Genomic DNA, 71,739 nt, shown 5'->3' with positions numbered 1-71,739 from the left:
AAGCCCACCCTTCCCTGAAAATGCCTCTGGACTGGAACTTGGCACTGTGAGTTAAGCTGCCTAAGGGAACTTGAGACAAGACAAAGGTGACACTATTGTCCCAGTAGCTCACGGCTGGGGAGAAGTAAACAAGGCTGCAGAGAAAAACCTATCCACAACAAAGCCAAACCCAGCAGCTGTCCTGAAAATCAGCTCTGTCTGCCTTCAAGGTGGGCAAGTCATATGCACAGACTCGTCTGCTGAGGCCAGGTTTGCACACAAACCTCCCATCAAAGACCTCCACAGTGCCCCCAGACCCATTCCTGAGGCCTTGCACCAGACGACTGCAGGGCACGCAAAGTAACACAACAGATCTGAAAATCCAGAAGCCAATTGATGGCAGACTCAAAGGACAGACAGATGCTAAAGATTTTCTATTATTTGAAAGTAGCAATAGACAGAGTCCACCTTGCCCCACCCCAGGGAGGCAGCTGGGAGGTCCCACCTTGCCCAAATCTGCATGAATCCATTGGAGTCTTACGTTTTGCGAGACCTCACCACAGAGAAGACCAGAAGAGGATTTTATGGTATGCCAATGGGATCCATGGAATGGTGATGTTTTTCACGGCATCTGTCACTCTCTTTCTTCCCCTTCTTCCCAACCCCCTATCACCCCCCGCCACCCCCTCGCTTCTTTTTCTTTTCCTTTCTCTCTCTCTTCCTCCTATTTACTGTTACATAAAATCCAGACTATTGATTTTGGCATATGGTCTCATTTGCCCCTCAATTCACAGGCCTCTCTCTAATAATTGTAATAACCAGATGATAACAACCCACTGAAACTTGATGAAACTTCAACAGACCTCATTCACCTTTAAGCACTTTAAGCAACCACTAGACGGGGAAAAAAAAGTATAGACCAGTACATTTAGAAAATGTTGCATTCCTTCAGTGCAAAAAAAAAAAAAAGCAGAATCAGTAGAGCATATATTGTTCATCCACTCAGCTGTGCATTGTGGTGGTGTTCACAGGGGTCTTAGGATAAGGGAAGAGATGAGGATCTGACTCTTGATTTATTATTTGATGATATATATTCTATTATAATTATACTAAAAGAATAGAAGAAAGGATTTCATCAGAAGGCTAGCTAAGAATAGAAAAAGAAAGAATGAATAACAAAAGCTTGTGTCTCAGACAGAGTCCAAGCCAGCTGACTGTGAGTGGCCATTAATTAGAAACAACTCTAGGAGACCAATCACAGTTGCACCTGTTGCATTCCACAGAAGCAGATAACCATTGTTTACATTTTGTTCCTGAGGTCTCTCAGCTTCTCAGGAGAAAAAACCCAAAGGATTTTTCATAAAACATGTCTGTGGCAGTGCAGACCACTGAACTGCTGCACCAGAAGACGGGCATTATCCCATCCTGTATTTCCCTTTGGCATTCTCTCTCAGAGTGCAGATGAGACAAAACTAAAAAGTTCAACTTGAGTCAATCTTTACCTCCAAAGGAAATTCAGGAACTTTCTGCAGAGGCCAATGCTCTGCACGCTGATGAACTCCTTGCAGAGGCCAATGCTCTGCACGGTCAGGAACTTTGCAGAGGCCAATGCTCCGCGAACAATTCCCCTGGCGAATCGCCCGGTGAAGCCGCCTGCAGGAGCCCAGGCTGCGCACAAGCAGCCAGGGCCGCGTTCTCAGGCAACTGAGGCCGCGCCGCTGTCACAGACGCTGCCGCCGCCTTCGTGGTTTCCAGGCAGCCGCGGAACCCGGCAGCCGCCGCCCTTTCCCGGATCCTGCCCCTCCCGGCCCCGCACGCCCCCCAAGATGCTGCCTGGGCTGGGGCTCGGCCTCCCCTGCGGGACAAGGTGAGGGGGGGTCCCCGGGGGTCGTGTCCCCCCGGGAGCGTGTGTGAGTCCCCCATGTCCCCCTCAAGCCGGGGTCACCCCCTTTTCTCTGCCCAGAGCTCCTGAGCCAGCTCCTGCTGCCCCCTGGGAGGGGCTTTGGGGAGCCCCCCGGGGACCCCCTTGAATGCCCATTCCTGGGCACTGGGACCCTTCGCATGTCCTTCTCCAGCTGCAGGACCCCCTGCACCCCCTTATCCTGCCCCGACACCCCCTGCACCCCCTTTCCCGGGTATCCTCCTCTCCCAGCCCCTGGATCCCCCGTTTCCATGAGCCCGGGGACCCCCGGACCCCATTCCCGGCCAGCCCGGGGCACCTCAGCCCCAGGCCTTCCTTTGCCCGGCGAGCGGTGACGTCACTGCAGACTCGGGCCGCCATTGGCAAAGAGCAGCAAGGAGCGGCGCCAATGGCGGGGCCGGAGGCGGCTCAGGGGCCGTGAAGAGCCTTGAGCTGTGAGGGGCCATGAGGGGCCATGAAGGGCCGTGAGGTGTCACTCTTGCGCCCAGAATGACACAGGAACAGGCAGGAGGCAGTATTGCAGAAAGACTAAAAGAAGGTTGAATTCAAGAGAACCGTGCGGTTTTTATAGTGTGATACGATATATTCTGTTTGATTGGCTAGTTAACAAAATCATTCTTTATACACCGTCCTTGAGAAGAAGAGAAAGATGAAGTAGAAGAACACCACCTGCAGATTGTTTATACTGAAGTTCTCACATTCTTACAACTTGCTAATAATTCTCACAAGCTGCTGTGAGAAACACTTGCTGTTTCTCTCTGTGTCCCATGGCATCCACAGTGAGGGGCTGTGAGGGGTCTTGGGCAACTGTGAGGGAGCCATGAGGGGCCTGTGAGGGACCATGGGGAACTGTGTGGTGTTATCTTTTTATACTAAAAACTACGTGTACACTATTTACAATAACTTCTCAATACTTATCACCTATGTTAGACAGTGAGTTTTTACTCTAATCTAAAAATGCCAACATCACTTAAAAGATGGAGGAAGAAGGAAGGAAGGAAGGAAGGAAGGAAGGAAGGAAGGAAGGAAGGAAGGAAGGAAGGAAGGAAGGAAGGAAGGAAGGAAGGAAGGAAGGAAGGAAGGAAGGAAGGAAGGAAGGAAGGAAGGAAGGAAGGAAGGAAGGAAGGAAGGAAGGGTGATAAATGAATTCACTGGATTCAAGGATCATACAATTATAAATTTATTATTATTATTATGCAAGCAAGAAGAAGCAAAGTTCAGCGCTGGGCGGCCGGGAGTCTCCGCTCCTCTAGGCTCGCACCGTTCCTATCCCCAAAGTCCACCTTTTATTGCCTTTTCCTCCCGGGTCCAGGGATGACGTGGTCTGTCTTTTGCGCTTGCTCGTTCAGTTGCTATGGGGTCTTTTTCTGCCTTCTGGTGGTCGTGGGATGAAGGCTCCAAGTCTTCCTCTTTTAACCGCTGAGTGAACTTTTCCTAATAAGGCATACCTATACAGTGGAATTTTCAGAACACTATACGATTCCCGCAAGCCTAAGCAATTCTTGTGAGTTTAGGGATTGTTATTACAGCTCTCCTCTGTGACCTCTAGGTGAACTTTTATTTACCATGGAATTCCCAAAGCACTATACGATTCCTGCAAGCTAAGCAACTATATGTGAACCATATGTGGCTATACATTTAAAAATCAAGCGTTTTTAGCTATTTAGTTATTGCTTTGATATTGTATAATTATTTAGCTATTGATTAAATTAATGAACAAACGTATTGCTACTTATTACAGGTGCCGTGCCTTTTTGTCCGCCTCTGGCAGAGCTGAACGCCGATCCAGCGCGTCCCTGCCGACGGAGCAGCTCCCGCGCACCGAGCCGCGAAACCGCGCACCCCGCCCGCTCCGTCGGCTGGCAGGCGGGAACAGCGGCGCAGGCGGGATTTTTAAAGTCACGGTTACCGCAGATAAGGACAATGTTCAGCTGAGTGACAGTGAAGCAAAATGGCAATCCAGGAATAAATGTTCCTGTTCACAACATCCTCCATTCCCATGGATGGTTTCTCACTGGCACACAGGAGCAAGGGAGGAACCCAAATGCATCATTGTACACAAAGTCAGACATGTTGAGGGATGAACAGATCTCCCAGGGATATGGAAACCTCCCCTGAAAAGCCAGTCCAGGGAGAGCCTGAGGTGTTTTGTGGTTGCAGGCATGAAGATGCTCAGGAGCTTCCACAGATGCTCAGGATGGTGCCTGGATCTCACTCTGGCAATGCCAGTGGCTCAGCTGAGAGCTGTGGCAATGATTTACACTGCACTGAGAGGGGCCACAGTCCTGCAAGGGTCTTTCATCAGGAGCAAACAGCAGCCTGGAGGGTGGGGAATGCTGGATCTGTACCAGGGCTCATCCTTCACCTTCATGTGGAGCTGGCCCCAAAGTTGCCATGGATCACTTTTTATTTTTCTCCTGTTGGCTATATTTTGGAGCAGCTGTTAGATGTGGCTTTTTATGGTGATCCTGTGGGAAGCAGCCATTTGCCTGCTGTGATATCCTCACAACTAATACTAACTCCTCATTGCCTTTGGTTTTATTTGGGGTTTTTTATCTGTTTGATTGGTTTGCGTGGGTTTGTTTCTTTGGGTTTTTGTCTGTTTTGGTTTGAGCTATTTGTTTGCTTTTTTATAAATGACTGGTTAGGTTGGCATAGCCAAACTCAAGAAAATGGAAACCAGGTTCAACTTTCCAGAAATTCCTTTTGCCTGGGTTTAGCTGCACCCCCAGGCTCAGGATCACCAGTAGATTTGCAGGTTTTACTCTGCATCATCAGCCTGTCCAGACTCTGCTTGGTGTTTCAGAAATGGAGAAGACAGTGAACATTGTGCCAAGCTTCCTTTCCAACAGAAAAACCTGGGTCAGCATGAAAGAAAAGAAGAAAAAAATAAAATGAAATTCACCATTTAGTAAGAACAAGTGTCCCACCACTTTTCCCTCCACTGTTATTAATTTTGTACAATTTAGAGGCAAACCTTGGTCTAAAGCTTCCATCTCTCAGTTCCTATTTGCTACCCTTCAGCCTTGACATCCCCTGATGTGACTGACTGCTGTCCAGCTGGGGCTGGGGATGCTCAGCCTGGAAAGAGGAGACGCTGGGAGGCCTCACTGTGGCTGTGCAGGACTGGAAGGGTCCCACAGGAAAGAAGGGGACAGAGTGTTCAACAGGGCCTCTGCTGACAGGACAAGGGGGATGGCTTTCAAGTGCAGGAGGCTGATTGAAGCTGGATCTAAGGGAGCTGCTGTTTTACACTGAGGGTGGTGAGGCACCGGCCCAGGCTGGGCACAGAGGCTGTGGGTGCCCCATCCTTGGGAACAGGGCTCCCCCAAGGCCTGGGGGAAGATTGCTCGGCTTGGAACAAGATGATCTTCAGGGTCCCTTCCAAGCCCAACCATCCAGGGATCCCCGCTGCCCACTTCAGTTGGCCCTGGACTCCTGGGAACTGTGATGTCACATCCCCCGTTCCAGGTGGAACTGCCAGCACCCAGCAAAGAGCACAACTCAACCACTGGCCCTTGTGTCAGCCCACGCTGCACTCTGCTCCTGTCCACCCCTGCCGCCCTTCTTGTCACCTGCTCCCTCCATCAGTCCTGAGAGCTCCCCAGTGCCTGGATTTTGTCATCCACCACTGCAGGATGCTCACGTTTGTCCTGAGGAAGGTATGGTGCCATTCCATGGAGGGGGACACCACCAACTGCCCAGGTGGGGTGCAGCTCTGTGGGATGGTGTGGGACAGGGACCCCACTCTGAGGTTTTGCCACCTCTGCAGGCTGTCACAGACAGAGAGGAAGAGATGGACGTGGATATCCAGACTTATATAAAGGAGGATGTGGAGATGGAGGAAGACACTGGAGAGGAAAAGATGGAGGTGGATATCCAGACTTATACAAAGGAGGATGTGGAGATGGAGGAAGACACTGGAGAGGAAGAGATGGAGGTGGATATAGATGTGGAAGAGGAGATGGAAGTGGAAATGGAAGAATATATTGAAGACATGGACATTGATTAAAAAGATAAGGAAGAGGCTGTGATCTTGGCATGAAGACCAATGCCAGCAGCAGGACAGGCATGTGGTCCCCACAGGCAGAGTGGGTCCCCTGCTGCCAGGCTGGAGCTGGGCTGGTCCCTGCTCAGGGACGTGGCACCCCGTTCGCTGGAGTCTGGTGCCATCCGCAGCCTGTCCTGCGCTCGCTCTGGGCCACACGGGCTCCAGCCCAGACCCAGCCAGGCTCAGCTCTGGCAGCAAAGTCCTGCTGTGCCAGCATGTGCCAGCCTGGGGGCACATGGAAGAGCCCTCTGTGCCTGACTGGAGTGACCATGGCACACTTGCTTTTCGTCCAGGACTGATGGACATTCCAGACAGGAATGCCACCCTTTTGTACATATGTTTTACAGTTTGTTCTCTTCAGGGATAGGATTTAGGACTTTTTTTTGTCTTCTGTAAATACGTTTCATATATTTTTACTAGATAGGTTCTTCTGTATATATGTTCCATGGATTGCTGTTGTTACAAATATTCTTACGTTGTAAAAGTGCTCGGTATTGTTGCTGTTCTTCCAGAAATAAACAAATTTTCTTTTTCACATCCCAGTTCTCTTTGCATTTACTTTGGGCACAGGCAGCATTTGCAAAGTTGTGGTTTCCACTTGCTCCAGGTTTCCAGGGCTGGAGGTCCCTGGAGGAGCTGGCACAGCCACCCCAGGAGTGAGGGTCCCTGTGCACAGAGGGGTCCCACTGACTGAGGTCACCCTCTGCCTGCAGTTTCTCTGGACACACTGGGGAGCTGCAGGGGCAAATCCCAGCGTGTCCTGTGCCATGGGATCCCATGTTGGAGCAGGGCTGAGCCTGCCTGCTCCTGCACAGCCTCAGCCATGGCTCTTCCCTGGGCAGCCCCAGGGCTAATGAGGGTGCACTGCAACCCCTGCTCCTGAGCACCCAGAGGGGCTGGACCAGCCTGCAGAGCCTCAGCCCTACATGGACCAAGATTGCCCTTGGAAACCCCCTCTGTCCCCAGACTCTGGTACAAGCACAATAGGAATTGATCCTCCCAGTTAAAGGTGTTAATTGGCAACAATTTGTCCCTGGGACTTTCTAGTACAGCAAATGTCAGCACTTGGAATCCCTGTTCTGCACTCCCTGGTCAGGCACCAAAACATCTGAACCTGACAGAACATCTTTAATTAGCACCAACCTGCAGAGAGCTATGGGGGAGAACCTACCCCCAAGCACCCAGAGAAACACTTGGCATTGATAGTCTGGGGCAAGAGCTGAAACTAAAGCATTCTAATGCCAAGAGAGAGGATTTTTATTGCTGAATTCATTCTCCAAGAACAGTAATGAAAGCTTTTGGTGTCCTCACCAGCCACAGATGTGTATTGCCAAGGTTTGCTTCTGGGTTATGATTGATTTTTATTAATCTGCTCAGAACTCTGATGCTGTTCCTGGCTAAGGTGTAGAGATGATATTTCAGAGCCAGAGGAGCTCAGCACAGCTTCTGCAACACACAATTTCCAGACCCAGACATTCAGGCCATGCAAACTGATACTTTTTCATCTCTGTGCAAAGATCAGCATTAGGACATCACTGACGTACCACACACTTCTCAGAGCTGTCCCTTTCATCCAGCTCTCCCCAGTCACTTCACAGACTTCACTCCAAGCAGTTTATCTCTGAGAGAGTTCAGTGGCACATGGGATTTAATCCTGGTTTTTCTTCATCTTCTCCTGAGCTGTCTCCAGACACGGTGTGTGGGCACTGTCTGACAGCAGCAGCATTAACGCGCCACCTCCCTGACACTGAGGTTCATGTCACAACTTTTCATCCAAAGCAGCAAATCAATGATTCCCACTGTGTCCCACACAGCTCCACGGGGAGTTTGTGTGGCTGCAGTTCCAGCACCAGCCCAAATGCACAGGAATTTCAGAAGATACAGAAGGAATCAGCCATTCACAGAGAAAAACATCAGTGTGCACGGCCCAGATCCCCACAACACTGCAGACTCTGGTAACCCAGAATCTGCATTTACACTTTGGTCTCTGGGCCTTACTTTTCCTCTCACTAAACTTCTCCCATTTTCCCCTCTTGCTCAGCTTCCCAAGATAATTAAAAGCAGCATTAGGAGCAGGGATAGGAAATGGGAACTGTCCCAAGGCTTGACAAAATTTCTCTTTTCAGGCCTGACAATTCCAGCCAAGGAGAGAGGAAAAGCCCGCATGAAAGAGGTGTGAAATCAAAGCAGTAATCAAATTTAGGTATAATGAGAGAAGCTGAAGAGGTTTTCAATGTTCAGAACAAGATTAGCAGCTCCAGGCACAGGAGGGATGCGACATTTTCCCTGCTGTAACAACTCTGTGATGCAAATTGCATCTCAAATCCTTCTCCCCAGCTCTGGGACCCGTTCAGCCACAAACATGGTGCTGAATTTTTTAAAGCAAAGTGGAAGCTGGTCAGAGAGGTGGTTCGCAAATCAAAACCAGAGAGGACAGCTTGGAAGCACCAGCTGGAGCAGAGAGAGGCAGAGCCTGGCCCTGAGGTGCAGCACAGCCTGAAACTCTAACCAAATAAAGAACTTGCCACTTGTTTTTTTCCCTCAGGAGCTACAGAAGGTGCTTGATGGAATCCCTGCCTCCTTCACACTGCATCAGCATGAAGAGGAGCACAAGAATGAAGATTACAGCACCTTCTGCTGCTGCTTCCATCTCCTGACTCAAATCTCACCAAAATCTGTCACTACTGGGCCTTCCCAAAGCCCCAGATTCACTCAGTCCTTGCAGAATTTCAGTTCTGAGGAGCAGGAAGGGAGATGAAGGCACTTGCAGACACCAGAGATGCAATTGCTGCCTGAGGTGCATTTCACTGCCCAGCTTAGTGCCTCTAAAACCATCAAAATCTGCCCCTTTGAGAGCACCAAGCCAACAGCAGGACATCAGGGCCTGCACATGGTTGGAAATGGCATTTTTTATTATTCCTCTCCCAGTCTCTCATTTCATGGTGCCATTGCAGGGCTTAATCCCATCATTCAGCAGCAAGTCTTGGCAATGAGCTTCAGATGGATTTTTAGTGCTGAGCAAATAAGAGGCAATTTTACTTTGTCTCCAATGAATGAAATTTCACCTAAATCGGACAAACTCTGTGTTCTGAGGCTGGCCAGGCACCAACCACTGCCAGGTCCCCAACCTGGATGTCACACTGCTCTAATATTGAAAAGTTAAATTTATTTGGCTTTGTGTACAAGATTATTCTCTCTCAAAAGAATTGGAATCCGTATCAATGCATTTCCAAGCACTAACCTCAGACCAGCCACAAAGAGCACAAGAGACAAGAAAAGAAATAGAGATTTCTAAGGAGATGGAAATTGAATGCTGAGTTTTTTCCCATGATAGAAAGTTTCATCAATTATCACCTGCCAGCTCCTTGCCTTCACTTGTGTGGCCACCACTGAATACACTCGCAGATAAGAAAATGTTTGTCCTACTGAAAACTGGCACTAGAAGCAGAAAAAGGCTCAGATATCTGGATCAAAAGACAACATAATGAAAAGAGCTGCCCTATAATAGCAAGATATGATGGACAGCAGGAATGGCTGAAGCCAGCAGAGAGAAGTCCATGAACTATTCATGCTACAAAGATTTCTGACAAAACCCCCAAGAACCCAAATGCAACATTTTGTCTGGCAGAGCTGACAGGAACCCTGTGCATTTAATTCAGTCATTGGCAGCAAATAGAGATCAGCTTGAAGCTCCTTTGGTCCACTAGTACTTACTTTGTTTCACCCAAAACATGGAATTACATCTACTTTTTAGGAAGAAATTACTGCTTTGAATGGTTCAATGCAAAGAGTTTCTTCCCATACCCACTCCTAATCAGTCACCAAGAGAAATATTTTCTAAAAAGATCTCTTCCAAATTTTGGAGTGACTTTCAACATAAATCACTTGGTTATTTTGCTCAAAATGCTAAGGGAATTGAATTGGGCTCCCTCATCTTAAAAAGAAGTGTTTCTTCCTAGCTCTTCACAAAGAGGAACAAAACACTTGGTTGCAGCAGACTGAAGGGAGGAAGAGGTTTCTTTCCCCCTGAGCTGCACAATAGGAGACAATTTTGTTGCCAAGAGGCAACAAAACCCAGCCAATTTCCAGTTCTTTTAGTGTAAGGGAAAAGTTCTGAGGATCCCAGCTGTGGGAGACACAGAGTGGCAGGAGCAGGGCATCTGCTGGGGGGTTTGGGGTGGGGGGCAGATGAAAGAAATGTTCAAGCAAAACCTGTGAGAGCTCAAGACTCCATCCCTCAGAGGAGAAACTGGATTTGACCCAAATGCCATTCAAATCCAAAAAACATTGAGGCATTTCCCCAAGCTCTGCCGGGCCATCAGGTACAACCCAAATCCCTCTGTGGGACCAGGGCAGCAGATCCCTGGCACTGGACAGGGATGCTCCCCTGGGAAGCCACCTGCATTGCCCATGGCACTCACAAGACCTGCTTCTAAAGACCCAAACATCCAAACAACTCCACATTAAAAGCCTTTAATTTGGGGTTTCACTTCTCCACCTGTCTGTTGTCACTAGGCAGCTGCTCCACTTCAACATCTTTCTGACGGGTACAAATTTTCTCCTGATTTCCAGCCTAAACAGGAAGTTATTTTCATTCATTCTTCTGCAAGCACTGGGAGCTTGTACCTGCTTTGCTCTTCCTCTCCTGGTGTGCATTTGTGCACATTAAATGCCAAAGCCAAGAGCATTTCCTTGTTTAAATCATGCCATTTGTCCTTATGATTTTCTTCCCACAGAATTGCATGGATTTGGTGCTGGCTCGACACTCAGAATGTTGACAGCACAAAGTCCAGTTCTCACACTGACTTCTCCAAGTTTTGGACCAAGCCTGCAAAGAAGGAAACACAGCAAACAAATTCCAAACAGGGGTCCTAATCAAGGTAATAAAATACCACATGCCTGTGTTTGCTGCAGGGAAGAATAGTTCTCCTTATTAAATCATTACAAACAATTAAAGCAGAAGAGGGGAGGAAGACAGAGCTTTCGGGGCAAATTTGGAGACCTCATCTATGGGTGGGTGGAGCACCTAGGATTTTCCCAATTGCTGGGAATGGTTCCCCAGGTCCTTGGTGTAAAATGTGGCTCCCCAGCAAGTGCAGATCTGCAAGACGAGAAACAATTTAGGCAATTGGTGATGCATCTTTCTAAATCGCTCTCCTTTCTCTCTTACAGTACTGATTTAGGGGCACTACCTTGCTTGTTTTTGCTTGTCACTAAAACCAAGCTCACATTTTTTATTGATTGTATCATCTTACATTGTGGTTCCTTCATATTCACAGTAAAAGAAGACCATTATTTCCAGTGATGTGTCCTTTAAATCACCTCAGTCAATTGGCAGAACACCAGGAGGCCCCTAAGGAGGCAGGGTGCTGGGAAGCCCTTAGGAATTGGGTGTCAGAGTGCACAAGCAGCCCCCAGGCAGCCGCCTTGTCCCTGGCACCCAGCTGCTCTGGCGCTTCCCCAGAGCGTCTCCCAGGCCTGCGGCAGAGCCCTCCAGGCCGGGCCTCAGCAGGAGGGTGGGGGCACCCCTGAGGTGCCCAGGCTGGGCTGGCTGGGCACAGGGAGGGCAAAGCTCCCCTGCTGGGGCATGGGGTGAGGCAGTGGGAAGCCAGAGAACCTGAGATTTTACCCCCAAATGTTCTGTCTTTGCCCTAACATTTACCTCAGGTTTTGTCACAAAATGATCTCCATGTGCCCTCTAGAAATTACTCAGACTTTTCCTCAAAAGTAATTTTTTTCCCTAGAGATCACCTTAAATTTTCCTGCTCAAATATCTACTACATGTACTCGACAGTTCACCTCTGATTTCATTATTCTCACAGTCCAGTGATTACCTCAACTGGAAAGCCCAAATGTTCATTCCGTGCCCTACAGGTGGCACCAGGTAATTCCAGCATTCCTGTGCTATGAAGTTCTCTCCCTGGAAGCAACTGCAGCTTTACCCCTGGCCAAGTGAAACACTCCCTGGTGCTGAGGCAAGCCTGGCCCATACTCCTCGGTGTGTATGAGCGCAGGGCAGCCCCAGGACAGCTCCCCCAGGGCTTCTGCAAGGCCGCCCGGCGCCCGGCCCCGCGGGGCGGCCCCAGCGGGTTCGAGTTGCCGCCCGCGGCTGAGGGGAGCGGCGGGGCGGGGCCGCCCGCGCCTGGGCGGGAAACGCTCCCTGCGGCGGGGAGCGGGCGGCGGCGGCGCAGCGGGGACCGGCCCGGCCCTGCCGTGTCCCTCAGGGCGAGCCCACGGCCCCTCAGCGGCCCTGGCGTCCCTTCAGCCAGCGGCATGTGCGCTCAGCCACACGCGGCGTGCCCGTGTCCCCCTCCCTTTCTCTCAGTGACACCGCCTCACCCTGAGGGACACGACAGACACCCGCCTCCCCTCAGGGACTCTCGCTGGCCTCAGTGGCATGCAGGGCATCTGCATCCCATTCAGAGACTGTCATGACACCTCAGCGACCCACGGGGCATCTGCCTTCCCTTCAGTGACAGAAAGGCACCTGCAACCTGCTGGGGAAGCCTCAAGTCTGCTCAGTGACCCCATGTGCCCTCAGCATTGGGACACCCACCTTTGTCTCATGACCCTCACGTCCCGTCAGCAAATCAAGAGGCACCAGCCATCCTGTGGGTGACTCAGAGCGAGTGCAGTGGGTCATGGTGGCCAGGGGCCAGCAGCAAGCAGAAAGCCAGGGCTGGGGAAAAGGCTCTGCTCTGCGTACAGCATGGGCTGAGGGCCGGGAGAGCTCCATTTCCCCCTTGAGATGTTGGAGACAGGGCCTTTCACCCTCCTTACAGGGCTGCCCCTCACTGCAGGCAGCCAAAGGAGCACGACGGTAAAAGGCCAAGGACAGCAAAGCAAAGAGCCAGCCCTGCACACAGGGAGGTGACCCAGTGCAAAGCCAGCGTGGCATCCGAAAGTGCCTGCCGCTCTCATGTGTCCCTGCCCTGGGAATGCCAGCAATGCCCTTTGTCCAGATGGCCTTTCTGTGGCCCCTCTGGGCTCAAAGCTGCTGCTCTTCTGGCTCAATGGGGCCTAAAGCCACAAAGCTCGGCCTCCCCCACAGCAACAGGAACAAGACTCGGACAGCAGACAGTGGAGCTCCATGCCTAAGGCTGAGGGGCCGGGGGCTCCAGTCTGGAGCACAGGGAGGGCACACGCCCAGCCCCACAACTCCTGGCCTCACAGCCCTGAAAGGCCGGGACCAGGGTTCCACACCTGATTCCAGGGGGTCCCTCCAACCGCCCACTGCGGAAGTGCCAGAGCAGCCGGCTGTCAGGAGCAAGGCGGCGGCTGCCAGGGGGCTGCTTGTGGCCTCTGACAGCCCATTGCTCAGGGCTTGCCAGCGCCCCAGCCCCTCAGGCCCTGCCCCAGCCCAGCCAAGCTGCCCGGCAGCAGCGCCGCAGCCCCACAGCAGCTCCAGAGCAGCCCCATCCAGAGGCACCTGGGAGCCCTCGGCAAGGCAGGCAGCAGCACACGGGCAGGAGGAGACAGATGGCGCTTCCTGCCTGGCACAGGGCTTGTGGCCATCTCCAGGCACCGCTCTGGCAGGGATCCCCGCAGCTCCGGCCCCTGCCCAGCCGCTCTGTGGGCAGCACAAAGGCTTCAGCAGAACCACCAAAGGCCAAGGGGCTTCTGGCCATTTCCCCTTGCCCACCGCATGCCTGGGCAGCAGGTTGAGCATAAGCACCCTTTTCCCCCTCTTCCCCTCTGCCCTACAGACCCTGGGCAGCAAAAAAAGTCTCCTGAGATTCTTTGCATTATAACACAGTCTATATTTACATAGGATAAAAAATAGAATGGAAGAACAGAAAAATCTTAAAGAAAACTAAAAAACCCCGCTGGCTCAGGTTGCCCCAGCAAAGAGAGCCTCCCAGATCAGCTCTCCTCAGAGCTCCAGCAGTGCAGCCAGCCGAGCCGGGACAGACGAGGCCGAGTGATCCATGCCCTGCGCAGCTGATCGTGCAGCCTCTGGAAGATGGAATATCGCCCACTGGCTGTTGCTCGGAGGACATGCAGTGTTTGAAATGCCAGCTCTGACACAGCACTGCTCATGTCCTCTGTCAGGCTTTCAAGGGCTGCAAGAGAGAGGAACAGAGCTCTGGTAAATAGGTATGATTTGTGCTGACAAAATTGAGAAAGTAATCAATATTGATGCAGTAATTAATATTTGGAAATAATAATAAAACAGTTAAAAGTTGTAATGCCAAGAAAAAAGGGAGAGGAGGGGTTCCACCGCCCCCTCCCTGCAGATGTTGAAGGACAGGAGGAAAATGCAGGAGATAACAGTTACTAAAAATTAACAGAAAGAAGGGAAAATCTGGTTGGGTCCCAGGAAAATGCCAGCTATAAGAGATTTATTGCTTTGATGCTTAAATGTTAGTTTTGGATTACATTGTACTGGCTTAGTGCGCATGTGTAACCCAAAGGTGAATTAAAGGACATTGAGGAAGAAGAGAGGCCTTCATCAAAAAATGACCCCCAAAGGCTTGTGCGACAACCAAAACAAGTGGTGGAGCATGCGCGGTAAAGGTGGTGATGAGGGCGGAGGTAGAAGTGTGATGAATCGAAAATGGGAGGAGATGACATTGACACATGGCATAAAAGGGGGGAATCTTCACTTGGAAAGCTCGTACATGAGGTGGCAAGAGTCCCGCACTCCATGACCCGCAGTTATCCTTTGCTTATGCGCTAATATTGGAACCAAATTATCCCTTATTTTAATCAAATTATATTGTCAAGATATATTTTCTAAACTATTCAATTAAAATTGCTGCTATCTCAAATATTGTTTGGTTTTTTATGATGGGATAATTGGGCAAACATAACAGAGCCAAGGTCAGATCCCAGATCTGTGGGGAGCCAAGGAGAGCCCGCTGCCAGAGCCTTCCCAGCCGGCTCTTGCCATGGAGCAGGAGCAAGGGGATCAGCCTGGAGCTGCTGGCCAAGAATGGGCCACGAGGCCCTGAAATCTCAGGGTGCTCTGCCCCCGGGAGCAGAGCCCTCCGCAGCCGGGGCAGGGCTTGCAGCTGTCCCCGGCACCCCCCGCTGTCAGCCCGCTGGCCTCACTCACCAGTGCAGATCAGCTGCAGCTCTTGCTGCTGCCCCCTCAGGTGCCGCCCGGCCATGCCTGTGAACACAGAGCCTGTCAGGGCACCAGCGGCACAGCTCCCTGCCGGCGGCGCTACCGGCGCTGTGGCCACACGGGCTGCTGGCCCGGCAGGGCTCAGCCCGGGCCCTTGCCGCACGCTGCCGCCCCAGGGCACGGCTGCCAGAGGGCGGCAGCAGCAATGCCCAGGCCGGGCGGAGCTCCACGGCGCCGGGCGGGCTGGCTCTGCCGGGGCAGCAGGCGGGGCTGGGGCCGAGCTGCGGCGGGCCGGGCCGGGGGGGGAGCCCGGGCTCGTGGCTCACCCATGAACCTGACGGCCGCCTCTCGCAGGGGCTCCTGTGGGCTCCGCAGGTAGCGCAGGGCCTGGCGCAGGTGCTCGGCCGCTCTGCTCCTGTCCTCTACCAGCTGCAGAGAGCGGCAGGAGGGAAGGGTTGGCGCGGGCTCAGCCCCTGGGCCGGGCGCTGCCTGCGCCCAGCCCCGGCCTCCCCTGGCCGCACAGGCCTGAGGCGCGGCCTGCAGCCGCTGGCCAAGGGCTCCCGAGGGCAGGGGGCAGAGGGCCGGCTGCTGCCCGGGGAGCCGCGGTGCCGGCCCGCAGCCCCGCCGGGCCGCGGCTCCATGGGCACCCGGCTCGGGCCCACGGGAGCCTGGAGAAGAGCCCCCGCGGCCTCTGGCTGCAGCAGCGGGCAGGGGCACAGCTGCCCGGCCCGCACACTGAGCGCCGCCCTCAGGGGCCTTCTCCAGGCTGAGCCTGGGGGTTCTCGGCTCCTCTTACCAGGCACTCGCCAAACCTCCATGTCTGATCCACCTGGAGCATTTCTTCGAGATTCCTCCTCTTTAGGAATCTGGCCGAAGAATGCAGTACTACACAGGAGGCCTGGAGAGCAGCAGAGGGGCACAGATGGCCCCACAGGCCAGGGCACAGGAGCATCCCAATGCCACAGCCTGAAGGAGGCTGCAGCCCGCAAGGTGCCAGGGCAGGAGGCAGCCCAGTCCCCTCCCAGGGGGACAGCAGGTGGCCACAGGTCGTCACCTTAGCAACAATCTGATTCTCATCATGGCAGTGCAAGTAGAGTGGCACCAGGCTCTGGCGCACGTGGGACTTCAGGGCCTTTCTTCCATCTTCTGTTAATAAGTCCAGCATCTCTTGAAAGACACACATGGAGTTCAGCTGCACCTGGATATCATCCTGTATGAGAGGAAGGGCAAAAGACCTCAGCATCAGCTGCTTCAGGCCCCCCAGGGCACAGGCCTGCATCTGCACAGGGCACCAAGTGTCCGGGCAGCAGCCGGTGGCCGAGGCTGTGGGCACAGAGCCTTACGTGGTCAAAGAGTGGCAGGAGCGCCTCAGCCAGCTGCAGGGCAATGGGGGTGGCTATTGGGGCACCATTATCCAGGAACAAATATCGCAGTAGAACAATGGTCATCCTGATCATGTCGCTATGATTTTCCTGCAGGAGCTCCACAAGACTTTCAGTCAGGCTCCCCATTTTTTCAGCCTGTGCGGAACACAAGTTTGTGAAAGGCAAGCCTGCTGCCGCAGGGCCCAGAGACCAAAGGCCTGTCCCAAAGCACTGGGGCAGCTGAAGTGAAGCAAGAGGCAGGAGAGCTGGGAGCAGCTGCCCCAGCGCCCCAAGCCCGGGCAAGGCCAAGCGTCTGCCTTGCCCAGCCCCACGCTGCCTGCACGGCTTCAGCCACTGCCCCCTTCTCACCATCAAGGGATTCTTGCCCAGCACTACCAGGCCTCTGAGTCCCAAGTAACGCCTGGCCCTGTGCTCACTCTGCAGGTTCTGTGCCATGATCTCCAGAACACTATCACTGCATTCCCTCAAGTCCAGGCACTCGAGGACCTGAAAGGCACCGGGCATTGACAGGGGAGCCGGCCGGCAGGAGCCCGGAACTGCACAGGGGTGGGCCCAGGCAGCAGCACAGGGCACAGGCACCATCCTGGCAGCTGTGCCTACGAGAGGGCAGAGAGCTGGGAGGCAGTGCTGGCCTTGAGGCTCACCTCCACAAGGAATGCCAGGGCAGGGAAATCCCAGGGTGGCATCTCTTGGCCAAGCAGGGCGAGCAGGTAGAATGCAATCCCGGAACAGAAGTGTACGGCTGACTGGCAAATTTCTCTAAAGAGAGGAAAAAGCAAACAAGACCCTGAGCCAGTGGGGCAAATCTCTCCCAGGAGTGACTCTCAGAGTTCTCATCTTTCCCCACCACCTTTCCAGCAAGGGGACGTGGGCCATTTGGGAGTTGGTCGCTCATGGGCACCCTCCTCTGCCAGCCTTTTCTAGTCTGCTTGGCTGTCCTTCAGTGACAAGGCCCTCTGGCCCATGATCATGGGCAGTTTGGGGGACACCTGGGCACAGAGCACAAATGTCAGAGGCAGTGGGGAGAAGGGGCTCTTACCTGGCCAGCAGAGCCACGGCAAAGTGGTGGGTGTCAAGAGAGAGCAGCGTGTCCCAGCCACACCTGCGTTCCATTGCCACCACCACATGCTCACAGCGGAGAAGGCAGAGCAGGCACTTCAGGGTGCGCACTGCAAACCTGTGTGCACAGCAAAGGCCAGGTCACACTGGCAGCACTGGCTCCTTGGCAGGCCACGTGGCAGGGACAGGAGGAGTGGGATGGAGCACCTGTTGGGGCTGGTGGCAAGGCCGTGCTCTTGCTGACATCCCTTCCAGAAGGCATCGACCTCCTCTGGCATCTCATCTGTGCTGGAGAACACTTGGAAGAGCAGATGCACAAATAGGCGGGGGAAATAGACCTTCAATATCCGTGGCAGACAGGGCACCTGGAGGATCTTCCACATCACCACGGTTGCCTGCAAAGGACAAAGCCCCCCAGGACAGCGCTCAGTGCCCAGGCGTCCGTGTGGCAGGGCCCGAGCGTGGCAGGGAGAGGCCCGGAGAGAGGCAGGGGAAGCCTCTCAGGGCCTGCTGGGCCCGAAGCTGCCCCTGGGCCAGGTTTCAGGCCAGCGCCTGAGGCAGGCAGATGCAGTGGGGGAAGGAGGATGGAGAGCTCTGGAGAGGCGGCCTTGGGGTCAGCAAAGGCCACTTGCAGAAACTCACAGCCAGGCCAAAGACACCCGTTTGGTCCCCATCGGAGGTGCACGTGCTGTACTCTGGCCAGCTCCCCAGCACATCCAGGAGAGTCAGCTGTGCCAGCTCTGCAGTCCTGGACGAGCACATGATGGTCTTCCACATGGCCATGGCAGCTCTGCAGGGTCAGAGCTCTGTCTCAGGGTGGTCTCAGACACAGCACCGGGGGGAGCTGAGCTGGCTGCCAGTTCTGCCTCTGCCCACTGGCCCTGGCCAGCAGCAGCCAGGCAGCCCAGCCCTGTGGGGACAGAGCCCTGAGGGGCAGGGAGGGAGCATGGCAGCAGGTTTAGGGGCTGACGTGCCAGGGCTGGGAAAGGCAGCAGCCAGAGGGCCCTGGAAGTCTCTGTTGCTCAGACACCTGGGACAGGCTGTACAGGGTGATGGGCTGGGGAGGCCTGAGCTCTCTGGGCAGGTGGGCCCCATACCTGTCACAGGACGGGGCCACACGCAGGAGCATCAGGACTGCGTCATCTGGCTGTGCTTCCGTGAGGTCCAGCAGGGCCTCGTCCAGCCTGGGCTCAGCACAGTCATTGGCCAGGAGCCACTGGTGGATGAACCTCACCATGGCGGGCACCTGGAGAAGGCACAGGGAGACTTGGGAAGCTGCCAGAGGGAGCAATGTTCCCAGCTTGCCCAGAGACATGATTCCCTTCCCAGCGCACTGCCATGTGGCCTCAAAGGCTCACAGCAACCAGCATGCGTGGCTTGGGAGGCCAAGCAATTCCTGGCAGGATCAAACCCTGCTCACAGGCTGCTTACTTGGTCTGGATAGTAAAAACCTTCCTCTACAAGCATACACAGGAGGGCAGCGCTGGTCTTGCTTTGGAACATGGGCGAGTGTGCTTGGAGCCCAGTGCCAATGGCGATGGTCACTTCCTCCTGCATTCTCTTTAGGAATTTGCAGATGAACTGTAGGAGAAGGGCAGGAAGCCGGAGATGTTGCATGGAGTGCTGCACACACGGTGTTGGGCTGAGCAGGGACAGCAGGCCCAGCCCCGGTGGGGGTGGCTGCAGGTACCTGGGCTGTGCTGCGGAAGCGGCCACGGCTGGATTCCTGATCTTGTGTGCACTCCAGGGCTGCATCTGGCAAAGAGCAAGCGCAGCCAGAGCTGAGGGGCTGCGGGAGAGGCCGGAGAACACAGCCCAGCCCTGCACCCCCCAGGCAGGGAGAGCCCCTGGTTGCCCCAGGGGATGGAGCACGGCCACTACAGGGTGTCTGCCTGGGCCCTCTTCCGTCCTGTCTGTGGGCATTTCCCCAGGGGATTGCATGGGATGGTATGGGATGGGATGGGATGGGATGGGATGGCATGGCATGGCATGGCATGGCATGGCATGGCATGGGACAGGATGGGATGGGATAGGATGGGATGGGATGGGGACAAGTTGGCTGCAGCCTCCAGCCCTGCAGCCCAGCTCTGCCACTCACCCTCCTGTGGTGGCTGGAATGGCACCACCTCCTCAGTCTCCTGTGCTGGGGCAGCTCCAGGGCCTTCTTCCTCCTCTTCCTCCTCCAGCCAGGCCATCTTGGGTACTCTCGGGGGTCTCTGCTCCATGTCTCTGACTGGAGCTACTTGCGGGAGAGGTGCCCTGGGAAAGCTCCGGGGCACCAAGTCCCACACTCTGCCCTTGAGGGCAGCTGCAGAATAGAAGCCTTGCAAGGCCACGGGTCACCGAGTCCTGTGCTCTGGCCTCAAGCTCAGCTGCAGGAACAAGGCTGCAGAAAAGCTCGGGCTGAGACGGGAACGAGCGTGCTGTGTGGGGGCTCCTCACGGCACCACTCTGTCCCGTTGTGCCCCGTTGCGTGCTCCCAGCTCCCGGGCAAGCTTCTATTTCCCACGTGTCACAAAGGGCCCTTGGACACCGGGTTCTGTTCCATGGCACGGTGACCGTGCTGCAGCGTGCCACCCAGGGCCCTTGCACACACTGCCGCCTGCCCTGGGGCCGCCCCCAGCCCAGCCAAAGTGGCCCAGGCTGGAAGGAATGCCTGGCCCCAGGTGTCTAAGGCAGCCCCACAGGATCTTTAGGAAGGGCTCAGAGCATCAGCAATCGCTGCCCTGCTCTGCGGGCTCAGGGCAGCAGAAGGAGCCTACAGGGCTGCCAACGCAGCCGTGCTGGGAAGGGCACGGGGCCTTCCAGGGAAGCTGGCACGGCCTCCTTGGGACATGTCCCGGCCCGTGGCCATCCTAAACCTGCGGGTGTGACACGCACAAGGAATGTGTGGGCCCGGGCACGAATGCTGCTCTGAGCCCTGGGGCCCGGGCAGTGCTGACAGCAGCAGCTGTGGCAGAGTCCCCGCCCAAGCAGAGCTGCCACCCCCCGAGCCCTGGCAGCGCTGGTGCCCGTCTCCTGCCCCAGAGACCTGTGCCCTTGGGGGGCTTCTGTGCCACAGGGAGCCAAAGCCCACCTGCATTGGGGGCTGTGCTCCTTCCTGCAGGGGCTGATGGGCAGAGCACCTGGAGCAACTGCTGGCAACACTTGGTCTCTGTCAGATGATGTTTCTCCTTCCTGAAATGTATTTTTTTCGTGGAAGGCATTCGCAGTAGCACCACAACACCATCCATTTCTGAGTTTCCCAGGGCAATTAGATTGCAAAGTAACACTGTCATGTTTCCTTGTGCTTTTCTCACTCTCTTTCCTCCATTCTGGGAAAAATAGAATCTGCCCAGGCTCTGATATTCTCAGCTTCAGTTGCTGCCTGTCTGGCTGTGGCAGCTCATTTCCAAACAAAACTGTGTCCCTGCTGAGCACAGGAATGGGTGGCCACAAATAGCAAGGTTCTCCAGTGAACATGAAGGTGGACACGTGGAAGTACAGAGGATAAGGATAACTCTGGGAGGAGAAGCTGTTCAGTGTCTCTGATTATGGTGCCTGCACCCTGAAGCAGCAGCCAGGAGAAGTGCTGTAAGCAGACAGGTGCAGTTTTGGGCACCACAATATAAAAAGATAGTAAGCTATTAGCCAGAATGCAAAGGAGGACTGCAAGGATGGAGTGTGGTCTGGAGGGGCAGCCCTAGGTGCAGCTGAGGCCACTCTAGTCTGTTCAGCCTGGAGGAGAGTAAAGGGCGTCACTGTGGTCTCCAACATCCTCCTGAGGGGAATCAGAGGGGCTGCTGCAGCTCTCGTCACTGTTGGGAGCAGTGACAGCACTCAAGAAAAGGGCAGGGAGCTGGGACAGGGCAAGTTTCATTTCCATATCAGGAAAAGATTTTTCACCCAGGCACTGGCACAGGTTCCCCATTGACTCAGCCCAGCGGAGCCCGGGCCAGCTCTGGGGAAAACTCCGGCGCTGTGCCAGGAGTGGGGAATGGCCAAGGCATGGGCTCTGCCTGCAGCTGAACCTGATGAGCCACTGCTCAGTGGCTCAGGATCTAATAACTGCGGCACGGAGCAGGCAAAAGAGAAGGAGGAGGCTCCTCCATTGTGAGGTTCCACAGGCAAAGGTTTATTCCAAGGGAAGGATTCAGAAGCAAAGAGCCACCAGCACTTCTGTGCACGGCATTTTATAAGGGTACAACTCAGGGGGTGGATACAAACCATTGACCAAGAAGGAATCTGCAAGGCAGGAGCGAGGGGATTACATCAGGGGCTTGGGACTAATTAGGACAGATGGGAGGAGAGGGTAGGTGCCATGGATGAGTGGGGTTTCCTGCAATAGGGGAATTCCAAAGGGGTGGTGCAGTCAGGGATTGGTCCTAGACAAAACTGACAGGGAAGGTTCAGGAATAAAGAGCTGGGTTACCCTGACAGGCAGGGAAGAGCTGGAACAAAGAGTGAGGAATGGCATGAGGGACAACTTTGAGGGAGGGCAAAACCTAGGGGTAAACCAACTTGGGGAAAACATGGGGTACATTAAAACAAACTAATATAAGATAACTGATAAATAAACACAAACTGCAACACCCCAGGGAAATGGGCACAGCACCAAGCCCGTCTGAGGTTGAGAAATCTTTGAACAACATCGAGCAGTCACTCAAGCTTTTAGACACTACATCAAAAGTCAAGGGTTGTGAACTCTAGGTTTACATGAGTATATACTCCTGAGTTTTACTTTAGGCAGTGTTTTAAGAAACTTGTTTTATGTCCAATCATAGCCCAGTTCCTTGTAGATTGTGTAGAACGTGTAATCCTTTTGTTTTCATTGCTTGTTAGGACTATAGAAAAGAATATTGGTGCTGGGTGACTCAGAGACACCCAGTGTGTGTTAAGTGCAGTATACAGGGCATAAAGAGAAGGCAAAGAGAAGAAGTAGTAATACATACTGGTAAGTTTGGAAATTAAGATAGCATTAAGAATGAATAACACAAGAAGTAAAAATGTTATTAAAAAGAGTCCACTAGAATGTATTTTACCACATATGAAAGCTTTGGGCGGAATCCCGGAGGGTAATTTTTCAAAGAAAGGTAATCTGATTAAATACTCTACCCCATGGTAGTAGCCTTGGTATCAGTTAGAAAGTGGTGAAAAGTGACCCCCTAATGGAACTTTAAATTATCATACATTGTGACAGTTGATGTTATTTTTATGAAAAGAAGAAAAATGAGATCATGTGATATATGCAGACGTGTTTTTTACCCTGGAGAATAAACCTGAGGGGCAGAAAGAATGTGGCTTTGATTTGGCCCCACAGGACCCTTTAGTCCTAACCTTGGAAAGAAGTAACAGGCAGAAAATAAAGAGATGCTGTTCAGCATGTAGCATAGGGCAGAGATGTTTGAAATTGGCTAAAAAGCATGAGGAAGATTGTGTTCTAGGTGTCCAAGAGTTACAGCCGAGTTACCCCAGGCCAGCTTGGGTACACTCCCCCTCACCCAACCACTCTGCACCCTGAATGAAACCCAAAAGGCAGTGAGGATGAGATGAATAATCCTGGGGAGGGGACAATTTCAGAGACCCCAGTGACAACCAACACAAGGAATAAAACCAAGGAGAAACTGTTTTTAGTCACCCCTTAAGGCAAGCAGTGGGTCCCCAAGGAGAAGCCATGTGGGTGAACTTCTGCTTTTCTACTAGTGACCTGAAGAGTTGGCAGGAAAAAGTTAAAATTTATAGAGAAAACCCCAGCAAAGTAGCAAAACAATTTGAGTTCATAGTCAAGAATCAAGACCCAGACTGAGGTGATGCTGATTTCATGCTGACAGAGCTAAGAAAACCAGCAAAAGAGTTGGTGATAAAGGTAGCCAGAGCCCATGTGCAGGGACAAATTGCTAGTGGAGCCTGACAAGGTACAGTGGACCAGCTGTTTCCTACTGTAAACCCTTTGTGGGACCCAAATGATGCAGGCAGCTGTGCAATGGTAGCCAGATACCAGGAACTAGTCAAATTTGAATTGAAAAATGCCATTCCAGAAGCAATAAATTGGTCAGTAATATATAATGTTACACAGGGACAGCACGAGTCACCCACTGACTTTGTGAACAGGCTCTGAGCAGCTGCACGGAAACGCACAGCCCTGGATCCCTGGTCGGATATGGGAAAGCAGCAGTTCCTTTCCCTGATGTTCGGGCAATCTAGCCCAGATGTCAGGCAGAAACTTGAGAAGCTGAAAGAGCCTGTAAAGAGAGACTTAAAGGCATTAATGAAAAAGCATAGAAGGTGTATGATAATAAAGACAGAGAAAAAGAAAAAGAACTCCCTGCAGCCATGGTGGCAGCTCTGGATCAGCTCCAGGGAGAGGACGTGGGCGGGGATGAAGCAGAGGCAGGGGCCAAAATTCCAGAGGCAGAGGAGGTTCAAACCAGCCACAGGCCAAGCTGGGGCCAAATCAATGTGCATATTGTAAGAAAGGACACTGGAAATGCCAGTGCCCAGAGTTAGCAGACACAGTACACAAAACTCTTGTAGCCACTCTAGATGATAAGAAATGACCAAGACTGGCAGATCTTACCCTAGCAGGCCCACTGGTTAAAATACAGCTGAAGAATGAGAAAGAAGTTGAATTTTTAGGAAATACTGGAGACACATTTTCACTCTTGAATCAAGCATTGATACCCAAAAGTGAAAACTGTCTTCAAGCAAGAGGAGCCACTGGCCAGCCAGAACAATGCATTCTTCCTGAAACTGCTTAAATGTAAAATTGAGAAGAAAATGGGAATACATCAGTTTCTTGATTTACCAAACTCACCCAAATCTGCGCTAGGCAGGGATTTGCTGGAAAATTTCGAAGCGACAGTTCAGCTTAAAAAAAGAAAAATGAAATTTAAGGTATGTGAAGAGACAAATTGGTTTTAGCATTAGGACTGACAATTGACACAAGACCAACAAACAATAATAACTCTTTAGAGCAAGTATTGAATCAGGTGTACCCAAGAGTAGGGGATACCGATAGGCCAGCAAAATCAAAACGAGCAGACCCTGTAAAAATCGAGCTACCGACAAGAGTTAGGCCAGCAGTCAGAAAGCAATAGCCTTAAAGATTAGAAGATAGGAAAGGAATACAGGCAACAATCATTAAATTCCTGACGTTAGGATTATTGGAAGAATGGGAGTCCAAATTTAATACTCCTAGATTGGCAATCAAGAAACCCAATGGAACTTAGAAACTAGTGCCAGATTTACAGGCAAGTAATGGTTTCTACCTTACTACCTTACTAGCTAAGCTTCGAGGTGATTTTATTTGGTTTCCAGTGATAGATGTGAAAGATGCTTTCTTCTGCCTGCCACTTCCAGAAGAAAGTCAAAATATATTTGCTTTCTGTAATGAGTTAATGTCTTAGTTTGTTCATCAAGACTACAGAAGGGGGAAAAGCCAATAATAGAAAAACCGCAAGAATAGATGTGACCAACTAATATATTGCAAGATGAATATAATGGGCTAATATATTGCAAAATAACTGTTATAAGGCTTAAACCACAAGCTGTCAGAAGCTAATATGTTGAAAGGCTAACTAAGCAAATGTGTAACTATATGTAGCTATGTGCCTATATATGGTAAAGGCTATTGTAAGACCTCGAGGAAGAGGACAGAAGCCTTCGTCCAGACGACCACCAGAAGGCAGAATAAGACCCCCTAGCAACTATCGGCACAGACGCAGAGAACACTGGAAGGACACCCAATAACAACAGATAAAAAGGAGGACTGAACTGCGGAGTGGTGTGAGCCGAAGGAGGAGTGGTGACTCCCCGGCTACACCCAGCGCTTCCAGGTGGGTGCAAGCCTTTTGTTGGCTTCACTCAGTGCTGTAATTTGCCTATTATCGCTTGCTTTATCAATTAATAAATTCCATTTAATTTGGACTCACTTGTTGGTGGTTGGTTCCTCACCGCAACTTATAACAAATTGGTGCCGTGACTCGGATCGGGAAAATTCTTGGAGAAGAGAACCTGTCGGGGAGGCGCCCCACCTCACGGTGGCCCCAAGGTTGCCATTCTCCAGGACCCCCGACCGATGAACCCAAATTCGATAATAGGCAAATTGAAGGCCGGCAACCCCATAATCTTTGTGCACGAAGCCCGGACAAGACGTGGTGAGGAGCGTGAGTATAAGCGGGGATAGCGTCCGGTTGGGGTTGGGATCCCGGAGTGTGGCACTCCCGGAGTGCGGTGTGTGAGACGTCCTCTGGACGGTGCGAGTGCGGACCCCTTATAGTGCGGTTCCCAAGTACCTGCGAGGGACTGGGCCACGAACGGGGGGAAGTGAGAGAGTGTGTGCAAGAAGATGCTCCGGGAGGGGACAAGGGGAGAGTAAATCCTCTAAAGACACTCCGGAAGATGGGACCGGGGAAGAGCAAGCCCCCTAATTCCATAAAGAAAGGACTTCGTATAGGGCTTCCCTCAATACCTCCAGATAGCTCTTTAGGCTTGATGATTAAGTTCTGGGATACTTATCCCTCTAGAAGGGGGAAGGACCAAGCAAAAATGATCCATTACTGTATGGAGGTTTGGGGAGGGAAACAAATCAGGGCGGATAGCCTTTACTGGCCTGTGTTTGGAGCATTTGAGGATTGGATCTGTCAAGCCCTGAACACATATGTTAATTCAAAGGAACCATTTAGTGCGGAGGGAAGTGAATACGCTGCCCTATGGATTGTTGGTGAGACCCGTTTCTCCCTATTTGTATTAAAATCTAAGAAAAAGAAGAAGAGATCAGGAGATAATTGGGAAATGCCTGATCCTTCTCCCCCACCTTATTTACCACCTCCACAAAATCCTGATGTACCACTCCCTCCTCCTCCTCCCCCGTCACCACCTCCTGCACCCCCTATTCAGGACCTCGACAATGTCGAGTTAGAACCTGATTCTCCCCGGGAAAGAAGGAGAATAACAAGGAGCCAGTCCCGGCGGGATGCAGGCCAGGCCCCTTTACTTCCATTAAGAGAAGTAGGAATGGGCATGATTCCAAACCCCAATGCAGGACAACCAGGTCAGCCTGCTCAAATCCCAGGGGTAGGATATGTAATGGCTCCTTTGAATTCAGGGGACATCAGGGAATTTAAGAAAGAAATGGGACATCTCTTGGACGATCCATTAGGGGTAGGGGAAAGGGTGGATCAATTCTTGGGACCTAATATATATACTTGGGATGAATTACAATCCATATTGGGAATTTTGTTCACACCCGAGGAACGGGGAATGATAAGAGCAGCTGGAATGAGAGTTTGGGACCGGGATCACCAACAGGGGCCACAGGGGGACATGAAATGGCCACTCCAACGTCCTCATTGGGATAATCAGAATCCCGAGCATAGAGCTCACATGAGTGACTTGAGGACAATTATTATTCAGGGAATAAAAGAATCTGTCCCTCGAGGAAAGAATGTAAGTAAAGCATTTAGTGAACAACAAAAGAAGGATGAGGACCCCACTGAATGGTTGGAGCGATTATGAAAAAGTTTCCGGCTATATTTGGGAATAGATCCCGATTCGGAAGTAGGACAAGCTTTGCTGAAAACGCAATTTGTAGCCAAGGCATGGGTGGATATTAGAAAGAAGCTAGAGAAGATGGAGGATTGGCAGGACAGAGGCTTAGATGAGTTGTTAAGGGAGGCCCAGAAGGTGTGTGTCAGAAGGGAAGATGAAAGTCACAAGCAAATGAGGATAATGGTGGAAGCAGTATGAGAGGGTCAAAAAAAGGGGCAAATGAGTCAGAGGGTTCCAGGTATGCAAAAGAAAGATCAAGCAAGAGAAAAGGGGGGTGGGGTCGTTTGCTATTACTGCGGGAAGAAAGGACACATGAGACGGGAATGCCGCGAAAGGCAAACAGATGAGAAACAGTTTCGGGACTAGGGGTGTCAGGGGCTCTACTTGCTGGGGAAAAGAGAAACAACGGAGCCCCTGGTAAAGCTTAAAATAGGTCCCCAGCAACAGGTATACGAATTCCTTGTGGATTCGGGTGCCGAACGATCTATGGTACAAACTCTCCCTAAAGGATGTAATCTGTCTGCAGAAGTAGTGCAGGTAGTGGGAGCTAAGGGGGAACCCTTTGGTGTACCTATGATAAAAGATGTGGTAATTGAAGGGCCTTCTAAAATAGGAATAGGGTCCTTATTGTTGGTCCCAGAAGCCGATTATAATCTTTTGGGGTGGGACCTTATGATTGAATTAGGAATAGGGATAGAGATAATTGAAGATAAATTAAGAGTAAAATTATGCCCTTTAAGGATCAGTGATGAAGAAGAAATTAACCCAGAAGTTTGGTACACTCCAGACACTGTAGGCAGATTGGATATTCCTCCTTTTGAGGTAACCATTAAAAATCCCAAAATTCCTATCAGGGTAAAGCAATACCCCCTATCCAGCAAAGGGAGGAAGGGATTAAAACCAGAAATTGAACGGCTATTGCAGCAGGGGTTGCTTGAACCTTGCATGTCACCCTTCAATACTCCCATACTACCTGTTCAAAAATCAGATGGGAGCTATAGGTTAGTACATGATTTGAGAGAAATGAATAAAAGAACAGTTGAAAGGTTCCCTGTGGTAGCTAATCCATATACCTTACTCAGTAAACTGGGGCCTGAAGACAGATAATACACAGTGGCAGACCTTAAGGACGCATTTTGGGCTTGCCCACTTAAGGAAACATCACGAGATTTTTTTGCATTTGAATGGGAAGACCCAGACACACACTGCAAGCAACAACTTCGATGGACAGTATTGCCCCAGGGATTTACAGAATCCCCTAATCTGTTCGGACAAGCGTTAGAACAGATCCTGCAGGAATATCACCCTGAGGAAGGGACCACCTTAATTCAGTATGCGGATGATTTGCTAATAGCAGGAAAAGAGGAAGAATCAGTAAGAAAGGGAAGTATAAAGTTGTTAAATTTCCTTAGTCTAAAAGGGCTAAAAGTTTCAAAATCTAAATTGCAGTTTGTAGAAAAAGAGGTAAAATATTTAGGACACAGGTTAATTGAGGGAACAAAAAAGTTGGATCCTGACAGGGTCCAGGGTATACTCTCCCTTCGTGCCACAAGGATAAAAGGCAAGTTAGACAACTGTTGAGGCTATTTGGATATTGCAGACAGTGGATTGAAAATTTTAGTAGGAAAACCAAATTCCTGTACGATAAGCTCACAAAGGAGGGACTAGTTAAGTGGTCTAAGGAAGATGAGGAACGACTGGACACATTAAAGACGGAGCTGGTGAACGCTCCGGTTCTCAGCCTCCCCGACCTCAGAAAGCCTTTTTATCTGTTTGTCAATATAGATGAAGATACTGCATATGGGGTATTAGCACAAAACTGGGCAGGGAGTAAAAAGCCTGTGGCATATCTTTCCAAATTATTGGATCCTGTTAGTCTGGGATGGCCAACTTGTCTCCAAGTAATAGGGGCAGCAGCGCTATTGGTGGAGGAAGCCAGCAAGGCTACCTTTGGAGCAGAGCTGCATGTACCATCTCCACGTAATATTAGGGGAGTTTTACAACAAAAGGCTGAAAAGTGGATCACGGATGCGAGGCTCTTGAAGTATGAAGGGATACTAATAGCATCCCCAAAATTAAAATTAGGTACTACATCCCTTCAGAACCCAGCCCAGTTCCTTTACGGGGAACCTGAAGAAGAACTCACTCACGACTGTCTGCGGAACATTGAGGAATAAACAAAAGTTTGCCCCGACCTAGAAGAAGAGGAGTTAGAAATGGGAGATAGGCTGTTTGTGGACGGGTCCTCTCGAGTAGTGGAAGGGAAAAGAAGGTCAGGGTATGCAATAGTGGGTGGCAAAACCCTTTCAGTGGTAGAATAAGGACCCTTGAGCCCTAGCTGGTCAGCCCAGGCATGCGGACTCTACGCTGTCTTACGAGCTTTGGAACGGCTTAAGGGCAAAACCGGAACTATCTATACAGATTCTAAATATGCGTTTGGCATCGTGCACACTTTTGGAAAGATTTGGGAGGACAGGGGATTAATCAGTTCCCAGGGCAAGGGATTAATTCATGAGGAACTAATACCAACAACCCTTAAAGCCATAAGAGGCCCTGCAGAGATAGCGGTCGTGCATGTTAAGGGCCACCAAACAGGAATTGGAGCCACTACCCGAGGGAATAATTTAGCGGACCAGGAAGCTAAAAGAGCAGCTTTGATGACACTCCAAGAAGGTAGTATTGTGAGATCTAGAGAAAATTGTTCTACATGTGGTAAAGATTTAGAGGAGACCCCCTGTTATGCTTGCTGGAAGACTTTTGGGACCGAGGCTATAAGGTGTTCTTGTGACAACCCAGAGAAAATCCGTTGTTGGTATCATGGCTCAAAATATATCCTAACTTTCTCTGCAAAGGAACAGGAAAAATTAAAGCAGATGGGAATACAAGAAAATAAAGGGAGTTGGTTGTTACAGGATGGGAGGGAAGTGGTCCCAAAGGCCTTAGCCCTAAGAATACTCCAGGCAATACATGAGAAAACACACTAGGGCACAGAAGCATTAATTGATCAGTTTGCTATAAAATACATGTGTATTGGGTTGCATAACTTGGCAGAGCATATTACTCTCCGGTGCCTCACCTGTCAGAAGGTTAACAAACAGCACCAGAAGTCCCGGGTAATGGGGGGGAGGGAGTTGGCCCATAGACCGTTCTCCCATGTACAGATAGATTTTACAGAATTACCTAAAGTAGGACGACACAAATACTTATTGGTCCTGGTAGATCACCTGACCCACTTTGTAGAAGCCTTTCCCACTGCTCGAGCAACAAGTCATGTGGTGGTTAAAACAATACTTGAGGAAATAATTCCTAGATATGGCTTAATTGAAGTAATAGATTCTGACAGGGGCCCTCATTTTGCTTCCAAGGTAGCAAAAGAAGTTTTTACTGCTTTAGGAACACAATGGCAATATCACACCCCATGGCACCCTCAGAGTTCGGGCAGAGTAGAGAGAATGAATGGAGAAATAAAGAGGCAATTGACTAAAATAATGATAGAAACGAGAATGTCCTGGCCCAAATGTTTACCACTGGCCTTACTGAATATCCGTACCCAGCCACGGACAGATGTAGGGATTTCCCCATTTGAGATGTTATATGGAATGCCATATGACATGGAGGCACCGGCAGATCATCCTTGTCTGGAAAATGTACAGATAAACCAATATCTAACCCATTTGATGAATAGGAGAAGGGAGCTCCAGGATAAAGGGTTACTAGTGCAGAGACATCCCTTAGATGTTGCCCTCCATCAAATCAAACCTGGGGATCAAGTGTTGATTAAGACCTGGAAAGAAGCTTCCCTAACACCTTGTTGGGAAGGTCCATATGTGGTATTGCTTACCACAGAAACTGCCATTCGAACGGGCTGAGAAAGGGTGGACTCATGCTAGTCGAGTAAAGGGACCAGTTGAATCTGAGCGCACATGGAAAGTAATGAGTCAGCCCGGAAATCTAAAGGTTCAGCTCAAAAGAGACTAGTCCTCACCTAGGCAGGGTGAGGAAAAACCCGGCAGGGACTACGGAAAAACCAGGAACCAGCGTAGTGAATGTGTTGGACAGATTTCGGCTAGTTTGGCTTGGACTCTGAATATTAAGACATTGTACCCTAGAGACTTTAAAACAAAACAACCATATGGACAAATGGAACTACCAATGTGGCAGCCTGCCCTGCTTGATGATAGATTGTGTCCAGAGGCGCGTCAGAGGGAGCAATTTTGCTGGAATCTCTTGGAAGAACGAATCATCCAATGGTGTAGGGATATGCTATCTTTAGAGTCTGAAAGGGTAACCCTTCAAGATATACAATCAGAATATTTTGCAAAACAGTTCAAAACATTTAAATATTTAAAATGTACAAAATGCACCTTTTGTACCCCTTGGATCCTGCTCGAATGTGGTAAATGTCGAGCACTAAAATGGATTTATGCTAGATGTTTATTTTATAATTTATGTGCAGAGTGTTATCAGGAACACCGGAGGAACTCTATGTAGGAAAGACAATTAGAGTGGTTTATTGGTGGGCCCAGGTCTGTTCAGAATATACATCAATTATTTGAGAACAGAGAACAGGCTTACCGGGCAATCAACGCCAATGAAATCTGCACATATGTTACTCTTTTAGTTTATTGTAAGAAATCACACATAATCACTTTTGAGTGTGATAAAAATGTATTTGTTCCTTATCCTTATTCTGTACTTAGCATTAAGTGGTATGCTGAGAATGAATATTGCTGCCAACGTCGCCTGCGGGTTTATTCCTGAAGACCAACAAAAAATTATGGATGCTAGATATATTGCAGAATTTGGGGGTGGGAATGTTATCCTTTCGTATGCCTTTGTTTGCAGGATTTGCCAAAAACGGTGGTGGATCCAGTACCGCCAAGAAAGACCTCCAGCTGGTATTTATAGAGGGTGTTAAAAGGGGAATTAATTGAAACCATTCTAAGATTAGGGGAGCTTTTGGGGGAGTGGGTAAGATATGAATTTTTACAGGCAATAGGGAATCTTTACTAAGGGGTCTAAATTCAGAGGCATGTTGCTCTCATGCTAGTTAACCCACTCCCTTTGTAAAAAAAAATACTGCTGGAAATAGATGCCCGGTATTATTGCAGTTCTCCTTTGAAAAAGGAATTGGGAACCGTATTGAGAAAGGCAAGAACAAAATTGATCCCTGGGCAAATACCTCTGCTGCTGAGAAGATGGTTCACCCCGTGGCCCGATGCAACCGGATCGACGGGTGAGGCAGAGAGGAAATGGTAAAGGGACCTGCGACCCACGGTGGAGCGTGCTTACTGCCTCTCGAATACTGCAGTTCCCTTGAGGACTAACACACTCCGGGAATCCGAAAGGACAGCTCCCCAGGGAAATCAAAGAGTATGTAAAATCTTTAGAATAGAACCCCACCCTTTTTGGCAAATCTGTGATAGGGAACATAGGAATAAGTAACTAGAAATATAGAGCGGGGAGGAGAACATCTAATTCAAGCAGATACGAGATTCACTTAAATCTATTTTAAGGGTATTGTTTGCAGGACTGGATCCTTGAACGCTCCCACAACCCGTATATCCCAGTTTTTTTTAGAAAAAGCAGCCAATCATCAAGCAGATCAGCAACTTTCAAGGAATCTTACAATAATGAGATCCAAGAGGCAATGGTACCTCTATGTGATCTTATTTTCAAGATTAATCAGCAGAGGGCAGACTAATTCAGAATACTACCCTTACCAGCCATTTAAGTGGGTTCTACGCCACCTTTCAGACGAAATTGTTATCAAAGAAACTATTACATCAACCGACCCATCTTTTGAATTTAGATTAAAGGACATTTTTCCCCTATGACTGGGATTTCCTCGTTTTGGAGAACAAGCACTGCACCAAACCTATTGGTGTCCTGCTTCTAACCCAGGCAAAAGTTACTGTAATTATCCTGGATACGGGTACTGCGGATATTAGGGTTGTGAGACTATTTTAACAAGTAATAGAGGGCAACCACAGCAACCTGATAAGTTCCTGCAAGCCAAGTACGCTCCCCGTGGCTGTCGTGAACCACTGTTCGATAGTAGCAAACAGATACATACGCCCCGGGATGGGAGAAAGCACACTTGCACGGGTTATACTATGACAATTCTGCAACCAACCCATAAGAGTTGGGCCACAGGAAGAGTATGGTCGGTATTTGTTCGCGCCTTTCGCGATATTTGGGTGAACATACAAATTGTCCGACTTTTACCATCGGTACCCCAACCAATTGGACCCAATCCAATTCTTACAGCAGGTGGGCCCAAGAAGGGAGCCACGGCTAGTCACAACGTTACTTTTAATAATCCCTTAGACATTTCAGCTTTTTATGGTCCGTTTCTTAATGTATTAAATGCTACCTTTTTATCACTGAATCAATCTAACTCAAACCTTACGAAATCATGCTGGCTATGTTATGATGTGAAGCCCCCCTTTTATGAAGGTATCGCCCTCAATATCCCCTTTAACTACTCAACAATGGAGAATCCACACCAGTGCAGGTGGGACACTCCCCGGAGAGGAACTACCCTAAGTCAGGTCACAGGCCAAGGCAAATGTTTCGGTAATGCAGCCTCAGCAAGGCGGATGGGCAATTTCTGCACCAAATTTATCATGCCTAAGAGTAAGAACTATAAATGGGCAATTCCGGCCACATCAGGAATGTGGGTATGCCAGCGATCTGGGCTAATGCCCTGTATACTCCTTGATAGATTCGATAATGCTAACGACTTTTGTATTCAAGTCTTAATCGTCCCAAAGGTCCTGTACCACAAGGAAGAGGAGATGTATCACCCCTTAGAAGAACCAGACTGAATCCAAAAAAGGGAGGTAATAACGGGAATAACCATAGCAATGCTCCTCGGTTTAGGTGCTACCAGCGCAGCCACAGGTATCTCAGCCCTTGCAACTCAACAGCAAGGGCTCTCTCAACTACAGATGACTATCGATGAGGACCTACAGAGAATAGAGAAATCAATTTCCTTCCTCAAAAATTCTCTCTCTTCACTTTCAGAAGTCACCCTGCAGAACAGACGAGGGTTAGACCTCTTGTTCATGCAGCAAGGAGGGCTATGTGCCGCTCTAAGAGAAGAGTGTTGTTTTTACGTGGACCATATCGGAGTGGTCCGAGACTCAATGGCTGAATTGAGGGAAAGGCTGGCACAAAGGAAGAGAGAAAGAGAGGCCCAACAAGGATGGTTTGAGTATTGGTTCAAACAATCCCCATGGTTAACCACCCTACTCTCTACAATAGCAGGACCAGCAATTATAATAATTCTTGGGCAACTTTTGGACCCTGCATATTTAATACAATACTTAAGATAGTGAAAGGAAGGTTAGAGGCAGCCCATCTCATTTTAATCAAGACCAAATATGACCCGGTAGAAAATCTAGAATTGGGAGAGGAAGCCACCTTGAGTCAACTTGCATTAAGACGATTTGATGAACAAAGTGGGTAAAAGAAAAAGGGGGGAATTGTAACGAGTTAATGTCTTAGTTTGTTCATCAAGACTATAGAAGGGGGAAAAGCCAATAATAGAAAAACCGCAAGGAGAGATGTAACCAGCTAATATGTTGCAAGATGAATATAACGGGCTAATATATTGCAAAATAACTGTATAAGGCTTAAGCCGCAAACTGTCAGAAGCTAATATGTTGAAAGGCTAACTAAGCAAATGTGTAACTATATGTAGCTATGTGCCTATATATAGTAAAGGCTATTGTAAGACCTTGAGGAAGAGGACGGGAGCCTTTGTCCAGACGACCACCAGAAGGCAGAATAAGACCCCCTAGCAACTATCGGCAGAGACGCAGAGAACGCCGGAAGGACACCCAACAACAACAGATAAAAAGGAGGACTGAACTGCAGAGTGGTGTGGGCCAAAGGCAGAGCGGTGACTCCCCGGCTACACCCAGCGCTACCGGGTGGGTGCAAGCCTTTTGTTAGCTTCACTCAGTGCTGTAATTTGCCTATTATAGCTTGCTTTATCAATTAATAAATTACATTTTATTTGGACTCCCTTGTCAGTGATTGGTTCCTCACCGCAACTTATAACAGTACACAAAGCCAAAGGCCAGCTGAACCTGTGATCTCTGAATGGCTCTCCACATTCTTCCCAGGAAGATGAATGGCAATCACTGTTCTGCCAGGGAAATTGCATCTGCTGGGAATGTGGTGTAGAAAATGTGCTTGCTGCTCCTCTCAGAGCCAAAATTCCTACACATTTCTTGGAAGTACTTCTTAGATAAGGACAATGTTCAGCTGAGTGACAGTGAAGCAAAATGGCAATCCAGGAATAAATGTTCCTGGTCACAACATCCTCCATTCACATGGATGGTTTCTCACTGGCACACAGGAGCAAGGGAGGAACCCAAATGCATCATTGTACACAAAGTCAGACATGTTGAGGGATGAACAGATCTCCCAGGGATATGGAAACCTCCCCTGAAAAGCCAGTCCAGGGAGAGCCTGAGGTGTTTTGTGGTTGCAGGCATGAAGATGCTCAGGAGCTTCCACAGATGCTCAGGATGGTGCCTGGATCTCGCTCTGGCAATGCCAGTGGCTCAGCTGAGAGCTGTGGCAATGATTTACACTGCACTGAGAGGGGCCACAGTCCTGCAAGGGTCTTTCATCAGGAGCAAACAGCAGCCTGGAGGGTGGGGAATGCTGGATCTGTAGCAGGGCTCATCCTTCACCTTCATGTGGAGCTGGCCCCAAAGTTGCCATGGATCACTTTTTATTTTTCTCCTGTTGGGTCAATTTTGGAGCAGCTATTAGATGTGGCTTTTTATGGTGATCCTGTGGGAAGCAGCCCTTTGCCTGCTGTGATATCCTCACAACTAATACTAACTCCTCATTCCCTTTGGTTTTATTTGGGGTTTTTTATCTGTTGGATTGGTTTGCGTGGGTTTGTTTATTTGGGTTTTTGTCTGTTTTGGTTTGAGCTTTTTATTTGCTTTTTTATAAATGACTGGTTAGGTTGGCATAGCCAAACTCAAGAAAATGGAAACCAGGTTCAACTTTCCAGAAATTCCTTTTGCCTGGGTTTAGCTGCACCCCCAGGCTCAGGATCACCAGTAGATTTGCAGGTTTTGCTCTGCATCATCAGCCTGTCCAGACTCTGCTTGGTGTTTCAGAAATGGAGAAGACAGTGAACATTGTGCCAAGCTTCCTTTCCAACAGAAAAACCTGGGTCAGCATGACAGAAAAGAAGAAAAAAATAAAATAAAATTCACCAGTTAGAACAGAACAAGTGTCCCACCATTTCCCTCCACTGTTATTAATTTTGTACAATTGAGAGGCAAACCTGGGTCTAAAGCTTCCATCTCTCAGTTCCTATTTGCTACCCTTCAGCCTTGACATCCCCTGATCTGACTGACTGCTGTCCAGCTGGGGCTGGGGATGCTCAGCCTGGAAAGAGCCTGGGAGGCCTCACTGTGGCTGTGCAGGACTGGAAGGGTCCCACAGGAAAGAAGGGGACAGAGTGTTCAACAGGGTCTCTGCTGACAGGACAAGGGGGATGGCTTTCAAGTGCAGGAGGCTGATTGAAGCTGGATCTAAGGGAGCTGCTGTTTTACACTGAGGGTGGTGAGGCACCAGCCCAGGCTGGGCACAGAGGCTGTGGGTGCCCCATCCTTGGCAACAGGGCTCCCCCAAGGCCTGGGGGAAGATTGCTCAGCTTGGAACAAGATGATCTTCAGGGTCCCTTCCAAGCCCAACCATCCAGGGATCCCCGCTGCCCACTTCAGTTGGCCCTGGACTCCTGGGAACTGTGATGTCACATCCCCCATTCCAGGTGGAACTGCCAGCACCCAGCAAAGAGCACAACTCAACCACTGGCCCTTGTGTCAGCCCACGCTGCACTCTGCTCCTGTCCACCCCTGCCACCCTTCTTGTCACCTGCTCCCTCCATCAGTCCTGAGAGCTCCCTAGTGCCTGCATTTTGTCATCCATCACTGCAGGATGCTCACGTTTGTCCAGAGGAAGGTATGGTGCCATTCCATGGAGGGGGACACCGCCAGCTGCCCAGGTGGGGTGCAGCTCTGTGGGCTGGTGTGGGACAGGGACCCCCCTCTGAGGTTTTGCCACCTCTGCAGGCTGTCAGAGACAGAGAGGAAGAGATGGACGTGGATATCCAGATTCATCCAAAGGAGGACGTGGAAATGGAGGAAGAGACTGGAGAGGAAGAGATGGAGGTGGATATGGATGGGGAAGAAGAAATGGAAGTGGATGTGGATGTGGAAGAGGAGATGGAAGAGTACATTGAAGACATGGACATTGATGAGAAAGATAAGGAAGAGGCTGTGATCTTGGCATGAAGACCAATGCCAGCAGCAGGACAGGCATGTGGTCCCCACAGGCAGAGTGGGCCCCTGCTGCCAGGCTGGAGCTGGGCTGGTCCCTGCTCAGGGACGTGGCACCCCGTGCGCTGGAGTCTGGTGCCATCCGCAGCCTGTCCTGTGCTCGCTCTGGGCCACACGGGCTCCATCCCAGACCCAGCCAGGCTCAGCTCTGGCAGCAAAGTCCTGCTGTGCCAGCATGTGCCTGCCTGGGGGCACATGGAAGAGCCCTCTGTGCCTGACTGGAGTGACCATGGCACACTTGCTTTTCTTCCAGGACTGATGGACATTCCGGACAGGGTTGCCACCCTTTTGTACATAGGTTTTACAGTTTGTTCTCTTCAGGAATAGGATTTAGGACTTTTTTTTGTCTTCTGCAAATACATTTCAAATATTTTTGCTAAATAGGTTCTTCTGTAGATATGTTCCATGAATTGTTGTTGTTACAAATATTCTTACGTTGTGAAAGTGTTCTGTATTGTTGCTGTTCTTCTGGTGTTGCCGCTGCTTGGGGCGTGGTGTCCCGGGTCGAGGACGGTTCTGTGGCGGCGCCTCTGCCACACGGGCCAAGCACATGCATACACCAATGTGGGGGACAGTAACTGGCCTTTATTAACGGTTAGACAGAGTCTTTTATAACAGGGGGTAACGGTCAGTAACAGTAAAAGGGGAGGGGTTCTGTGTGATCTCGCGATATCTCAAGACCTCGCGATATTTCCCCACATTTCCCCCCCCTTTTATGATCAGTTAAAAACATAAAGCAAAACTGACAAGTAGGAAACGTGTAGCTGACAAGATGCAATTAACTTGAACAATATACCACAACTGCAATAAACTTGTAACTGCAAATGTTGAACAAATAGAAAGCTGACTATCTCTAACTGGGGTTTTTTTGGTTTTTTGTTTTTTTTTTTTGAAAAAAAAACCAAAACAAACTTGTTTAAAATGTAAGGCGACAAGTCATGGTGCTGACTGAACCCTATCTTTGAATACTTTGAACATCTTTGTAGGACCTCCTCAGTTTGTTTTTTTTTGTTTTAGTTGACCTCCTAGGACCGAATTATTTTTCCCAGAGTCTGCGACCTGTTTGATCTTAAATTAGAGAGGATTTGGAGAGTCCATGTCCGGACTTATGTTCCCTCCAAATCGCCCCTTGATCCTTTGACACAGGGAAGAACTCTGGGTTACCTGGCATTCCATCCAAGTAGAACTAGAACCCGGCCAGAGCTCGAACTCTACTTGATGGATACCTCTTTACATTTTTGCTGAGCTGTTTTTTCCCCCCCTTTCCTTCTCTGTGCCGGCCGCTCCCTTAGTTTGGTCATTGAGTTCTTTCACGACCCTGGGATGGTCTGCCATCGGGCTGCTCGATGATTCATCGCAGCCTTTAGGAAGCAGGGCATACAGGTCGTGGGGGTGTCTGAGGATTCAGTCCTGCAAAACAGACTTCACAAATTTCATTAGTTTTTGCCCTGAAGGTCCGGTTTTATCGACTTAAGTGGGCACCATTTGATCTTATTATTTTTCTTAACAGCTGCGTACCCTCGCCCTGTGAGTACCAGCCTCCAACCTGTTTCCCATTGTCCTAAGTCATTTTTAATCATAACTTGTGGGCCTTCTTCTAGTGCCCGGGTGGCCCAGTGACTCTGGGCAGGACTTTTCATTTCATCTCCCCTGGGGAATTGATTCAAAGCTAGCAGGGCGGTTGCTAGGATGCGTGCTTGGTCTTTTTGTGGGATGGAATTGGTAAACCCTTCTGTTTTTGCTAGCACCTCCAGTTTAGTTTTTAAGGTTTGGTTAGCCCGTTCGACAATGGCCTGTCCGGTGCTATTATACAGGATGCCGTGGACTAAAGTTGTACCCCACCTTGATGCAAAAGCTCGGACTGATTTTGAAATGAAACTTGGACCATTGTCTGTCTTAATTTGCCTCGGGATACCAAGCCATGCCATGGTAGTTAACCAATGCTGGATAGCTGCTTTAGAATCTGCCTTTTGGTGTTGCGTGGCCACGATTACTCCACTGTAGGTGTCAACTGTTACTGCAAGCCATGCTCGGGGTTTCAGCAGCTGGCATAATGTAAAATCTGTCTGCCATATTTCGGCAGCCTTGAGGCCCCGGGGGTTGACGCCGCTGGACCACAGTGGTGATTTTTGGCAGTAGGGGCATGAGGCGACGATGTGCTTAGCATCAGCGGCTGAGATCCCACATTTCTTTGCGAGTGCTTTGGCCCCGATATGTAAGAATTCGTGTAGTTGGCGGGCTTCTCTTAGGGTCCACAGCCCTTTTGTGGCGGCGTCTGCCTTGTTGTTGCCAATCTGAAAGAATCCCTTAACTGGACTGTGGCTGTTGATATGGATGATAGACACGGTGCCCTTTCGCCAATAAAGTGCCTCTTCCAGCATTGTCGCCACCGTGGATACTGCCACACCGGGTCCAGCCATGGCTAGACAGAGCTTGGCCACGAATATAGAGTCAGTCACAATGTTAAGGTGTTCCTCTGGACACAGTCCACATGCTAGTGCCACGGCGGCTGCTTCGAGTTGTTGGACTGAAAACGAAGGATTTGTTGTTTTAATACAATGCCACCGCTCTCTTGACTGCCATACTACAGCTGCAGTGGAGGTTAGTGAAGACGCATCGGTGAAGACTGTGGGTCCTTCTCGTGGCCGGTCAATTACCTTAGGTGGTAGGTCGATGTCGACGACCCTGAGCAGCTGTGTCCAAGGGGGTTTTGCTGCATAATGAATTTCTCCCCCAAATCCAGCGAGGGCTATGGCCAGGTACTCTGATGTTATTGATGACTGTGCGGAAAGCTGTTTACGGAAGGGCAGATATATCCTGGCAGGTTCAGTGCCCAAATGTCTCAGGGCGAGTTTTCTGCCTTTCATAACGAGGCTACCAAGGCACTCAACTCCTGGGGAAAAGGCGCGCGATGGTTTTCCCAAGACCACCCATTGTATTGGTTGGGCCTTATCAGGGGGTCCTTGGGCCAGCGCTCCTACTCCCCCTTTCTTCGTAAGGTGGACATACAAATCGACCGGTGCATTTGAGTCCCACCTGGTGAGCGTGCTCACTGACATCTGACGTTCAATAAAGTCAAGCGAGCTCACTGCCTCTGGCATCAGCACCTTTTGCTCCCATGGGCTCTTGCCTTTCAGGAGGTCGTTTAGGGGATCCATGACCTCAGGAGGGATCAGGATGATGTTATGAAGCCATTGTAGGGATCCCACCAGCTGCTGCATGTCGTGGAGCGTCCTGATGTTTCGGCGAATTTTTATTTGGGGAGGGGTTATATAGGAGTCTGAGATTCCCACCCCTAAAAAGGTCACACATGGTCCCCTCTTTATCTTCGCACTGGCAATTTCGAACCCATTTGCTTTTAAGGTCTCTGAGATCGCAGACACTAGCCGGTCTACCTGGCCCGTCGATGGCGCGGCGATCAGGATGTCATCCATGTACTGGATAATGGTCGCGGTGGGATCATTCTGTCGGACTGGCGCTAGTGCTCGGTCCACCGTAATTTGGCAAATGGCAGGGGAGTTGACCATTCCCTGAGGCAATAACCGCCATTGGAAGCACAGGTTGGGCCACTGGCTGTTCGGGAAGGTGACTGAAAAGGCAAACCGTTCTTTGTCCTCATCATGCAGGGGGATGGAGAGGAAGCAGTCTTTGATGTCAAGCACTGCACAGGGTTGTCCTCTGGGCACCACAGAATTCATTGGCAATGAAGTTTGCACAGGGCCCATTGGCTGGATCTTTTTGTTCACCTCCCGTAGGTCGAACGCCCTCACCAGATTGTTTGGGTATGACAAACATGGGAGTATTCCATGGGCTTGTGGAGGGTTCAATGTGGTTTTGCTGTAGCTCCCGGGTAATTAATTCGAGAAGGGCAGTCATTCGAGGCTTAGACAAGGGCCACTGCTCGACCCACACTGGGTCTAGTGATTTCCATCTCAGTTTGATGGGCAGTTGTGGGTGTGTAGCAGTGGCCCTTAGAATAAATTTGTCATTTTAACCTCCAACAAGGTCAGGGCATCCCTCCCTAACAAGGGTGGACATTCGGATATCACATATGGGGAGAGGGTGATGGTTCTCCCCGGTCCCCTCTCCGTGCAAAGCGTTAGTGTGACAAGCTGGGTGCTTTTTTGGGCGCGAGACAGTCCTCCAACCCCCCACCTACCATGGGGGCTTCCTCCAACTTCCACTGTGAGGGCCAGTGTATATCGGGAATGACGGTGACATCTGATCCTGTGTCAACCCAAAAAGGGATACAGATAGCAGGGCCATCAGGGTTGTTATAGAGACGGCAGACAGCCCACACTATTAGAGGGTGTCTGCCCACCTTCACAGCGAAGGCTACCCATGGGTCTCGCTCCCACGCCTTCATGGCCAGGGCCACCCAGGGGCCTCGTCCCCAGGGAGCCGTTCTTGGTATTCTTGGGGTGTGGATGGACTGGTCTGGGCCGTTGGCTGGGCTGTGAAGTTGACAGTGGGAGGGGGCAGTGGGTGCGGGAGCTCCATGCCCCATTGGCAATTGGCACATCCGGGCCGCTTTGTGTTCCGAGTGGGAGGGGGCTGAGTGCGGCCCGGGCGCCCCCTCCCCCTCCCGTTTCCCTGATCCTTGGGTTTGCACTCCCTAGCGAAATGCCCTCTCCTTCCACATGTCCAGCAGGGCCCCCTAGGCCCCATCTGGCGTGGGGGAACGGCTGTCGGTGGGTATCCTGATTGAGGGCAGTTCACTGCAATATGCCCTGCCTGGCCACACTTAAAACATGCCATTATGTTAGTTATAGTAGTGTGGACAGCTGCCTGAATTGGGGCTAGATGCTCCTCTTTAACGACATGCCTGATCATCTCTGCTAGGGTAGCCCCAGGTGGTAGCGACCGCAAGATGTCCTTTGTGGCAGTATTACATTGCTGGCACAGGCACTCTGCTAGCACAGGGCCCTTTGCCTCTGATGGTAGAGCAGAGGAATCAATTGCTGCCTGGAGGCGGTCCACAAACTGCGTGAAGCCTTCGCTCTCGCTCTGCTTTATGGTAGACCATGGCGATGGTCTGGTGATAACCTTAGATGCAGAGCGAATAGCCTCTCTGGCAGCATGGGTTGTTGTCATTAACTCATGGGCTCGAAGGCCCTCAGCCTGTGCCTGAGGGATGATCATAGTTGGGTCCGTGCCCATCAAGCGTTGCAAGCTGGAACCATGCAGTGGATGGTCTGCCCCGGTAACCAAAGCCAGCTGCCTTGCACAGTTGTCCTCCCACTCCTGTTTAAATACAATCATTCCTGCCCCATCAAAAATTAATCTGCACGTCTGTTTGATATCAAATGGGAGCATGTCATGCCCTCCAAAAACACTGTCGATGAGAGTAGAGACCATGGCTGAATTAATCCCTCTGTCCGCAATCGCTTTGACAATTGCCTGTATGTCCTTGGGGTTCACAGGTGTATAGGTTCTTTGGTTTCCGCCTGGCCCCCCCACCCAGACGGGAAACGCTAACTTGGCTGAAGGGGCCCACTCGGCACACGCTATTTTTATTCTTCTCCAGTTCGTAAGGGGAGCTTGTTTTTTTTCTAGTTTTCCCTTGACCCAAGCGGGGGGATTGCGACGGCTACCCTTACGTGCTCCCGCTCCCTTTTTGTCTGAGTCCGAATCATCAGAATAAGAGTCAGGGTCAGCAATGGACCACTTGCGGAACCACTCATCCCAGCTCGAGTCCGACTCGGTTCCAGAACTCGACTGGCTGGAGACTTCCGGGCTCCAAGACCCTTTTGTCAGGCTCCGACCCTGCCCCTTCGCCTTAGCCCTGTGCCGCTCCCTACCTCTAGGCTCGCCCCGCCTCCTGCTGGGGGAGGCCAGTGCCCTGTGATGAGATTTCCAACACGTATCCCGAGCGGCATCAGTTCCCCATCCGTGCCCTTTCCTCCTGTTAAGCCCGCGCTTATCTGCGCTGTCCTGCAACCCTTCTCCACCGCTGCCGATAGCACTCGCTTCCGCGTCCCCCCGCTTCAGGGGCATGCCACCCCGCGGTGCATAGGGCGGGCGCCCCGCCCAAGCTCCCTCAGGGTCCGAATCAATGGCGGCGCCCCCCGCCTCCCCGCTAACGATGGGGCCCTGTGGCCCCGAGTTAACGGCGGGGCTCCGTGCCTCTGAGCTAACGGCCGCACTCTGCGCCTCTGAAGTAACGGCCGCACCCCGCGCCTCTGAGCTAACGGCCGCGCTCTGCGCCTCTGAGTTAACGACAGCTGCAGTCTGCACCTCTGAGTTAACAGCCGCATTCCGCACTTCCTCTAGCAGCCCGTCCCAAAATGACAGCTTTTTCCCCATAGTTGCGGTGCCTGGGCTCAGGAGCTGCAAAGAGCACTCCCGCGGCTGCGAATCCCCACACTCAGCGGACGCACGTTCGTCTGCACCCTGCCGGGGCCCCTCCCACAAGCAGTCCTGGGTGGCCTTCCACTTTCCCCGCTCCCGCTGGACTGGCTGAGCCTTTTTCAGTGCCCACATGACCCTGCCCCATGATTTTAGACTCTGCCCCAAGCCTGAGGACATAGCCTCCTCCACTAGGGCCCCAGTACAATTATCCCATACCTCCGGGCGGAAGATATCCTCCGGATGCCTGATCACCCCAGCGCGCAGGAGCCTCGACACTGCGAGGACAAAATCGCCTGGCTCACAATCTATGCCCCAGTCTCTGTGAATTTTAAAAATGACCTTAGCAAGGGGCTCCATGCTCTCCACTGCTGGCTACCGACACAAGACTTCCTCCTTCACCAGGTCCTGGTGCGAGACTTCCTCCTTCGCCAAATCGCGACGCGAGACCTTCTCTTCCGCCGGCTGCGATGCGAGCCCTCCTCCTTCGCCAATTTTCTGGCGCGAGACTTCCTCCTTCTTGCCCCGGCGTGAGCATTCCTCCTTCATCAGTCCTAGGCGCGAGCCTTCCGCCTTCGCCACTCCTGGCGCGAGCCCTCCTCCTTCGCCGAATACCAGTGGGAGACCCTTCCCTCTTGCCGGTCCTCTGGGAACGTCCTCCCCGACGGAGACAGTCCTGCTGCTCCGGCCGCCGTCCACTCGCCCAGGCGATTCCCGCTTCCCGGATTGTTCCTGGGTTTCGGCACCACTTGTTGCTGCCGCTTCGGGCGTGGCGTCCCGGGTCGAGGACGGTTCTGTGGCGGCGCCTCTGCCACACGGGCCAAGCACATGCATACACCAATGTGGTGGAAAGTAACTGGCCTTTTTTAATGGTTAGACAAAGTCTTTTATAACAGGGGGCAACGGTCAGTAACAGTAAAAGGGGAGGGGTTCTGCGTGATCTTGCAATATCTCAAGACCTCGCGATATTTCCCCACATTCTGGAAATAAACAAATTTTCTTTTTCACATCCCAGTTCTCTTTGCATTTACTTTGGGCACAGGCAGCATTTGCAAAGTTGTGGTTTCCACTTGCTCCAGGTTTCCAGGGCTGGAGGTCCCTGGAGGAGCTGGCACAGCCAGCCCAGGAGTGAGGGTCCCTGTGCACAGAGGGGTCCCACTGACTGAGGTCACCCTCTGCCTGCAGTTTCTCTGGACACACTTGGGAGCTGCAGGGGCAAATCCCAGCGTGTCCTGTGCCATGGGATCCCATGTTGGAGCAGGGCTGAGCCTGCCTGCTCCTGCAGAGCCTCAGCCATGGCTCTTCCCTGGGCAGCCCCAGGGCCAATGAGGGTGCACTGCAACCCCTGCTCCTGAGCACCCAGAGGGGCTGGACCAGCCTGCAGAGCCTCAGCCCTACATGGACCAAGATTGCCCTTGGAAACCCCCTCTGTGCCCAGACTCTGGTACAAGCACAACAGGAATCGATCCTCCCAGTTAAAGGTGTTAATTGGCAAACATTTGTCCCTGGGACTTTCTAGTACAGACACAACAAACCTACAGTACTGCATCCTAAACTTCTTGTTTACCATTGGAACTACTTTGATTTTTTCTAGGTCTTGAACTCTAAAACTCTAAACTTTCCTCCACTTCAGCTTTCCTCCCTGTGTCTCTGCTATAAACTAGAAATCCGCATTCTCGCTTCTAGCACCTGAGTTCAGAAGCCCTTTCCAAGGTCTCAGCTCAAATGCTGTGTTTAATTCTAAGCTTTGCTGACAAGACCAAAGGTCTGAGATTTCTCTGCATTTGGGTTTCCAACAACACTGATGCTGTTAGTTGCAGAGTGCCTGGGATCCGTCTTGCCAGTCAGCTCTGGCAGGAGGAAGGCGGCTGCCAGGGGGCTGCTTGTGGCCTCTGACAGCCCCATTGCTCAGGGCTTGCCAGCGCCCCAGCCCCTCAGGCCCTGCCCCAGCCCGGCCAAGCTGCCCGGCAGCACCGCCACAGCCCCACAGCAGCTCCAGAGCAGCCCCATCCAGAGGCACCTGGGAGCCCTCAGCAAGGCAGGCAGCAGCACACGGGCGGGAGGACATGGATGGCACTTCCTGCCTGGCCCAGGGCTTGTGGCCATCTCCAGGCACCGCTCTGGCAGGGATCCCCGCAGCTCTGGCCCCTGCCCAGCCGCTCTGTGGGGAGCACAAAGGCTTCAGCAGAACCACCAAAGGCCAAGGGGCTTCTGGCCATCTTCCCTGCAGCACTGCATGCCTGGGCAGCTGGCTGAGCACAAGCACCCTTTTCCCCCTCCTCCCCTATGCCCCTGTGGACCCTGGGCAGCAAAAGAAAGATCTTGGGAGTCTGTGTATTATAACATAGTCTATATTTACATTGTAAAGGAAAAGAAAAAAAAGAAAAGAAAAAAATGAAAAGAAGATTCTTGAAGAAAAAGAAAATTCTTTCTGACTCAGGTGGCCCCAGCAAAAAGAGCTTCTGGGATCAGCTCTCCTCAGAGCTCTGGCAGGGCAGCCAGCCGAGCCGTGAGAGACGAGGCCGTGTCTTCCACGCCCTGCGCAGGTGATTTCGGAGCCACTGGAAGCTGGAGATGGGAGCCCGCTCTCCTGCCTTGAGGATGCACAGTGTTTGAATTGCCAGGCTTCCGACGGCGAGGCTGATGTCATTTGTTTTGTCTTCAAGGGCTGCAAGAGAGAGGAACAGCGGCACGGTCAGAAGCTGGAGCTGCGGGGAGCTTAGGAGAGCTGCCTACCAGGGCCATCGCAGCTGGGTTTTGCCATGGCCAGGAGGGAGCAGGGAGCAAGGGGATCAGCCCGAAGCTGCTGGCCAAGAATGGGCCACGAAGCCCTGAAATCTCAGGGTGCTCTGCCCCCAGGAGCAGAGCCCTCTGCAGCCAGGGCAGGGCTTGCAGCTGTCCCCGGCAGCCCCTGCTGTCAGCCCGCTGGCCTCACTCACCAGTGCAGATCAGCTGCAGCTCTTGCTGCTGCCCCCGCAGGTGCCGCCCGGCCATGCCTGTGAACACAGAGCCTGTCAGGGCGCCAGTGGCACAGCTCCCTGCCGGCAGCGCTGCCGGCGCTGTGGCCACACGGGCTGCTGGCCTGGCAGGGCTCAGCCCGGGCCCTTGCCGCACGCTGCCGCCCCATGGCACGGCTGCCAGAGGGCGGCAGCAGCAATGCCCAGGCCAGGCGGGGCTCCACGGCGCCGGGCCCGGCTGGTGCTTCCGGGGCAGCAAGCGGGCCTGGGGCCGAGCTGCGGCGGGCCGGGCCGGGGAGGGAGCCCGGGCTTGTGGCTCACCCATGAACCTGATGGCCGCCTCTCGCAGGGGCTCCTGTGGGCTCCGCAGGTAGCGCAGGGCCTGGCGCAGGTGCTTGGCCGCTCTGCTCCTGTCCTCTGCCAGCTGCAGAGAGCGGCAGGAGGGAAGGGTTGGCGCGGGCTCAGCCCCTGGGCCGGGCGCTGCCTGCGCCCCGCCCCGGCCTCCCCTGGCCGCACAGGCCTGAGGCGCGGCCTGCAGCCGCTGGCCAAGGGCTCCCGAGGCCAGGGGGCAGAGGGCCGGCTGCTGCCCGGGGAGCCGCGGTGCCGGCCCGAAGCCCCGCCGGGCCGGAGCTCCATGGGCACCCGGCTGGGGCCCACGGGAGCCTGGAGAAGAGCCCCCGCGGCCTCTGGCCGCAGCAGCGGGCAGGGGCACAGCTGCCCGGCCCCGCACACTGAGCGCCGCCCTCAGGGGCCTTCTCCAGGCTGAGCCTGTGGCTTCCAGGCCGTCCTTACCAGGCACTTGCTGAACTTCCACAGTTTCTGCTCCTTCAGCAGCTTTTTGAGATCCCTCCTCTTCATGAACTTGACCGCATAAAGCAGTGTTTCCCGAGAAGCCTGGAGAGCAGCAGAGACGTGGAGATGGCCCCACAGCCCAGGCCACGGGACCCGCCTCCCCGTGCCATGGCCTGGAGGAGGCTGCGGTCCAGCAGGCGCAGGGCAGGAGGCAGCCCAGCCCCCTGCCAGGGGGACAGCAGCAGCCCACGAGTCCTCACCTCTGCCACACGCTGATTCTCATCATTGCAGTGGAAGAAGAGTGGAAGCAGGCTCTGTTGCACAGGGCTTTCCAAAGGTTTTTCTCTCTCTTCCAAATACTCCATCATGTCTTGGAAGAGTTTGATGGAGAGCAGCTGTACCTGGCTATTATCCTGTATGAAAAAAAAGGAAGAAATACCTCAGCATTGGCTCCTCCAGGGCCCCCTGGGCACAGGGCTGGAAATGCACAGGGCACACAGTTTCCAGGCAGCAGCCAGTGGCTGTAGCTGGGGGCACAGAGCCTTACGTGGTCAAAGAGGGGCAGGAGCGCCTCAGCCAGCTGCAGGGCAATGGGGGTTGCCATCAGAATGTGTTTGTGCAGGAGTATAAAGCTGAGTGTGATGAGTGTCATCCCAGCTATCTCTGCATCATTGTCCCCCAGTAGGTCTATGAGGCTTTCGGTCAAGCTCCACATTTTTTCGGCCTGTGAGGAACACAAGTCTGTGAAAGGCCAGCCTGCTGCTGCAGGGCCCAGAGGCCAAAGGCCTGTCCCGAAGCGTTGGGGCAGCTGAAGTGGGAGGCAGGAGAGCTGGGAGCAGCTGCCCCAGCGCCCCAAGCCCAGGCAAGGCCAAGCCACTGCATTCTCAGCACAGCTTCAGCCACCGCCCCCTTCTCACCATTGAGGGATCATCAATGAGCTCGAGAAGGGCCCTGAGCGCCAGGCGACGCCTCTCCCTGCACTCGCTCTGCAGGTACCGTGAAGAGACCTTCACAACACTGTCACCATATTCACTCGGGTCCAGGCACTCGAGGACCTGAAAGGCACAGGGCAGTGACAGGGAGCCAGCCGGCAGGAGCCCGGAGCTGCACAGGGCTGGGCACAGGCAGCAGCAGCAGCAGCAGCAGCAGCAGCAGCAGCAGCAGCAGCACAGGACGCGGGCACCGTCCCAGGTGGCTGCGGTGACGAGAGGGCAGAGAGCTGGGAGGCAGCTCAGCCAGGTAGCGCTGGACACCCAGCTCACCTCCACAAGGAATGCCAGGGCGGGCAGATCCCAGTGTGGCTCCTGTGTGCTGAGCAGCCAGAGGAGGTGGAGTGCAATACTGGAACACAACCGAAGACAAGCATGGCGCATCTCCCTAGGAGGGCGAAAAAGGCACCAGGAAGCTGAGGAAATCTCTCCAAGGACAGGCTCACAGAGCCTGGTGGTCTTTCACCACCGTCCTGCAAGGGGCCCTGGGCCCTTAAGGAGGTGTCTCGTGCTGCGCTCTCTCCCCTCCAAACCTTTTCCAGTCTGCTTGGCCGTCCCTCAATGTGTCCTTAGCCGTCCCTCAGTGTGTCCCAGAGCCTCGGGGTATGTGTGGGAAAGCTCCGGCACAAAGCACAAATGCCGGGAGCAATGGGGAGAAGGGGAGTCTCACCTGGCCAGCAGACCCACGGCATAGTGGCGGGTGTCAGCACAGAGCAGCGTGTCCCAGCCACGTTTGCGTTCCACTGACACTACCACATCCTTGTACTGCTTTTGGCAGAGCAGGCACTTCAGGGTCTGCACTGCAAACCTGTGTGCACAGCAAAGGCCAGGTCACGCTGGCAGCACTGGCTCCTTGGCAGGCCACGTGACAGGGACAGGAGGAGTGAGATGGAGCACCTGTTGGGGCTGATGGCAAGGCCGTGCTCTTCCAAGCATTCCTTCCAGAAGGTTTGGACCTCCTCTGGCATCTCCTCTGTGCTGAAGAACACTTGGAAGAGCAGATGCACAAATAGGCGGGGGAAATACGGCCTCACCACACGTGGGACAGGGGGCTCCTGGAGGATCTTCCACATCACCACGGTTGCCTGCAAAGGACAAAGCCCCCCGGGACAGCGCTCAGTGCCCAGGCGTCCGTGTGGCAGGGCCCGAGCGTGGCAGGGAGAGGCCCGGAGAGAGGCAGGGGGAGCACGGGGCCTGCTGGGCCTGAAGCTGCCCCTGGGCCAGGTTTCAGGCCAGCGCCTGAGGCAGGCAGATGCAGTGGGGGAAGGAGGATGGAGAGCTCTGGAGAGGCGGCCTTGGGGCCAGCAAAGGCCACTTGCAGAAACTCACAGCCAGGCCAAAGACAGCCGTTTGGTCCCCATCGGAGGTGCACGTGCTGTGCTCTGGCCAGCTCCCCAGCACATCCAGGAGGATCAGCTGCACTGGCTCTGCAGTCCTGGACGAGCACATGACGGTCTTCCACATGGCCAGGGCAGCTCTGCGGGGTCAGAGCTCTGTCTCAGGTGGGGTCTCAGACACAGCACCTGGGGGAGCTGAGCTGGCTGCCAGTTCTGCCTCTGCCCACTGGCCCTGGCCAGCAGCAGCCAGGCAGCCCAGCCCTGTGGGGACAGAGCCCTGAGGGGCAGGGAGGGAGCATGGCAGCAGGCTCAAGGGCCGACGTGCCAGGGCTGGGAAAGGCAGCAGCCAGAAGGCCCTGGAAGTCTCTGTTGCTCAGACACCTGCGGCAGGCTGTACAGGGTGATGGGCTGGGGAGGCCTGAGCCCCTCTGGGCACGTGGGCCCCATACCTGTCACAGGACGGGGCCACACGCAGGAGCGTCATGACTGTGTCACCCGGGTGTGCTTTGGTGAGTTTCAGCAGGGCCTTGTCCAGCCTGTGCTCGGCAGAATCATTGGCCAGGAGCCACTGGTGGATGAACCTCACCATGGCGGGCACCTGGAGAAGGCACGGGGAGACTTGGAAAGCTGCCAGAGGGAGCAACGTCCCCAGGGTCCCCAGAGAAGTGCTTCCCTTCCCAGCACATTGCCATGGCCTCAAAGGCTCCCAGGGAGCAGCAGGCGTGGCTGGGAAAGCCACGTGACTCATGGGGGAATGGAAGCCTGGCCCCAGGCTGCTTACTTGTTCTGGCCTGGCAACACCCTTCTCCAGGAGCAAATCCAGCAGGGCGGCACTGGTCTCATGATGGAGGAGCTCTGAGTGAGCTCTGGGCCCAGTGCCCATGGTGCTGGTCTCTTCCTGCTGAATGCTCCTGATGAAGTCGCAAAAAAACTGTAGGAGAAGGGCAGGAAGCTGGGGATGTTGCATGGAGTGCTGCACACACGGTGCTGGGCTGAGCAGGGACAGCAGGCCCAGCCCAGCTGGGGGTGGCTGCAGGTACCTGCGCTGTGCTGCGGAAGCGGCCACGGCTGGATTCCTGCTCCTGTGTGCGCTCCAGGGCTGCATCTGGCAAAGAGCGAGCACAGCCAGAGCTGAGGGGCTGCGGGAGAGGCCGGAGAACACAGCCCAGCCCTACGCCCCCCAGGCTGAGAGAGCCCCGGGATGCCCCAGGGGATGGAGCACAGCCACTGCGGGGTGTCTGCCCGGGCCCTCTTCCGTCCTGTCCGTGGGCATTTCCCCAGGGGATTGCATGGGATGGGATGGGATGGGATGGGATGGGATGGGATGGGATGGGATGGCATGGCATGGCATGGCATGGCATGGCATGGCATGGCATGGCATGGCATGGGATGGGATGGCATGGGATGGCATGGAATGGCATGGGATGGGATGGCATGGGATGGCATTACATGGGGTCAAGCTGTCTGCAGGCTCCAGCCCTGCAGTCCAGCTCTGCCACTCACCCTCCTGGGGTGGATGGAAAGGCACCACCTCCTCAGTCTCGTGTGCTGGGGCAGCTCCAGGGCCTTCTTCCTCCTCCTCCTCCTCCTCCAGCCAGGCCATCTTGGGCACTCTCGGGGGTCTCTGCTCCATGTCTCTGACTGGAGCTACTTGCAGGAGAGGTGCACTGGGAAAGCTCTGGGGCACCAAGTCCCACGCTCTGCCCTTGAGGGCAGCTGCAGAATAGAAGCCTCGCAAGACCACGGGTCACCAAGTTCTGTGCGCTGGCCTCGAGCTCAGCTGCAGGAACAAGGCTGCGGAAAAGCTCGGGCTCAGACGGGAACGAGCGTGCTGTGTGGGGGCTCCTCACGGCACCACTCTGTCCCGTTGTGCCCCGTTGTGTGCTCCCAGCTCCCGGGCAAGCTTCTATTTCCCACGTGTCACAAAGGGGCCTTGGACACCGGGTTCCGTTCCATGGCATGGTGACTGTGCTGCAGCGTGCCACCCAGGGCCCTTGCACACACTGCCGCCTGCCCTGGGGCCGCCCCCAGCCCAGCCAAAGTGGCCCAGGCTGGAAGGAATGCCTGGCCCCAGGTGTCTAAGGCAGCCCCACAGGATCTTTAGGAAGGGCTCAGAGCATCAGCAAACGCCACCCAGCTCTGCAGGCTCTCAGTCCTATCCCCATATCTTTCCCTGAGAGCATTTGAATTTCTAAATTAGAATCCTTTGAGGGCTGGGGATTTACATTTTCCCTTTCAGAGAAGGCTTCTGCCTTCCTTAGCAGACACCTCTCTCTTCAAACCAAGACAATTGTTCATTATCTTGCAGATGCGCAGTTGCTGGGCAGCCCCCTTTTACACCAGGCACCTGGAGAACCATTCCCAGCAACTAGGAAAATCCTAGCTGCTCCATCCACCCATAGATGAGGTCTCCAAATTTGCCCCAAAAAATGGCTCAAGCTTTTATAGGCCAAAAAGAGCAAGTCCAAGTGACTTGATGATATTTTTAGCCCAGAAAGCCCTGCTGCTGATGGCACACTTCACAATCAGCAGGGGACACAGCTAGGCCAAAGCCCAGACCTCTGCTGGGAGCCTTTCTCCTCAAACACCCTTCAAACAATCCTCCATGCAAATCAGTTGGGAAAGTTTCTTCGAAGGAGACATTGCTGGCACATAACTACACAGGGTTATAGGAAAGATTCTAAAGCAGCCGCTCTGGAGTCAAAGAGCCAGCACTAAGAGTCCCTCTCATCTATTTGTAGCTAAATCACACTTTGGGCGACTTGAAGGAGTTTGGAAGGAGCTAGAGAGTGCACCTCTGAATTTTTTAGATGATGCCATTGCTTTTTCTTCTCTTCTACAGAGACAGGAAGAGTGAGTTTGGCTCCCATCTGCACCGCACGGCTCACAGGGCCGCAAGACTTGTAGTTGCAAGAGCTTTGAAGGATTTCTTGGCCAAGAAGACACGGCCAACAAGGATATTTCTGTTTTGGACCCAATCCTTCAAGATTTCCTCTTAGGGACTCATGCTCTCGGGGTCTCTAGCTGCTCAGAGTGAGCCCGAGATAAGTTAGAAAGTCTCTTTTCCCAGCCCGGATGTCGAAGAAGGAGTCAGAGCTCTTCATTTCTCGGTCTCAAGATTGTTTTTGTATCTCATCTATAAAATTCTTTCTCCTGTCCTGCCGAGGTCCACTCAGCAAGACAGTCTAAGGCACTCTGCCTCCCCCGGGGCGGTGTTATCTTTTTATACTAAAACCAACTACCTGTACAATATTTACAATGACTTTCCAATGCCTATCATCTACGTTAGACAGTGAGCTTCTACTCTAAACCAATTGAAAAGTGCCAACAGCACAGCAGAAGACGGAGGCCAAGAAGAAGAAGGAGAAAGGCTGGACATGCCCAGATTCCTCCATCTTGCCCCCTGAAGCCCCATTCTAAAAACCCCCCAAATCTAGTTTTCCACTCTGTGCTAAATTCACTATAATTTTGTGGCTTGCCATTCTTCATACAAGGTTGGGAATTGTTTTTTCCAAGGGCTAAATCAAAGGCACAGGGGTCTTGGGCTCTATGCCAAGGTCTCTGAGCCCTCTGCCAGGGTCTCGAGGTCTGCAGGGCAGCCCAAGGAATTTCCTGGGTTCCCACATCATGCTACAGTGGAAGCTTCCTTACCCAATCATGCCATGATGCAACAAACCTACAGCACTGCATCCTAAACTTCTTGTTTACCATTGGAACCAATTTGATTTTTCCTAGATCTTGAACTCTAAAACTCTAAACTTTCCTCCACTTCAACTTTCCTCCCTGTGTCTCTGCTATAAACTAGAAATCCGCATTCTCGCTTCTAGCACCTGAGTTCAGAAGCCCTTTCCAAGGTCTCAGCTCAAATGCTGTGTTTAATTCTAAGCTTTGCTGACAAGACCAAAGGTCTGAGATTTCCCTGCATTTGGGTTTCCAACAACACTGATGCTGTTAGTTGCAGAGTGCCTGGGATCCGTCTTGCCAGTCAGCTCTGGCAGGAGGAAGGCGGCTGCCAGGGGGCTGCTTGTGGCCTCTGACAGCCCCATTGCTCAGGGCTTGCCAGCACCCCAGCCCCTCAGGCCCTGCCCCAGCCCGGCCAAGCTGCCCGGCAGCACCGCCACAGCCCCACAGCAGCTCCAGAGCAGCCCCATCCAGAGGCACCTGGGAGCCCTCGGCAAGGCAGGCAGCAGCACACGGGCGGGAGGACACGGATGGCACTTCCTGCCTGGCCCAGGGCTTGTGGCCATCTCCAGGCACCGCTCTGGCAGGGATCCCCGCAGCTCTGGCCCCTGCCCAGCCGCTCTGTGGGGAGCACAAAGGCTTCAGCAGAACCACCAAAGGCCAAGGGGCTTCTGGCCATCTTCCCTGCAGCACTGCATGCCTGGGCAGCTGGCTGAGCACAAGCACCCTTTTCCCCTGCTTCCACTCTGCCCTACTGACCCTAGGCAGCAAAGAAATCTCCTGAAATTTGTGTATTATAACACAGTCTATATTTACATAGAATAAAAAATAGAATGGAAGAAAAGAAAAATCTTACAGAAAACTCAAAATCCCCACTGGCTCAGGTTGCCCCAGCAAAGAGAGCCTCCCAGATCAGCTCTCCTCAGAGCTCCAGCAGTGCAGCCAGCCGAGCCGTGACAGATGAGGCCGAGTCATCCATGCCCTGCGCAGCTGATCGTGCAGCCTCTGGAAGATGGAATATCGCCCACTGGCTGTTGCTCGGAGGACATGCAGTGTTTGAAATGCCAGCTCTGACACAGCACTGCTCATGTCCTCCATCAGGCTTTCAAGGGCTGCAAGAGAGACGAACAGAGCTGTGGTAAATAGGTATGATTTGTGCTGACAAAATTGAAACAGTAATCAATATGGATGCAGTAATTAATATTTGGAAAGAATAATAAAACAGTTAAAAGTTGCAATGCCAAGAAAAAAGGGAGTGGAGGGGTTCCACCCCCCTCCCTGCAGATGTTCCATGACAGGAGGAAAAAGTAAGAGATAACAGTTACTAAAAATTAACAGAAAGAGGGGAAAATCTGGTTGGGTCCCAGAAAAATGCCGGCTATAAGAGATTTATTGCTTTGATGCTTAAATGTAGTTCATATGTTAGTTTTGGATTACATTGTACTGGCTGGATGCGCATGTGTAACCCAAAGGTGAATTAAAGACATCGAGGAAGAAGAGAGGCCTTCATCAAACAACGACCCCCAAGGACTTGTGCGACAACCAAAACGAGTGGTGGAGCATGCGCGGTAAAGGTGGTGATGAGTGTAATAAGTAGCACTATGTTTGTTCATTAATTTAATCAATAGCTAAATAATTATACAATATCAAAGCAATAACTAAATAGCTAAAACCGCTTGATTTTAAATGTATAGCCACATATGGTTGCTTGGCTTGCAGGAATCCTATAGTGCTTTGGGAATTCCATGGTAAAGAAAAGTTCACCTAAGAGATCACAGAGGAGAGCTGTAACAACAATCCCTAAACTCACAAGAATTGCTTTGCTTATTCTTGCTTGCATAATAATAATAATAATAATAATAATAATAATAATAATAATAATAAATTTATAATTTTATGATCCTTGAATCCAGTGAATTCATTTATCCAATTTGGTGCCATGACTCGGATCCAGAAAATGGGGTTGGTTTGAGAATCCTGGGGGGGCGCCCCACCACCTGGTGGCCCTGGCCTTCTCACCCGACCCCTCATTTGGACTGACGAACCTAAATTTGAGAATAAGCAAGGAAAACACCGGTAACCCTGTAAACTTTGTGCACGAAGATCCGAGCGACGACGCAGGACACGTGAGTATACGAGGTGAACCACTCGGTTGGGGTTGGGATCCCGGGGCACGGTGAATGAGACGTCCAACTGCGGACGATGTGAGAGGGACCTCTAGTAGTGCAGTTCTCGTAGCCCGCGAGGGAGCGAGCCACGACCGAGGGGTTTTGTGTGTGTGTGTGTGGAGGTGCCTTGGAAGATGGGGCAGAAGAAAAGCAAGCCTTCTGATCCCATGGGGGAGGGTCCCCAGTTACCCCCAATACCTAAGGACAGTCTGTTAGGATTAATGATTAAGTATTGGGATGACTTTCCCTCCAGAAAGGGGAAGGAAAAGGCAAAAATGATAAATTATTGTATGGTAGTGTGGGGAGGCAAGAATCTGGATTCAGGAAGTATATACTGGCCTGTTTTCGGATCCTTCGAGGATTGGGTCTGTCAAGCCCTGAACATTTATGTGAATTCTAAAGAGCCAGTGAACTCGGAGGAGAGTGCATATGCTAAATTATGGTTGGTAGAAAGTAATGAGCAAACAGCTAGGCTGTTCCCCCTTAAGGGAAGTCAAGGGGAGGAGGAAAAAAAGAAAAAGTCTCAACCGGAGGAATATGTTCCTATTTATCCTCCCCCGTATATACCACCAGCTCCCCCTGAACCCCCCCTAAACGCATTCCCGGCATTGGCTCCTAATAGACAGCAGGTCACGGACTCCCTGGATTTCAGGAGGCGTACTTGGAGTCAGATGAGAACAGGAAATGAGGAAGGAGAGAGCAGTGGGTTGTTCCCTCTCAGAGAAATAGCATTAGGAGGACCTCAAGCTGGGATGGGGTTTGTCACTGTCCCCTTGAACTCGGGAGATGTCCGTGAGTTTAAGAAAGAGATGGGAAAATTATTAGAAGACCCTATAGGAGTAGCAGAAAGAGTGGATCAGTTCCTAGGGCCAAACATATATACTTGGGTGGAGATGCAATCCATTCTAGGAATCCTATTTACAACAGAGGAGAGAGGGATGATTAGAAGGGCAGGAATGAGGATTTGGGACACCCAACATGTTCAAGGTCCCGCGGCTGATGTGAAATGGCCCTTGCAAAATCCCAACTGGAACAATCAGGACCCCAACCATTGTGGTCATATGCAGGATTTAAGAACCATCATAATCCAGGGCATACAAGAGGCTGTGCCCCGTGGACAAAATATAAGCAAGGCATTCAAAGAGTGCCAAGCAAAAGATGAGACCCCCACTGAATGGTTGGAAAGATTAAGGAAGAGTTTTCAGTTCTACTCAAGGGTGGACCCAGAGATGCCAATGGGGCAAGCACTCCTTAAAACACAGTTTGTAGCCAAATCATGGGAGGATGTTCAAAAGAAATTAGAAAAGTTAGAGGATTGGCAGGACAGAGGACTTGATGAATTGCTCAGGGAGGCTCAGAAAGTATATGTTAGACGGGAGGATGAGGCACACAAAAGACAAGTTCGGATGATGGTGGCGGCAGTCAGGGAGGGACAACGAAACAACCTTCCAGCACGAGAAAGAAGTGGCATGAGGAGAGGTCCCCGGGATTTAGGAGGACCCCCAACTGGAGGGAGAGAAGGAACAGTGTGCTACTATTGTGGTGGAAAAGGACACATGAAGAGGGAATGCCGAAAGAGGCTTAGGGATGAGAAAACGCTCAAAGAGGATTAGGGGGGTCAAGGGCTCCATCTATTAGGGACGCAAATGTCATTGGAGCCCTTGGTAAAACTTAAGGTGGGTCCCCAGCAAACCCCCATATCCTTCCTTGTAGATACAGGGGCTGAGAGATCAACAGTTCAATCTTTGCCCCTGGGATGTAAGATTTCACCTTCCACACTACAGGTTATTGGGGCAAAAGGAGAACCCTTCAAGGTTCCTGTAATTAAAGATGTTTTAATAGAATCAGAGAAGAAAATAGGGGTAGGATCACTGCTACTGGTCCCTGAAGCTGATTACAATTTATTAGGAAGAGATTTAATGGTGGAATTAGGCATAAACATAACTATTGAAGAAAAACAGCTGAAAGTCAGGTTGTGCCCCTTACGGGTCACTGACAAAGAGAAAATCAACCCAGAAGTCTGGTATACCCCTGATACAGCAGGAAGACTGAATATGGCCCTTCACAGTAAACATTCAAAGCCCAGAAATCCCAGTAAGGATAAAACAATATCCCATGTCAGATGAGGGGTGAAGGGGACTAAAACCAGAGGTAGAACGGTTAATACAACAAGGGCTCTTGGAACCTTGCATGTCTCCCTTCAACACCCCCATCTTACCTGTAAAGAAACCAGACGGAAAATACCGATTAGTACATGATCTAAGGGAAATAAATAAGAGAACCATTACCCGGTTCCCTGTAGTAGCAAACCCCCACACATTGCTCAGTCAATTGAAACCAGATGATCACTGGTATCGTGTTATAGATTTGAAAGACGCCTTTTGGGCATGCCCCTTGAAAGAAGAATGTAGAGATTATTTTGCATTAGAATGGGAAGATCCCGATACCCACCAAAAGCAACAACTAAGGTGGACAATGCTCCCACAGGGATTCACAGAATCCCCGAATTTGTTTGGGCAGGCACTAGAGCAGATAATGAAATCCTATACCCCAAACCAAGGAGTAACCATTGTTCAATATGTAGATGACCTTTTAATTGCCGGAAAAAGGGAGGAATCAGTTAGAGAAGAAAGCATTAAGCTTCTGAACTTTTTAAGCATCCAGGGGCTGAAGGTGTCCAAAAGTAAATTGCAATTCGTAGAAGAAGAAGTGAAGTACCTAGGACACCGACTTAGTAAAGGAACTAAAACACTAGACCCAGGGAGGGTTAAGGGAATCCTCTCCCTTCCTCCCCCAAGAAATACAAGACAAATCAGGCAGCTATTGGGTCTTGTAGGATACTGCAGACAATGGATTGAAAACTTTAGTGGTAAAGTAAAATTTTTGTATGAAAAACTAACTGCTGAAGGTTTGATGAAATGGACTGAGAAGGATGATGAATCATTAAAACAATTAAAAGAGGAATTGGCTAATGCCCCGGTGCTAAGCCTCCCGGATGTTAGGAGACCCTTTTATTTGTTTGTTAACAGGAGTAGCACTTGGGGTACTGGCTCAGGACTGGGCCGGCAGTCGAAAACCAGTAGCATTTATTTCTAAAATACTAGACCCCGTAAGTAGAGGATGGCCAACATGTTTGCAGATTATAGTGGCAACAGCCCTCTTAGTGGAAGAAGCTCTCAAAATTACCTATGGAGGAGAACTGAAAGTCTTTACCCCCATAACATAGGGGCAGTATTGCAACAAAAGGCAGAAAAATGGATAACAGACTCAAGACTTTTGAAATACGAGGGCATTTTACTGTCATCCCCTCGGTTGATACTTGAAACCACCTCTCTGCAAAACCCCGCTGAAGTCTTGTTTGGAGATCCACAGGAGGATTTAACTCATGACTGCCTACATAGCATAGAAAAACAAATAAAAATTAGGCCGGACCTCGAAGAGGAAGAACTGGAAGAGGGAGAAAAGTTATTTGTGGATGGGTCCTCTAGAGTTGTTGAGGGAAAGCGAATCTCTGGATATGCGATTGTAGGAGGTGAAAATTTGGAAATAATAGAATCCGGACCTTTGAGTCCTAGTTGGTCAGCCCAGGCCTGTGAGCTGTATGCAGTATTGAGGGCTCTAAAATTCTTGGAAGCTAAGGTTGGGACCATCTACACAGACTCAAAATACGCCTTTGGAGTGGTACATACCTTTGGGAAAATTTGGGAAGAAAGAGGGTTAATAAACTCCCGAGGAAGAGAATTAATACATCAGGAACTAATTACTCAGGTACTACAAGCTTTAAGAGGCCCAAAGAAATCAGCAATAGTACAAGTTAAAGGACATCAAAAGGGTCTCTCCCATTTGATCAGAGGAAACAACACAGCAGACAGAGGGGCAAAGGAAGCTGCTCTCAGAAAATTCCAGGATCAGGGGATAAGGAGAACGCGAGATGATGAGAAAGTTCGAGTCCTGAGCTTTACAGCCCAGGAAAAGGAGAAATTAGACAAAATGGGAATAAAAGAGAATGGGGGTATTCGAAAATTGCCAGATGATAGGGAGGTACTGCCAAAATCTATAGCCCGAAGAATAGTGCAGCAGCTGCATGACCAGACTCATTGGGGAATCCAAGCCTTAGTAGATCAGTTTACTATTAAGTACATGTGTGTAAGAATTTACGATATAGCAAAACAAGTAGCTAGGAGATGTATAACAAGCCAAAGAGTTAACAGACATCAGGCTCGAGAAAGGATTCCAGGAGGAAGGGAATTAGCACACCAACCTTTTTCACATGTACAAATAGATTTCACCGAGCTACCGAAAGTAGGGAGATACAAGTACTTATTGGTACTGGTAGATCATCTAACCCACTTTGTAGAAGCATATCCTACATCGTGGGCTACTGCAAATGTGGTGATTAAAACCCTGCTGGAAGAAATAATCCCTAGGTATGGACTAGTAGAAATATTAGACTCTGACAGAGGTCCCCATTTTGCAAACAAAATACTGAGAGAGGTAACCAGGGCCTTAGGCACTAAATGGCAATATCACACCCCTTGGCACCCTCAAAGCTCAGGGAGGGTGGAAAGGGCAAATGCAGAAATCAAGAAGCAACTCACCAAGCTCATGGTAGAAACTAAAATGTCTTGGGTCAGATGTTTACCCATGGCATTGCTAAACATTAGAATCCAACCTAGGATGGATGTGGGAATCTCTTCTTTTGAAATGCTTTATGGAATGCCTTATGACTTAGAACTTCCGGGGAACCATCCTTGCATCCAAGATAGTCAAATTCAGGGTTACATACAACAGTTAATGAAACGGAGGGAGGAATTAAAACAAAAAGGGCTATTGGTACAAAGACCCCCTTTGGATATAATAATGCATAAGCTTAAACCCGGAGATAGGGTCCTAATTAAGACTTGGAAAGAGACATCCCTAACACCCCAATGGGAAGGTCCCTATGTTGTCCTGTTTACCACAGAAACAGCCATCCCAACTGCTGAAAAAGGCTGGACACATGCCAGTTGAGTGAAAGGACCCATCCCTGCAGACACCCCTTGGGAGGTGACCAGTCGCCCTGGAGATCTACGGCCAACCCTTCGGAAGGCACAGGGACCTGCGCCAGCTGGAAACGTGAATGACTGAATTAGGGGACAGAGAACTGTACCGATTGAGACTCTTGGTAAGAAAACCCGTACAGGAACTGGAACAGGAGTTAAAGTGACCTCTGCCATGGAAAACCTGGAATGAACTGACCCTTGCTCTTTCAGTAGTGGCTGAAGTGAGGTGAGAATTATTAAATTACACCAAGTGTCCTAAATGTCGGGAATCTTCTTGTCGGGCATGGGTAAAAACCTTTTGTGGGGGCTGTAAAGACAAATGGTGGATTCTCCAGTCACATTTGGTGGGGAGCACATGGTGTCTTACTTGTGATTGGGATTGGAGAATAGCAAATCCATTAAGGGCCTTAAGAGAATTTATAAGGATCCCTGGAGAGCGGGAGATGCCTGACAGAGAAGCAGCGTCACTAGTTGAAAATCTAGAACAGAGAAGAGATTGGGTCCTGGCATGGGAATTCCAACACCAATTGCATAGGATCACATGCCAAAACCAGACAGTCATATTAACTATGTTGTGTAAGAAGGGAATCCACGTTCCTCTGGGGTGGCAAGTGAGGCCTGACGAGTGGAATAGCATGATTCGCCGCTATTCCTGAGTCTATAAACAACAAAAACGTAGAGAACGTAGGGAAGAACGACGTAACTCTAGGAAGACAGGAGAAAGGGAATAAAAAGGCAGAGGGTGGACCCTAAGTAGGTGTGGGACTCAGGCCCTGTAAAGCTCGCTAGGGACGGCAGAGAGTCTGTCATAAAATCAAAGAAATCCTTTAAAGGAGACCCTTTACCTGGAGGCCTGACAGCCTGCCCTTAGGAGTGGGGGCAGGAGTTAAGGAGACAGCCCAAATAATGCACCCCTGAAGACTACCCCTGCTGCCGAGAAGATAATGATCCCTGCAGAGCGACGCACCCGGGCTGGCAGGCGAGGCAGAGAGGTAAGGAGTAGTGGGGGAGAGCAACGGAGCACAGGAACAGGAACGGAGCACAGGAAAGCCCCAGGTAAAAGAGATATGAGTACAAAAGGAGAAAGAAATTTGTTGCTAGGACCCTGCCCTGCTTGGCGAGCTACCTTAATTATTATAACCCTGAGCCTCCCGGCTGCCTGGGGAAACCCTCATCAGCTTTACAAAGAGAACATGATCCCCCTAAATAAAGGGACCCTGACCCCTGACTGGTCTCAGGCCTTTTTGCAATCTACTGGATCTGTGGGGGATACCACAGGTTTAAGTTTACTAACATTAGTACTGCATGACAGGCTGCCGTACACTAGACACGAATGGAAGAAGCAGAAAACCTGGCAGCTTCAAGGAGTAGTGGGAGAACAAATTAATATTGGATGTTGAATGGTTAATGGGTCTGACTATACTAACACGATTGCAATCAGTGTTTCCATGGGTCAGGAGGATAAACAAATAGCAGATTGTGCACACCCAATCACACGAGACTGCTGGCAAAACTTCACATTAACTCACACTGCAGAGGTAGTCTGTCTCTGGTCGAAAGATACACAGGGCCTTTCTTTTAAATTTATAATAGATACTAAAACGCACTCTACCACTGCTGAACCTCATAATATCATCACTCTATCTGCACCACCAGTTATACTCACCCCAAAAATTTTCAAAATTGGACCTTATATAATCAGGAAAACTGGTCAACAACAAATATTATTCAATCCAGCATGGTCTCTCAAACAGGTCGAACTGCTGATGCAGACCAATGTTTCAGACATCCAGCCAGCTTGTTCTCCGTTTTTGCAAACATCCTTTGAAGGCTGGACCATTTGGCTGCGGAAACGCAGCTCTTTTAAAACAAGGAAACTTAGAGATGCGACCGGTGTTCTAGGTACAGCATTGGGAATCCTGAATAGCATTGATTCGGAAGTACTAATGAACAAATTGGCTGCTACGACTAGAGATCTGTCCAAATTACAGCAACCACTGAAGTCATCTCTGTTAGCCTTGGGGACACACCAGTGGATGCTGTCAAACATTTTGCCAAAGTGGGAAAGAGTAAATGTGAACGATCACAAATTGGTGATTGATGCACTCAGTGTTGCACAAAATAATGTTTCCTTAGCCCTCAGCTGTATCCAGGGACAATTGTGGATGCAGTCAGTTTCTGCCTCGATTATAAGAGAGGGTGAGGAAGGCACTTTCCCCACAGAAATTCAGAAAATAATCTGGGACAATGCCAACGATTTTGAAAGAGAATTCCAATCCTGGTGGAAACTGGTAAATTTTACCTAGAATGCTATTTCAAATACAGCTACTGCTTTTGTCTTGACCATACACAATGCCTCTGTACATCTAGTTTTTCCTGTTATTGCATTAGGAATAAACCATGACGGAGCTGTCCTCTATCCTACAGAACATAGGGGATGGGCCCGTCAGTTTGATGACAAATGGCAAACTGTTGATTTGGAATCTTGCAATATCCGAGAACAACTGGGGTTCATCTGTGAAGGCAATGGAATTATAGCTCAAGATATCTGTTTAGACACGGAGCAAAACATCTGTCATTTTGAGATTCGTCCTAACGAGACTTCTAAAACAGTTCTTATATACATAGGCAATGGATGTGCGTGTTTTAGAACTATTTGTGATTCTGTGCTTGTAGATGATATTGTGGTGGATACAAAGAATCACTCAAACTTCTGTGCTTGTAACTTCACTAAGATTACAGGGTGTGATATCACTTATGAAGCTAAAGTCACCTCTCACCACCTATTACAATCCAACTACAGATTGCTTCACAAGCTAATGCCCACTCCGATTGGGATGAACTTCACTCTAGTGAGACAACTGATGCTCCATCAAGACCTGATCCAAATCCTCGAGAGAATCAAGGAAAGCGGACAGAAAACCCTAGTGACTGTTCATCATGACGTAGGAAAAATACACCGGGTTATAGAGAGGGTAAAGCAAGATGGCGAGCACAGGTGGTGGGATATCCTGTTCGGGTGGTCTCCTACTACCACAGGTGTCCTAAACAGTATATGCCATCCCATTGTTGTTCTTTTGATTCTGATTGTGCTTGGTTTTATTTTGTCAGCAGTTCTATTCAGTATGAATTGGAATATGATGAAAAAGCTAGAGGAAATTAGCATCTATAATTAGTGCACATAGCTTAACTGAGGAGGAAACTGAGTTAACGCTTGCTAGGAAGGAACTAAAAAGATTTAATGAACAAAATTGGTAAAAAACAAAATGGGTGATTGTAATAAGTAGCAATACGTTTGTTCATTAATTTAATCAATAGCTAAATAATTATACAATATCAAAGCAATAACTAAATAGCTAAAACCGCTTGATTTTAAATGTATAGCCACATATGCTTCACATATGGTTGCTTGGCTTGCAGGAATCGTATAGTGCTTTGGGAATTCCATGGTAAAGAAAAGTTCACCTAAGAGGTCACAGAGGAGAGCTGTAACAACAATCCCTAAACTCACAAGAATTGCTTAGGCTTGCAGCAATCGTCTAGTGTTCTGAAAATTCCACTGTATAGGTATGCCTTAGAAGGAAAAGTTCACTCAGCGGTTAAAAGAGGAAGACTTGGAGCCTTCATCCCACGACCACCAGAAGGCAGAAAAAGACCCCCTAGCAACTGAACGAGCAAGCGCAAAAGACAGACCACGTCATCCCTGGACCTGGGAGAAAAAGGCAATAAAAGGTGGACTTTGGGGATAGGAACGGTGTGAGCCTAGAGGAGCGGAGACTCCCAGCCGCCCAGCGCTGAACTTTGCTTATTCTTGCTTGCATAATAATAATAATAAATTTATAATTGTATGATCCTTGAATCCAGTGAATTCATTTACCTTCCTTCCTTCCTTCCTTCCTTCCTTCCTTCCTTCCTTCCTTCCTTCCTTCCTTCCTTCCTTCCTTCCTTCCTTCCTTCCTTCCTCCATCTTTTATGTGATGTTGGCATTTTTAGATTAGAGTAAAAGCTCACTGTCTAACATAGGTGATAAGTACTGAGAAGTTATTGTAAATAGTGTACACGTAGTTTTTAGTATAAAAAGATAACACCACACAGTTCCCCATGGTCCCTCACAGGCCTCTCATGGCTCCCTCACCGTTGCCCAAGACCCCTCACAGCCCCTCACTGTGGATGCCATGGCACAGAGAGAGAGAAACAGCGTTTCTCACAGCAGCTGGTGAGAATTATTAGCAAGTTGTAAGAATGTGAGAACTTCAGTATAAACAATCTGCAGGTGGTGTTCTTCTACTTCGTCTTTCTCTTCTTCTCAAGGACGGTGTCTAAAGAATGTGTTTTTGTTAACGAGCCAATCAAACAGAATATATCGTATGACTCTATAAAAACCGCACGGTTCTCTTGAATTAAACCTTCTTTTAGTCTTTCTGCAATACTGCCTCCTGCCTGTTCCTGTGTCATTCTCGGTGCAAGAGTGACACCTCACGGCCCTTCATGGCCCCTCATGGCCCCTCACAGCTCAAGGCTCTTCACGGCCCCTGAGCCGCCTCCGGCCCCGCCATTGGCGCCGCTCCTTGCTGCTCTTTGCCAATGGCGGCCCGAGTCTGCAGTGACGTCACCGGTCGCCGGGCCAAGGAAGGCCTGGGGCTGAGGTGCCCCGGGCTGGCCGGGAATGGGGTCCGGAGGTCCCCGGGCTCATGGAAACGGGGGATCCAAGGGCCGGGAGAGGAGGATACCCGGGAAAGGGGGTGCAGGGGGTGTCGGGGCAGGATAAGGGGGTGCAGGGGTCCTGGAACTGGGGAAGGAGATGCGAAGGGTCCCAGTGGCCAGGAATGGGCATTCAAGGGGGTCCCCGGGGGGCTCCCCAAAGCCCCTCCCAGGGGGCAGCAGGAGCTGGCTCAGGAGCTCTGGGCAGAGAAAAGGGGGTGACCCCGGCTTGGGGGGGACATGGGGGACTCACCCACGCTCCCGGGGGGACACGACCCCCGGGGACCCCCCCTCACCTTGTCCCGCAGGGAAGGCCGAGCCCCAGCCCAGGCAGACGAAGCCCCCGAGCCCCGGCAGCATCTTGGGGGCCGTGCGGGGCCGGGAGGGGCAGGATCCGGGAAAGGGCGGCGGCTGCCGGGTTCCGCGGCTGCCTGGAAACCACGAAGGCGGCGGCAGCGTCTGTGACAGCGGCGCGGCCTCAGTTGCCTGAGAACGCGGCCCTGGCTGCTTGTGCGCAGCCTGGGCTCCTGCAGGCGGCTTCACCGGGCGATTCGCCAGGGGAATTGTTCGCGGAGCATTGGCCTCTGCAAAGTTCCTGAGCGTGCAGAGCATTGGCCTCTGCAAGGAGTTCATCAGTGTGCGGAGCATTGGCCTCTGCAGAAAGTTCCTGAATTTCCTTTGGAGGTAAAGATTGACTCAAGTTGAACTTTTTGGTTTTGTCTCATCTGCACTCTGAGAGAGAATGCCAAAGGGAAATACAGGATGGGATAATGCCCGTCTTCTGGTGCATCAGTTCAGTGGTCTGCACTGCCACAGACATGTTTTATGAAAAATCCTTTCGGTTTTTTCTCCAGAGAAGCTGAGAGACCTCAGGAACAAAATGTAAACAATGGTTATCTGCTTCTGTGGAATGCAACAGGTACATCTGTGATTGGTCTCCTAGAGTTGTTTCTAATTAATGGCCACTCACAGTCAGCTGGCTTGGACTCTCTGTCTGAGACACAAGCTTTTGTTATTCATTCTTTCTTTTTCTATTCTTAGCTAGCCTTCTGATGAAATCCTTTCTTCTATTCTTTTAGTATATTTTAATAGATTATATATCATAAAATAATAAATCAAGAGTCAGATCCTCATCTCTTCCCTCATCCTAAGACCCCTGTGAACACCACCACAATGCACAGCTGAGTGGATGAACAATATATGCTCTACTGATTGTGCTTTTTTTTTTTTTGCATTGAAGGAATGCAACATTTTCTAAATGTACTGGTCTATACTTTTTTTTCCCCTGTATCATGGTTGCTTAAAGTGCTTAAAGGTGAATGAGGTCTGTTCAAGTTTCATCAAGTTTCAGTGGGTTGTTATCATCTGGTTATTACAATCATTAGAGAGAGGCCTGTGAATTGAGGGGCAAATGAGACCATATGCCAAAATCAATAGTCTGGATTTTATGTAACAGTAAATAGGAGGAAGAGAGAGAGAATGGAAAAGAAAAAGAAGCGGGGGGGGGGGGGGGGGGGGGGATGGGGGGTTGGGAAGAAGGGGAAGAAGGAGAGTGACAGAGACAGATGAAGTGAAAAACATCACCATTCCATGGATCCCATTGGCATACCATCAAATCGTCCTCTGGTCTTCTCTGTGGTGAGGTCTCCCAAAACGTAAGACTCCAATGGATTCATGCAGGTTTGGGCAAGGTGGGACCTCCCAGGTGCCTCCCTGGGGTGGGGCAAGTTGGACTCTGTCTATTGCTACTTTCAAATAATAGAAAATCTTTAGCATCTGTCTGTCCTTTGAGTCTGCCATCAATTGGCTTCTGGATTTTCAGATCTGTTGTGTTACTTTGCGTGCCCTGCAGTCGTCTGGTGCAAGGCCTCAGGAATGGGTCTGGGGGCACTGTGGAGGTCTTTGATGGGAGGTTTGTGTGCAAACCTGGCCTCAGCAGACAAGTCTGTGGCTATGACTTGCCCACCTTGAAGGCAGACAGAGCTGATTTTCAGGACAGCTGCTGCGTTTGGCTTTGTTGTGGATAGGTTTTTCTCTGCAGCCTTGTTTACTTCTCCCCAGCCCTGAGCTAATGGGACAATAGTGTCACCTTTGTCTTGTCTCAAGTTCCCTTAGGCAGCTTAACTCACAGTGCCAAGTTCCAGTCCAGTGGCATTTTCAGGGAAGGGTGGGCTTGGGTGGTCGCAGCTTCTTTATACAGTTTTGTCCCAATGGGCAGAAAGTCCTTTCTAACAAGTTTTAAGCCATTAGCCATAACATTCCAGTCTCTCCCAAGTCCTGTGAGGAGCAGCTGAGAGATCAGGGGTGCTTTAGCCAAAAGAAGAGGATATCCACTCCAGCTATTTTAAAGTAATATTTAGGCTGCAGCTTTGTCTGTTCTAACTATTGCTAATGTTCAGATTTTTAGCTCCAGGTTTCAGTATGATCCATCTTTGAATTGCACAAGGCAGCCCTATAGTTCAAATAAAGTCCAACTAGAGGCCTAACATACTAGCTACTTACACCAAACAAGCACTTAGCTACTTTCAAATCATAGAAAATGTTGAGCACCAGTATAAGCCTTGAATCTGCCATGAATTGGGTTCTGGATTTTCAGAGTTCCATTGTTGCTTCTCAGAGTTCCAAAACTGCTTCAAAACAACAGTTTTGTTGAGGCATTGTCACTCACCTGGGAGATCCTGCCTTCAAAATGGCTTCTGGATTCCCAAAGAAGACCTCGACACCTCGTCTTTTGTCCAGAGAAAGACTGACATCTTTCACTGTAAGTACCCAGTGGGCTGTGTTAAGGCTGCAACTGCCCTGGTGTCCCTGCTCTCCCTGCCCCTGCTTTAGTGCAAGCAAGAAAATGCTTTAAGTAGGTAATAAGCAGAAATATTCTAGTAAGGCTACAAAACGCAAGTAATAAACCACACAATTATGAAGGTTTCTTTTGAGATGAACAGAGAGGGGGAATTGTGGGAATCTACAAAATCAGAGGGTTTTGGGAAAGCTGCAAAAGGCAGCCTCAGATACAGTAGAACTGTGATTAGAGCTAAGCAGCTGCCATGAGTTAGGTCAGCAGAAAAATTATTTAAAAAGTAGAAAAGCAAAGACAAATAGAACAATGGTCTGTGTATTAAGGCTTGTCTAGAACAACTCTCTAAGCTACAGAAAAGTTTATCTAGCAAGATATTAGGAGGGTTAAGGCTTAATAATGGAGCTCTGTGCATTGTGCTTTAAGGCTTACAAGCCGGTATTGTATTCAAAATAAGCAAGCATTGTTTTAACCAAAGGTACGTGTGCTTATAGTGGTTAGATAGAACTACTGTCAATGTGCTTTTGCTTTGTGTGATCGGTCAAGAAACTTATAAAGGAAGTTGTAACATTAAGTTCTTGGTCTGCTGCCTGGGATGTGAGCTGCTGGCATCTTCCCATTGTCATAACCATGTAATGAGAGTGATGCTGGAAAATAAAACAGCTCAAGGCAGTTCCACAGCAGTCCTGTCCCGTTTGTGATTTGTAAATAGCTCCCTGCTGGTGTCAAGACCAAGCTGCCCTTGGGCACCTGAGCATGTTGGGGGGGAAGGTCAAACTCTGCCCAAAGCCCTGTGAGACAGGGCTGGTCCCAGCTGGAAGAGCTTCCAAAGCAGCTGTTCTCTCTCAGCTCCTGTGTGGGCACGGATCCAGCCCTGCAGACACAGTGTACAGCAAAGCAAGTTATCTGCTGCAGCACGTCCAGAAGAAAATGTCTCAGCACCTTTGTGTCCCAGATATCTTTTATGAAAAATCGTTTCCTTAGGATTTTTCCTCCTGAGAAGCTGAGAAGCCTCAGGGACAAAATGTAAACAATGATTATCAGCTGCTGTGGAATGCAACAGGTGGATCTGTGATTGGCCCATGTTGGATGTTTGTAATTAATGGCCAATCACAGCCCAGCTGGCTCAGACAGAGAGTCCAGGCCAGAAGCCTTTGTTATCATTCCTTCCTCTTCTATTCTTAGCTAGCCTTCTGATGAAATCCTTTCTTCTATTCTTTTAGTGTAGTTTTAATGTAATATATATCACAAAATAATAAATCAAGCCTGCTGAACCATGGAGTCAGATCCTCGTCTCTTCCCTCACCCTAAGACCCCTGTAAACACCATCACACCTTTGTTCTGCAGGATGGTGGAAATCTTTCTGTGCTGGGAATTGTCCCCTGATTTTGGTTTACCATGTGCTGATGGTATCTCTCCCAAAGGAGTTGGCTTCTCTTGAAAGCTCTGGATTGGTAGGAATCTTGAGGGCTGTACAGTTCTTTCCTGCTCCCTGGAGCCAGGACCACAAATGTCCCTTGGTGTCTGGAGCTCACTTGACTGAAGATGCCCCAGTGCTGAGGCTCTGTCCAGGAGATCCCTCTGTTTTCTTCTCTGGAGGGGTCTGTGAGCCCAGAGAGAGAAAACAAATGCTAATTACCAGAGAGAACTACAACTTGGACACATTCCTGTGCTCCTCACTCTTGGTGCAGTGTTCCTTTCTTGCCTCTCTTGGACTCAGCCAGCAGTGATATCTCCTTGCTGTGAGTTCTCAGTGCTGTACAGGGATGGAGTCAGGGCAGTTCTGAGAGCTCGTCCCCATTCTTTGAAAAGGTGACTGCCTCAATGCAATGAAGCTAAAGAGGAAACAAATGCCCAAAGAGCAGAAATCCCCAACCATGTCACATGCAATCACGGAGAAGCTGATGGGGCAGAGCCATGTGGTTGGAGTATGTGTATTGCACTCTGTATTGTTAATTTATTGGTGCTGAGTATTTCAGCAAGCAACTTCCAGGGCTTCCAGGACTGTCCTGGACAATGTGACCACAAATTGTTCACCAGTGCCACTTGTTGAAGAAAAGCCTTTCTGAACAAGCCCAACTCTGAGGCTCTAGCTGGTTTATTTTTGCCTTTCAGCTGCTTCCCTCTAAGTTCCTGTGGGAGAAGTTTCTCCACATGAAGAAGAAGGCCAGCACTAGCGGGAGTTTTCTACCCAGAATTGGCCCATGTGTAGACCTGGGGAAGACTGGTCCAAAGGTAGCCTTTTCCTGCTTTTCTCCTTTCTGTTTGATGGGAAGTTTGAAGAGGGTGTGTGCTTGTGACAGGCTTGCCTCCAGCAAAAGACCTCAGTGTGCAGGTGCTGTTGTCATTGCAAGCTGCTGTTAGAGGTGGGCTGGGAGTCCTGATCTGCACTCAGCCAACACAAATAAGCTCTACTGAAGCTGCCTAAGTGTAGCTGCCATTGCTGAAACAATGGGGGGAAGGCTGGGGACACAAAGGCACAGCACTGCCATGTGCCATTCTCCTGCTGAAGGAGCCACCTTTTGCTTTGGTGTGGTCACCATCAAATGCTCGGGGTCACAGGATTCCCTCCGGAGTGGCAGCGTTGGCCTTGGAAGGCCAAGGACCTGCAGGAATTACTTCAGCTTTAACAAAAGAAATTGCCTTTATGCTTTGGGCTGGAACAATGTGTTGGAGCCTGAGGGGGTGTTAGATTTTGCAGGCTGCCAGATGTACAGGGGACTGGCCCTGGGCAGAGGGGAATGGATGTGCTTTATCTGGATCAGTGCCCACTTAGAGATGTGTTTAGAGCTGCTTTTCTGGCAGGACTGGCTCAGTAGAAAGCACAGTCCCAACGGGTCGGTGACTGAGGTGGGCAGTTGTTATGAATGAGGTCCCTATATGTCTAATTTAAGAAACCAACATTAGAATTTAGCAGCAATTTTAATTGAGCAGCAATTTTATATGAAATCATGCAATCAAATGTAATCAAGCAGATAGAAAATAATTTGGCAGTGGTTTGGATAAAGCATAAGCAAAACCAGTCAGGATACAGGGGGGTTTTCTCACCCTGCCTCCCATTCAAAAGATAAAGAATCCAAAGACAACATCTAGACTGGATGCTAATACATATTCATCAATAATTTCCTGTCAATGTCCTCCTATTTTTGATTCTTGAAATCTATGTCACTGTACTGCACAGTGCATGCTCTGCTTGTTTCTAAGAGGTCTTTTGGTTTTGGTGGTCGCTTCCCACGAAGGCTTCTCCTCATCATCACTGTCCTTTGAACAACCCCACAAGCTGCACATGCCCCCCAAGTCTTGTGTTATAGAAGCCAGCATTATATTCCAAAAAGAAGCCTTATGATTTCATGGATACCTGGAATCATCCCAATGTTGTCCATTTCAAGGCCGATTCTTTAATTATCCTGAGGCCTATTGCCTTTTGGGGTGTTACTTATCTCAAACTACATCCTGCATCCTGTTTTCTCATGAACAGCTGAAAACATCTGTTTTGTGTTGCTAATTCCATATCCTTTTCCTCTCTTACTTTTGAACAAATATTTTCTAAAATATTTA

This window comes from Agelaius phoeniceus, chromosome 8 (assembly GCF_051311805.1).
Source record: "Agelaius phoeniceus isolate bAgePho1 chromosome 8, bAgePho1.hap1, whole genome shotgun sequence".
Lineage (NCBI taxonomy): Eukaryota > Metazoa > Chordata > Aves > Passeriformes > Icteridae > Agelaius > Agelaius phoeniceus.
This window is presented reverse-complemented; position numbering follows the sequence as displayed.